Source organism: Galeopterus variegatus, unplaced genomic scaffold (assembly GCF_000696425.1).
Source record: "Galeopterus variegatus unplaced genomic scaffold, G_variegatus-3.0.2 Scaffold5361, whole genome shotgun sequence".
NCBI classification, from domain to species: domain Eukaryota; kingdom Metazoa; phylum Chordata; class Mammalia; order Dermoptera; family Cynocephalidae; genus Galeopterus; species Galeopterus variegatus.
The window spans coordinates 36071-97498 of record NW_007731472.1 but is presented as its reverse complement, the minus strand read 5'-3'; the positions used below and the strand labels follow the sequence as shown (position 1 = coordinate 97498).

The 61428-nt window shown below is 36.9% G+C and overlaps 1 protein-coding gene across 1 annotated transcript; it reads right to left on the bottom strand.

Annotated features, from left to right (window-relative positions):
• Positions 1-4510: 4510 nt before the first annotated feature.
• Positions 4511-19336, bottom strand: LOC103604716 (solute carrier family 7 member 13-like). The gene is made up of 4 exons (XM_008589290.1): positions 18652-19336; positions 17031-17162; positions 7545-7906; positions 4511-4804 (listed from the first exon to the last, which is right to left on the bottom strand). Exons 1-4 carry the CDS (start codon positions 19334-19336, stop codon positions 4511-4513), a joined length of 1473 nt encoding a protein of 490 aa, XP_008587512.1.
• Between the last annotated feature and the right edge of the window lie 42092 nt (positions 19337-61428).

Below are 61428 nucleotides of genomic sequence, written 5' to 3'. Positions count from 1 at the left end.
TATGCACCCAATGTTGGAGCACCCAGATTTATAAAACCAACTCTATTAGACCTAAAAAAGGAAATAGACACTAATACCATAATAGCCGGGGACCTGAACAGCCCACTGTCAATATTGGACAGATCATCTAGGCAAAGAATTAGCAGAGAAACACAAGATCTTAACAATACTCTAGACCAATTGGACTTGGCAGATATCTACGGAACATTCCATCCAACAACCTCAGAATATTCTTTCTTCTCATCAGCACATGGATCATTCTCCAGGATAGATCACATATTAGGACACAAAATATAAAAATTTTAACTTAGAGGCCTGGATTCTAGAAGGGATATCTGCCCTTCAGAAACCTGCTATTTGCAAACTTCTTTGCCATGTACATTTTGCCAAAAATATAATTGAGACATTTGAAAGGAAGAGATGGGCTCTGATTTATTAGTCATACACAGTAAGCACAAGCCTCTTTGTGTATTTTTCCTATAGTACGTTAGTCTTAGAATATATGCTAGATCCAATTTTATTCTCAGTTGTCCACAGTTTTTCTCAACCTAGGGCCTCTAATACCCATTTGCCTTCTCAAGGATTTTACTTTTGTCTTTTATTAATACTTTCAATGCTCTTTCTAAAAGTGGCTTCTCATTATCCTTAGAAATAGTGTCTGGTTAGCATTGCATAGTTTGATAAATACAAATGAATCCATATATGTTGACACTAATAGGATAATATTGATAAAACACCTTTAGAAAGGTCAAATAAGGTGTGAAAAAGAATGAATAATAGGTGAAAGCTAGTGTAGACTTTTCTTTTGGTATTAACTGCATATAGCATTCCAGCCTCAGTCATGCCAAAACATAAAGCTTCAGTCAATAATGGGATATTTCTGAGGTGCTAGATGCTCCCAAGAATCCAAGCTAGGTAGAGTATTAAGGGAGATGGTACCTATGCAGCTTTCCCCTTACCATTCATTCATTCATTGGCTCATTCATTTTTGTATTTGGGCATTATTTTCTTGGATATGTATATATATTACACTCATACTGTCCTGGGGCTGAGAATACAAAGATGAATAAGCAATGAGCCCTCCTTTAGAGGAGCTCACCATCTTTGGAGGAAAAAAAGCCACTAGTTAGACAATTAAAAAAGTGTGTGTGCACAACATCACTAATCATCAGGGAAATGCAAATTAAAACCACAATGAGACAGCCTCTCACACTTGTTAGAATGGCTATTATCAAAAGGACAAAGGATAGCAAGTGTTGGCAAGACTATGGAGAAAAGGGAACTCTTGCACACTGTTGGTGAGAATGTAAATTAGTACAGCCGTTATAAAAAACATTATGGAAGTTCTTCAAAAAATAAAAATAGAACTAGACTTTCTATCTGCACTCCCAAGCTCACTGTAGTATTATTCACAATAGCCAAGAAATGGAATCAACGTAAGTGTCTATCAACAGATGAATAGATTAAAAAAATGTGGTGTATATACACAATGGAATACTATTCAGCCTTGAAAATGAAGGAAATCTTGTCATTTGTGACAACATGGATGAACCTGGAGGACATTAAGCTAAGTTAAATAAGGCAGGCACAGAAAAACAAATACTGCATGATCTCACTTATATGTGAAATCTAAAAGATGTTGAACTCATAGAAGTAGAGTAAAATGACAGTTACCAGGGGCTGGGGTGGTGGTGGTGGAGATGGGGCTGGTGTTGGGGAAATGTTGATCAAAAGATCCAAAGTTTCAGTTAGATAGGAGGAATAAGTTTAAGAGATATATTGTACAACATGGAGACTATATAAAAAATAATATATTATATTCTTGAAAAATGCTAAGAGTAAATTTTAAGTGTTCTTACCACAAAAATGATGACTATGTGAAGTAATGTATATGTTAACTAGCTCAATTTAGCCATTTCACAATGTATGCATATTTTAAAACATCATGTTGTATATGATAAACATATAATTTTATTTGTCAATAAAAAAATAAAACATTATAGGGGACTGGACCTCCCTCCCACAACCAGGCACAACATGCCAGCAACTAGGAGTCCACTCAGGGACCCAGGGCATAGAGAAGGGGACTGGACCTCTCTCCCACAACCAGGCACACTGCACCAGTGCCTCAGGGCCTGCCTGGACACTGGAGGCATGGAGAAGGGGACTGGACCACCCTCCCACAACCAGGCACACTGAGCCAGCGCTTCAGGGCCCACCCGGGGACCTGGGTCATGGAGAAGTGGACTGGACCTCTGTCCCATAATCAGGCACAACATGCCAGCAGCTTGGAGCCCACCCAGGGACCCGGGGCAAGGAGGAGGGGATCAGACCTCACTCCCACAACAAGGCACACCAAGCCAGCGCCTCGGGGCCTGCCCATGGTCCCAGGGCATGGAGAAGGGAACCGGACCTCTCTCCCACAACCAGGCACACCATGCCAGCACCTCGGGACCCACCCAGGGACCCAGGGCATGGAGAAGGGGACTGGACCACCCTCCCACAACCAGGCACAGTGAGCCAGAGCCTTGGGGCCTACCCAGGGACCCAGGGTATGGAGTCGGGGACTGAATCTCCCTCCCACAACCAGGCACAACATGCCAGCACCTCGGAGCCCACCCAGGGACCCAGGGCATGGAGAAGGGGACCAGACCCTCCTCCCACAACAAGGTACACCATGCCAGTACCTCGGGGCCCTCCCAGGGACCCGAGGCAAGGAGAAGAGGACTCAACCTCTCTCCCACAACCAGGGATACTGTGCCAGCACCTTGGGGCCCATCTGGCTCAGAGACATGTGGAAGGGGACTGGACTCTCTTCCCACACCAGGCACAAAACGCCAGAACCTTGGGGCCCACCTGGGTACCCGACATATGGAGAAGGGGACCGGACCCTCCTCCCACAACCAGGCACACTGCACCAGTATCCCAGGGCCTGCCCAGGGACCTAGGACATGGAGAAGGGGACCGGACCCCTCTCCCACAACCAGGCACATGGCGTCAGCACCTTGGGGCCTGCCCAGGGACCAGAGGCATGGAGAAGGGGACGAAACACACCCCACAACCAGGCATACTGTCAGTGCCAAGGAGAATGCCATAAACAGCACATCCATATGGGTGGCCCATCACAGCCACCATAATAACCATGGCTGCTGCAAAAGCGGCTAGATGCCACAGCCACCACGCAGATGGTCTTCCAACCACTGGAGTGCATTCACACAAGAAGCGTCACCAGCAGAGAAAAAGAAAAGAAGAGGATGTCTCTTTCGACAAAACCCATTTCAGAGTGACAGAAGAAGCATCTGCTCTATGATAATATTGGGGTACCTGATCACATCTCTCAGCATTGGACAGATCATCTAGGCAACAAGTTAACAGAGTAACTATTACTCTTTCAGAAGGAGAGAAGAAATCTAGGGCAATTAGAGGGGGGAGGGGGAGGGAATGGGGGAAGGGGAGAGGTTCACAAGGGGCATAAAGAATAATTACAATTTGTAACAATATATATGCTAGTGATATTGATTTTGATTCAGTAAAAAAAAGATTAAAAAATGTAGGTTCATAACAATAAGATGATCGTATAATTTGCCATAAAACTGGATATCTTTTAAATGTGAAAGGAGTGTAACAGGCACGAACTGGTCCTACACTGTACTAGCTGAAATGCGTGTTCACCTTACTTAATAGGTGTGGGCCCTACTGAGACTGGTGCTATAGGAAGTTCTTAATTCAACAGTTATGTATCTTCACCCAAATGCTCTGCACTATATGTCTAAGCTGTGTTGCTCTGTTGTGTTTTTTTTTGTTGCAAACCGGCTGGATTTCTCCATTTATAGTTTTTGTACTCACATAAATTCTGTGATGGGTATTGTTTGTTTTTTCAGCAACTGATTTCCTGTTGTCAATCCCCACCTCATCCCTTTTAAACAGCCTTTAGTTTCTGGTTGGGTTCAGAGAAGCTGATTTGTATTCAGCTGCAATCAATGTCTCAACTTGTGGCAACAGAAGCGGCTTCAGGAACATGTGCAGGATTGAGGCCAGCTGTCCTGAAACCCATCTGTTGATCATGAGAGAGGCATCCTTAGGCTGAAGATAAAGTGGACAACTCAATCAGAAAGGCAGAAATAAGCCAGAGTCTTGGTGACTGGTAAGCCACTAGATCAAGCTGATATTCAACTCCATAACTTTCATTTATTTGAGCCAATAAATTTGCTTTTTTGTGTGAAGACAAAAAAAAAAAAGTGTATGGACTATGATATAATAAGTTCAGAAGCTATAGCTCACAAGAAAGAGACATCTACCCCAATCTTGGGGGATTTGATTCAGCATGCTTCACTCAGGAAGGTGGGCTTCAATGACAAGGAGAGTTAAAATGTAAATATTTTGGTTATTACATTTCTTGTGCTTGTGTTTTACATATGTTCCAAGTGTAAACATACACATAAAGAAAATTACACTAGTTGAAGAAGAAAGATGCTTTTAATAAATCAATCGCTTGCCAAATATGCATAATTTATACTTTTTTGGCTGCAATTTCAGGTGGATTTTTCTGTAATGTTTCTTCTGCTGAAATACATTCATTAATGTCATCAGTGGGTGAAACATTCAATAGCAGTTGTAAAAAGCAAGTTATCTTGTTGAAATATGTAGAATCTAAATTAAGGTGAACAAAAGGCAGATAAAACAAAAGTCCACTGAGAATAAAAAGAAGAACATAGAAATAGTGCATTTTAGGAGATTTGATCATAGGTGTCAAAACTAAGAACAAAGACATGGCCATGCTTCCAAATATAAACGGCAAACGCACCTGAGAAGAAAAACAAATTAGTATTAGATTGAACTTGTAAGTTATAAAAAATAATAATGCATAAGATTTTAAAAAAATCTACAAGCATTTCTTCAATACTGTGTTTGTTTAAAGGATAAAAACTATTTACAAGTTTCTCAGTTTGATATAAGAGAAAACAATCTTCTGAGGATATCTGTAGGAGTGTGAAAAAGCAGCACTGAAGACTTACTTAATCGTTCCATCATTTTGCTGGACCCCTAAACTTTCATCATCTATGCCACCTGCTCACTCAAATCTTTTAGATGAAGACATTCTGAAATATTCCATACTATTAGAATAAAGCACATTTTAGCTATAAAATTTTTCCAACATTTTATTTTTTGTACCTTAACCTTTTTTATTCTCTGTGTATAAGACACTTTTTGTACACAGAACGATAATAGAGTTTGGATTCACTTTCCCTGATCCTCACTATTCCCTTAAAATAAGGCTTACCAATGCCTGTCTTTCAAAGTAGTTTGGATAATTAAAGAATATAAGTACACATTTATATATGCTTTAGTCGATTTAATTATATATACACTTATATATATGGATTCTTTAATATTATACATAATATATATAGTACTTGCAAGCAGTAAATGCTCAATAATGAAATGTTATTGATTTTGCTTGTATTACTCTGTCTGTGTAATACTCTCCTCTTGCCTATTAGACTCGGAAGTTATTAATGGCTGGATTAATGGCTGATTTATGTACATATTCTTGAGTGTTTAGACTAGTGTCTCCCACACAGCAGTTGCTTAGTACATATGTATTGGATCACTGAATGACTTGGATGCAAAATTATTTTTCTTCTTTAGTCTTTTCAACTAAGAAGGTAATAGAAAGTCATAAGCTAGTGCTTCTCAAAGTGCAGTGTATGGAAATTTGTAATGAAAAACGCCAGGAAGACATTTTAAAATGTGAGTTTCTGATCCTCATCCTAGGAATTAGAATCCCAATTGGGATACAGTAATTTGCACTTATAAAAGACACCCCCAAATTATTCTTTTCTACACAAGTTTGAAAATCTGAGCCATAAACTATGTTTCTCTCTCTCTCTCTCTCTCTCTCTCTCACACACACACACACACACACACACTTCTCTCCCCCTCCCTCCCTCTCTCTTTAACCTTCTAACACCCTCCTGAAACTTTCTGTACTGCCGAGGCATTCCTGTGGATATTCACCTACTTCCTTTTGCCTTACAAGGTAGATAATAAAAGGAACCCTTTGACTGCTTTTAGAATATGATTCATTGATAAAACAAGAATTGTTTGTAATCTACCTTATTTCAAAGAAGTTATGGACATAGAAATAATATATGCTTTATATATACTTTTTAGAATGCTTGCCATATGCCCTATTAACAAGTTAGTGACTAACCACTAATTTAGCTTTAAGCTTTCTAGAGGCCTATATGAAAAGCGAAGCATGATCTTAAAAAAGTCCAGGTATATGTAAAAAAAAAAAAAAAAAAAAAAAAAACTGCCAAGAAACACAAATATTCCCGGTGCAGATATTAGAAAAAATTTTCTTCAGTGGGTCTACATATAGAGAGATTGTTGCATAGTGTAAAAATATATCATTTAATCTCCTTGCAGTGAGTACAGAATGAGTTGCTGGAGGTTGTTTGGTTAAATGCAATATTTTGGTTAAATTCACAGTACAGGTGGATGGGCTATAGCCGATAGTTAGAAGAAAAAAATAGTTCCATGGGCTTATATGAAGCATTTCAGATGTAATTAATACAGAGAGGTGTTATAGTAGTTTAAGGAATCAACACATTTATCTCTCAGGCAATTCTCCTTACATATTCTGCCTCAGAGGTAATTTTTTTTTTTTTGTGGCTGGCTGGTATAGGGATCTGAACCCTTGACCTTGGTGTTAAAACACTGCACTCGGGCCGGCCCGGTGGCGCACTGGAGAGTGCGCCGCTTGGGAGCGCTGCGGTGCTCCCGCCGAGGGTTCGGGTCCCATGTGGAGACCGGTTCCCGCTCACTGGCTGAGCACGGTGCGGACGCAACACCGAGGGTTGCGATCCCGTTACCGGTCAGTAAAAAAGACAAAAAGGAAAAAAAAAAACAACACTGCGCTCTAACCAACTGAGCTAATCAGCCAGCGCTCTGAGGTAAACTTTTGAAAGATAAATGCATTTGAGATTACACTCTGTCATGTATATCTAGAATGTGGCTCTTCTATATTGACCATTAAAGGCAGAGGCTTATGAATTGATAGACATTTGAACTGAGAAGCTTGAGAAATACTAGGCAAGCCCAGGTCCTCTAGGAGGTGATCTGAGGTAATGCCCTTAAGACAGCACTCAAATAATTTTTTATCCTGGACTTGGTTGATCTCTTCCATGGAGATCTAGTGCAAACACAATACACCCTACATATGATCTCTTTGTGACTCTAATTTCACTAGTAGTATTTGCTATAATATAAAGAGATCCTAAGGATCCTCTGCCTTTTTTAACAAAGACCAGGCTGGCACGTTCTCTCCTGCAATTTCAAATTGGAAATGTTCTAAGAAGCTTATGGACCAATAAACAGAAAATTTATAGTCTAGATCAAATATTTCTAAAAGGGGCTCACAATGGTCCGAAAAGATATCACATGTAGATATGAGAAAAGAGTATTAAAAGTACAAAATGACCTTTAGAAAGATGAAGGATATTTTTTTGGTGGGCAGGGGAGGGTGAAGTTTGATTTACCTTATAAGGTCTGGGTAGGTTGGGCTCCTGGAATCTCAGTTTAAGTAAACCCATCATCATTAGCCCAAGTTGAATCCAGTTTGTGAATCCCACATAGTTTATTAAAAGGATTAAGTCTGAAGGAATAATTACAAGAGAGGCAAAGATGAGTGTATGAATCACAGCTACAGCTGGACAGGAGTGACTATTAAGAGTCGAGAGGATCAAAGGTAGCTGACCTTCCTGGCTTGCAATATACAATACCCTTGATGCTGCAAGTAGAGTACAATTGAGGGAGCTAAATATGGAGGAAGCAACACCAATGGAAATGGCCCATTGCATGGAAGGGAATACTCTGTCTACCCAGGTGACAGCAACAGCATCTGTAAAAGAAAAAAAAAATTAGAAAAGCCACTAATTATATAATGGATGTAAAATTTATACTGTATAGATTGTTCAGAAGGATAAGTACTATAGTTCTAGAGAAGACGAAGGGCTGATATCAGTAGGCTTTTTGTAGCTGTCCTTTCTCAAAATGGGAAAGTTCACTTCTATTTCTGCTTCTTTTTGATATTTTTTTTGTTTGTATCATGAATGAATGTTGGATTTTGTCGGATGCTTTTTATGAATCTCATATGATTGTAATGTGATTTTTGTCCTTAATATATTAGTATAGTGCAAAACATTAATTGATTTTTGACGTTAAAGCAACCTTAATTCAGGGATAAATCTCACTCGTTCGTGGTATATAATCTTTTTTATATGTTGCTGGACTCAGTTTAATAATGTTTTTAAGGTTTGTTGCATTGGTGTTTATGAGGAATATTTATATGTAATTTTCTTTCTTTGTGAAAAGAATTATTCTGGCTTTTGTATCAGGTTAATACTGGTCCCATAAAATATGATGGGAAGTGTTCCTTCCTTTTCTACTTTCTGAGTTTGTGTAGGAGCATGTCATTTCTTTCTTACGTGTTTGAAACAATTCATCAGTAAAAGCATTGGGGACCCTGGATTGAATTTGTGGGAAAATTTTAAATTACTAAGTTAATTTGTTTTCTTTATATAAATCTATTTCTCCTTGAGGAAGTTTTGTGAATTTGCATTTTTCTAAGAATTTGTCCATTTCATATAAGTTTTCTGATTTGTTGGTATAAAGTTGTTCAGCGTATTCTATTATAAACCTTTAATACTTGTAGGATCATTTTGATGTCCCTATTTCAATCTCAACTTTGGTAATTTGTGTGTTGTCTTTTTTTTATCGTTTGGGCTAGCTAAAAGTTAAAATATATATTAAAAACATATATATAGATATATGTATATATAGAAAATATATGTATATATCTATATATGTGTGTGTGTGCATATATCTTTTATCTTTCGAAAGAACAAACTTTTGTTTTCATGGATTTTCTCTATTGTTTTTTTGATTTCTATCTCATTGCTTTTGCCCTGATCTCTGTTATTTCCTTCCTTCCATATATCTTGAATTTTCATTTTTATTCTTTTTCTGTCTTTTTAAGGTAGAATCTTAGATGATCAATTTTGGATGTTCTTCCTTTTAAAAATTAACACTCAAATCAATAAATTTCCTGCTAAGCATTGCTTTAGCTGAATTGTGTCTGTTTTGATATGGTGTTTTCATTTGCATTCAGTTAAAAACATTTTAAAATTTGTTTTTGGCGCAGTGAAAACCACCGAGCCACTGCTGGAAATGCCCCAGGCTCCTGAACCAGAGTGGTGGGGGACCGAGGGCCCCTGCTGTGCTCCCAACCCCATTACATCAGCATCCAGCCCAGCAACAACCGAGCCACAGCCCCCCACCCCCCGTCTCCCCTGCCAGATGAGGGGCATGCCATAGGCCTTGATCACAACCCACCTCTTTCCCACTCCTCCCACCCTGTCCCCTACCCGTTCCCCCTCCCCACTAAGTGCTCTGCAACAACATCTTAGAATGTAAGACAATAATAATAATAATAAATAATTTTTTTAAAAAAGAGTCTAAGATAAAATAAAATTTGCCTTTGCAGAAAGGCAAGTCTGCATGGGTTTCTCATGCCTCTGCAAATCTTGAGAGCTGAGGCATTGAATTCCTTTGTTCCAGACTAGCATTTCAATGATGTTTGTGTAGAGAAAATCCTTAGAATACAGAGATAGTGTCTCCCTCTGGAGCAAAAGTCAGGTTTACTTACTGTACAGGATAATAAAATATCTCATTTTGTTTTATTTGTAGCTAAATTTGGCAGGCTTACTGAGCATTATAAAAAGTTTCAGGTTCCCTAAGCTTGCAGTTTCTCTCCTATAATGCAACACACTGCACATGTAGAAATTTCTAAGCCTCTTTGTGTCACTTATGGGAATTGGGACTCAGGGACCTGGCACAAAAATGATGACACTCTGGCTTCTGCTTTGTTATGACTACTACCTGTCCTTTGTGTCTGAGCCAGGAGTATTGTGTCTTCTTCCAATATCTACAAAACTGTGGCAGGCTAACTTGTTAGCTTGCAAGCATGGTAAAATGTATCTCAGACACTTCCCAGTTTGTGACAATTTTGATGACTGGAATGGGGTTATAACAAAACCAGGCTTTCTGGAAAAGAAAGTATGAGGGCTTTGAAGACTGGATTAGGGTATATTAAAATAATTCCTGAGATCTTGAAGTTGAATGCTTTCACCCAAGTAGCAGATGGGTGAGGAAGGGTAAGGGTCCCTCACTGTCTTATCCGTTAATGAATGTTTAGGTGTTGAATGGTGGGCCATAGAATTGAAACATGCTACCTAAATGCTGCACTGATTGTTAGTTACTCTCCTCTAAGTGAGAGGAGAAAGGCATGTTATCATGACAATGGGGTAAGAAGCCCCACAGTCCTATCTGAAAGGCCATGTGGCTGTAACTATAGAGTCAGATTCTCCAAAGGCAGAATTAGTGGCATCAGCAAGGGGGATATGGAGCTTTGGGTGGGTTATAAACATTGGAGATTCTTTTGGTTGAGCAGAGTGCACTGCTGAGTTGCTTGTAATAATATATATAAAAAAAGTGTCTCAAATCCTGGCACAAAGCCACTCTCTCTCCATGACCTCCCTCCCCTAACTTCAGGCACTTTGAGGAGAAAGATGATTGTGGTGTGACTGAGGTCTACCTATCCTGAAGGCTATACTCACTGAAGCATATTGGGAAATTCTGTGGAATTTGTTGGATATATGTGGAAGGTTGTTGGATATAGGTATACAAGACCTATAACAATTGACAAACCCAGCTTTGTGGTGTGGAGGGCTAGGTTCAGCTGATAACGTTTCAGTGGGTTGGAATTCACACTGGAGAAGGGAAGACCTCTATTCAAAGAAGTTCCATTGCAGATATAGCCCATTGGGCCAACTTAATATACTATATTTATCTATTTATTTCCATCTATCTGTCTGTCTGTCTATCTACCTATTTATCTATCTATCTATCTTGTGGCTTCTCCTGCTGAATGTATCAAAAAGTCCAGAGGGATTCTCCTGTTCAGGTAGAGATGCAGGTAGAGAAGTGCTAGTGGGACATTAAGTTCTTCCCAAATCCACCTCCTTCTCCCCCCTTGTGTAGTTCAACAAAAACAGTATAGTTCTCAGGAGTAGAACGATAAATCACAGACTTGATTCAGGACTTATAGGCAGAGGGAATAGTTAAAGATGCAAGTATCTCAGTACAAATGTTATTACATGGCCAGTGATAAAAGCTACTGGGAAGTAGAGATTTACAGTGAATTATTGCCAGCTGAATTCAGTTGTTGTTCTGGAATAGCCCCTCTGTTCCAGACATTGCAGCTGTAACTGCAACCATTGCTTGATGTCACTTGGCACACTGTCTTGGACATTGCCAAGACTTCTTTTCTAACCCACTGACACCTGAGACCAAGACTAATTCACATTCATGTGCCAAGGCCTCATATACTTTTGCAGTATTTGCCAGGGGATTCCTAAAGTCCCCCGCTATTTGCCAGCAGTTGGAGGTCAAGATTTTGCAAGGGTGCCTCTGCCCTCTAATATCCAAAGTGTACTGTACAGATGATGTCATGTTGGTTGATAAGACAGAAGCCTCAGTCTCAAAAGACCTGAAGTGGTATTATCAAACCTCCATTAACAGACTGTTGGACCCCAACAAAATTTAGCATACTGCTTGCCAAGTAAAGTTTCTTGGGAATGTGAGGGTGGATTCACAACATTCAATCCCTGTGGTAGGCAAGAAAAAGCTACTGTCCCTTTGATCCCCTACTACCTGAGAGCAGGCCCAGTACCCTTTGTGTATTACAGACAGTATGTGCTTCACTTGGACGTTCTATTTGGTCTTTTGTATTGGCTGACTCACAGATTAGCATCCGTGAGTGGGGGCCAAATCAACAGGTTGAATTGTTATCTCTGTAGCAAGCAGTCATAAATTCTCTACCTTTGGGGATCTATAACCATAATTAACTTGCGTGCTTTCTAAAAACACAATGACTTTACCTTAGGGATGGTCATAAGACACCTTCAAGTATTTCAGTAGACATCACCAGTAGATCATGTAACCCCTCAGGTGATTGTAGTGATGCCTCTAAAATAAACTATTTTGCTTTCTTAGGGGAGCTTCCCAGAGGGATAGCTGTCTATGAGCAGTTTCTCCTACAATGGGAGTCATCTAATTAGAAAACACGGTATGAAATTTATTCCTAAATTTAGGTAAAGTGATCAATGACATTATTTCATTCCTGGAAGGCATTACTGGCTAGGGTTATTATGGATGATAGAATCACCCTAGACTTCCTTCTTGCAGGCCAAGGCAGAGTCTGTGCAGTTACTAATACACCCTGTTGTATCTGAATTAATGTCTCAGGTTAAATAGAAAGGTTAATTTAGACACTTAAGAAGAAAGCTGTCTGTCTACTTTTCTAAAGTAGATCCTAATAGTTTACAGGACTTTTTTTTTTTTTTTTTCATTTGGTTGGTGTGTGTGTGTGTGGCATGTTTGAGGTCAATACTGCCTCATCCTGCCTCTTGGAATCTTGTTAATAGTAGCCTTAATTAGATGCTGTGTGAGACAAAAATGAATATATTTGGTATAGCCTCTGTGAGTCAGATTTATCAGAGTGGCCGATGAAGTGGCTTACTCACAGGAAAATTCACCAGAAGCCAGGGGTAGAAATGAATGGCGGATATTACTGGGAGAAAATTGTCCCTAGATTTTTTGCATTTCTGCACATCTACTGAGCAGAGACAATGACTGACTTTGTCCTAGCCTATATTTTCAAGGATGTTGTACAGTGAACAGCCATGCGAAATAGATATAGCGTTTCCATCTGGAGCAAAGGGCAAGTTTGTTTACTGTTCGGTTAATTAAGATAATGTCTTTCTTCAGGGCAAAGGTCAGGAAGAATTACTTCCCATTATAAAAGATGTGGGTTCCTTAAGATTGCGGTTCCTCTACTGTCACGTGCAAGTGTCACCTGGCCTTCTTTGCATGTCCTGTGGGAGTTGAGGTTTGGGAAACCAGCATTAAAATGACAGTCTAGCTACTGCTATTGCTAGAATAAAAAAATAATTATTTGTCTTTGTCTCTATCCCTGATATTGTGCCTTCTGCCAGGATCCATGAAACAGTGCCAGGCTAACTTGTGAGCTTACAATTAGGGTTAAATCTCAGACACTTTACAGTTCTTGAGAATCTTGTGATTTCTTCTTTGATCCATGGGTTATTCAAAGTATGTTGTTTAATTTACAAATGTGGAATTTCTCAAATTCCATTCTGTTGTTGATTTCCAATCTGATTCCATTATGAAGAACATACTTTATATGATTTTAATCTTTTCTAATTATTTGAGACTTGTTTTATATCCTAGCATATCATCTATCCTAAAGAATGTTGTATTTTGTGCTTGAAGTAAATGTGTGTTCTGTTTCTGTTTGAAGTATTCTGTAAATGTCAATTAGATCAATTTGATTGATAGTGCTGTTCAGATCGTTTATATCCTCACTAATTTTCTGTCTATCTAGTTATTGAGTGTTGTACTGACATCTGTAATTATAATTGTTGAATTGTTCATTCCTACTTTTAGTCATGTAAGTTTGCCTTCATGTATCCTGGGGCTCTGTAGTTGGGTGTGTTTGCATTTATAATTGCTATATAAATGTTATATGTTATATGTACTGATCCTTTTATCATTATGAAATGTATTTGTTTGTCTCTAGTAATTTTTTGGTCTTAAAGTTATTTGTCTCTTATTAATATTAGTTTCTAGCTCTCTTACAGTTGTTTACCTGTATATTTTTTTCCATCCTTTTACTTTCAACCTAGTTGTCGTTTTGAGTATAAAGTGTGTTTCATTTAGACAGCATATAGTTGGATTGATTATCCAGTCTGACAATCTCTGCCTTATTATTGAAGTGTTTAGTAAATTCCCATTTAATATAAGTATTGATATTATTGTATTTATATCTGCCATATTGCTATTTATTTTCTATGTCTTATGTCTCTTCTGTTCCTCTGCTCTTCCTTTACTGCATTCCCTTGTGTTAAACTTATATTTTTAATGGACAATTTTAATTTCTCTATTGATTTTTTATATATTTCTTGAGTTATTTTCTTTATGGTTTGTCTGGTAATCACAACATACACCTTTAAATTAATCAAAATCAATTTCAAGTTAATTTTTTCTTAATTCCAGTAAAAATATAGCAACTTGGTTCCAATATAGCCCATTTCCTCCTCTTTCCTCTGTGCTATTATTGGCATATATATTCTATCTATATACAAGTGTTTTTTGAAGTCTGCACCTCAGTTTTAGGACTTGACTTAAATAATCTTTGGTATTTTTTAAAAATTAAAAGCAGAAAGAGAAATGTGTATATACACATACAAGATTTTTTATATTTACCCACATATTTATTATTTCTAGTGGTCTGTCTTCTTTCCTGTTGATTCAAGTTAGTTTTTTTTCAGCCTGAAGAATTTCCTTTAGTATTTTTTATAGGGCAGTTCTGCTAGCAATAAATTATCTCTGTTTTTGTTTATCTGGTAATATCTTTATTTTGCCTTCATTTCTGAAGGCTGGCTTCACTTTATATCAAATTCTTGGTTGATAGTTTTTTCCTTTTAGCACGTTGTCACTCCACTGGATCTGGCCTCCATCATTTGTTTGTTTCTTTTTTCTTCTTTTTAAAATATATAATAAGTTAATTGTTAATTGTAGTGTAGTTTCCTTGTACATAATGAGTAGTATTTCTCTTGCTGTTTTCTCTTTGTCTTTGCTTTGACTCTCACAGTTTGGCCTTGATAAGTCTATGTTTGCTTCTGTGTTTTTCATGGGTTCATTGAGTTTCTTGGATTTATTAATAATTTCTTCAATTTTTATAATTTCCCAGCTATTATTTTTTGATATTCCTGAGGTGTTTTGTTTTTGTTTTTGTTTGTAACTGAAAAATCCTATCTCCCACATGATGGGAATATTCTGATGTATCTATCTGCTCAGATCCTAATCCTTAACCTTGATATTTAGGGTTGGATTCCTAGGGATTGCTACTGTGGCTGCCTAGCTTAGCACTCAGCCAATAATTTGGGCAGAGGGTATGCTGAAACCTCTTATGTTTTTTCACAATCTATCTGTGTGTGTGTGTGTGTGTGTGTGTGTGTGTTTTGAAAAACCTATTCAAATTTCAGGCACTTTTAACGAGTCTCGGCTTTTTTTTTTTTTTTTTTCCCCTTTCTTCCTGAATGTATGCAGTTCCCCAGTCAGCCAGGGATGTGTGAAGAGTTTACCCAGCCCCTCTCTGACACTCTTATTTCAAGGGCATTCTTATTAAAAACTAGCTGGTTTGTCGATTGGCTCCAATTTGGATCACAAACTCAGGCTAGCAAAGATGAGAGTCTTACCTATGTGTTTCCTACTGAATTTAACACAGTGAGCAGACAGACAGTTCTGTGGGGCTTTGCCCTGTGCTGCAAACTGAGCCTACTAATATGAAATTATGTTTTTTCTAAAACTTTTATGAAGATAACTACTTGCTGATTTTTTGCTCTATGAACTCTGAGAAGTGAAGGAGGTTTTATTTTCTATCAACAAAGGGCTAATTTCAGTGGAAAATATCACACCTCTTTAGATGTTTAAAATCACTAAATAGTATTTTTGTTCTTTGTATTTCAACAACTATCACTCTCACAACTTGATTTTGTAAATTCTGTAAAATGTTTTTTTTCTTATTCTAACTTATTTAATAATCCTACACAATATGAAGGGTACTATTTTCTCTCTATTTTACTGACACAAAAATTGAAATAAAAAGTCATTGACAAAGTGGAGTGGGGGAAGGGGTAGGGGGAGGGAGGTTGGGGATAACTGGGTGGGGAACATGGGGTACAATTACAATTTGTAGTAATGGGCATGCTGCCAGTATGTATCTGGCCTTCAGATCTTGGGCACGAGGGGTGACAATCAGCTTTGTATCTCATGACTATTCATAACCAATAAAAGAAGTCATTGAATTTTTATCAAATACACACAACTGCTATATCTGAAAGGTAATTTTCTAATTGGATTGTGCAATTCTAAATATATGGGCTATTTTCATCAAGCTATGCTCTTTCCATAGCAGAATGTATCTGTGCTTTTCGATTTCAAGAGTACCTTCATATATATTTTCTCATTTGATTATCACTACTGACGTGTGAGGTGAGCAAATAATAAAATATTATCATTTAATTTTAGAGTTGCGATAACAGAAGCATCAAGCTTGGATGTAGTATAGACCTTACTTTCTTTCATATTCTTTTTCTTTTTAATAAAACCGTATTACTGATTCTCCTTTACCTTTAGGACCTTGTGAAAACTGGAAATGTAAAGTGTAAAAATTACATTTTCTTAATATATTTGTTTAGATAAGTTCAATTGAAACTTTTTTAATTGTCCCATTTTTAGGGCAAAAAATTCAGTTTCTTTATAAGGTAGTGATTAAAACAAGTTCTGAAAATTTGAAAAATTTATGGTAAACTGCAGTTATACACATATAGATATATATTGCAGTAATACATATTGCAGTAATTTATAATTAAGTGATAGGCAAAGTTAAATACTCAAACTCTCCATTCTCTATAGATTTGGGGATGTGCCTGCAGACAAAGCATATCAGTTACATTTCTTGGTGGCAGATGTTAACCCAGAGCACCCATGATGTCTTTAAGGAGTATGTCCCAAGGGATTTTGATAAATCTTCTCATATTTTTATTTCATCCTATTTAGTCCATTGCATTCTGGTTCTTATTTTCCAGTTCTTCGTGCTTTCCATATTACTGATGCTGGACCTTACCTTTTAGTATATATTCAAAATTAAAGATTGCTTAGACCTTTTAAACCTTTGCTTTTAAATAAGTAAATAACACAGACATGAACCAATTTAGCATAATTCTCTTAAGGTATGCAAAAAGACCCACTGTTTTAGAGACTCCCTTTATGCAAGAGAAAAAGAAAAAGAGTATCTTCTCTCTGGTTCTATGTAGCCATACCTGAGAACATGATTTCCTTTGGAGTCAAGACTGCTAGGTAGGAAATGTTGACCAATAAGTAGATCAGTGCCACAAGGGTAAGTGCAGTAATCACACATTTGGGAATATTTTCACTAGGGTTTTTCAGCTCCCCTGCAAAAAATAAAAAATAAAACATAATAAAAAAACAAATAAGCCACTCATTCTTTGAAAGTGGACTCACTATAATGTATAAGAAGAACAAGAAATGAGTCTGTAAGCAAGAGCTCATTTGATCATTTTTGTTGAATGTTTACCATGTCTCTGGTGAATTATTGATTCTAGCAGTATCAGAATTGTGTTAAATTCTGGAGTCTCAGTGCTGTATCCTTGAGATACTCCACAGGAGCCTCTTATATGAGAAGAGAACAGCTCAGAAACCTTGAACTCTAGACCATAACTTGAACTAACCTTCCCACACCTTATGACCAATATGGTAGAATTGTAACTATGTGTTAATGAAGGGTTAGAATAGCTGAGTTAATCTGGTCACAATATTCTAGGACATTTGGTAAGGTTCTCCCGCTCTTTTAACTCCTTGGATTAAAAATTTTAAAAAGCAAAAATTAAAAAGCAAAGAACAAACTGGGAAAATCCTACAAAGAAGAGATAAAAATGGTCATGAACATTTGCGAAACTCTTTTCCCTCCTTAGTAATTGGAAAAAAAGTGAGATATAACACCGAGATTTTATATCCACAAATGTAAGTGGCCAAAGAATGAGAAATTGCCAAGGGTAGTAATTTAGATTCACCCTAAAACGTATTATTTGTAGAGCCTTTCTGGAAGGTAATTCATAATATTTCTCAAGATATTTCTAAATATTTATATCTTTTATCTAATAATTTTACTTCAAGATTATTTTCTAATAAAGCAATGAGAGATGCAACAAAGGTTTTTATAGGATGATGATGATTTTAGCAATATGTTTAAAATTTAAAAGAGAAAAACTAGAAATGACTCCAGGAACCCACAATGGGAAGATGGTTAAATAATAGCCAATTACTGTGTTTTCATTAAAAACCATTTATATTGAATAACATTTGTAAATTCTCACTATGTACGAGGGTACTTCAAAAAGTCTGTGGATGAATAAAATTAAGATAGTACGGATCTTTCCATGAACTTTTTGGAGTTCCCTTGTACTTTAAGTAAAATAAGAAGTTATAAGGTTATACATGCAGTGTGATCCCCACATGTGTGTACATATTAGATGACTAGCTACAGGTAATATTTATTTTCATTTATATATTTTCTGTATTTAATTCTTTTTCTCTATTTAGGGTCTATTATAGTTAGAAAACAGGCTGTTAAAATATTTGTCTGATGAAAAAAATGCAACTGCCATGGAGTTTTTAAGCTCCTCTAGTTTTATGTGAACTTGTTTTAATTGAAACAACCTGAAAAATATTCCTCCCTCCACAGTTGGAAGGCCGCACTTGTAGAGAGCTTATTGCATTTCCACCCTTCTATTAAGTGAAAGAGAAACACAGCATGTCAAAATAATATACAATAGTATTTCTTTCTTACAATTAATGTGCTTGATCATTGTGTGTTTATAGTCTAGCGGTGGATTTTATAATTTAAAAAAACCCTAATTTTACCTGCTATTTGAACAAGGATTCCCCAGCCTGAGTACGCATATAATCCTTGGAGGAAGGCTTCTGCAATCTGCAAGGCATCTGGCACTTCGGCATCGAAAGCTTTCTCAAACCTGGCTAAATTCTCTTTTCTTCCTCTCACCAACAGCACGATTCCAGTAACGGATACAAAGCAGAGAACTGTCATTTTCACGACTGTACTGACAGTCTGAAACCAAGCCACCTCTTTCACTCCCCGAGCATTCAGAATTCCTAGGCACCACAAAATGGCCAATGCTAAACATTTCTTTGGCATCTCAGGAACAGAACATCCAGGATAGAAAGGCTGTGCAATATATCCTGCTAGTAACAAGCCACGTGCAGCAAGTCCTGCTGGGGTACTAAACAGGCCGATCCAGAGGTAGAAGAAAGCAATAAGGGGTCCGAGAGATCTTTTGAGGAAATAATACTGTGCGCCACTTCTGGGGAAGGTGGTCCCCATTTCTGCATAACTGAGAGCTGCAATCATAGACACCAGGGCACAAGCAGCCCAAATACTTAGAGAGACCCCCACATTTAGTGAGGAGTATTTTAACACCCCTTTAGGAGCCATAAATATACCTGCACCTATGATGATACTGAATAAAAACATTGTTCCATGGAAGTATCCTATGACTCGTTGAAGCTGAATATTTGCCCCCTTCTTCATTTTCTTAAACTTGAAACTTAATCTTAAAAATTAACATCAATTTCCAGTTTTTACTGTTTGCTCTGCTTCTGAAAGCTTTCATGCAATCTTCTTGTAGTTAACTGCCTTGCTTTCCTTTTTCTCTTACTCAAATATATTTTGTTACTGTACCTAGCAGAAAAAAAAATTAACTTGTGAGTTAATTGAATTAGTTACTGAAATCTTAATAATAGAGTTAAAATGTCTTACATGTTAAGTATTTAAAAAGGTATGCACAATTAAGCAAGTCATACGCACCTAATTGAGAATGAGGCAAAAATGCTGAGTCAGGTTTCTTTTATGGAAATGTAACCTCATTAATGTTGACCCTTAAACAACTAATTCTTTAAGTTTGTACCGTGAGGAAGTTTGTATAGGATGACAAAAACTGTTAGATTTGAATCACATGTTAGCAGATCTTTGAATCACAAACACATCTGCCACTTAATAGCAAATCTGTGTCACTTAACTTACTGATTTTCAATTTTATCATTTAAAAATGGGTCTGATAATCCCTATCTGGCTTTTTTAAAAATAGGATTACATGAAGTACTTTATCTCTAAAGCAAATACTAATAGAAAGCTCTTAGTAGTGTTCCTAACATACATTAGGGCTCTATAAATGTTAGTTTCATAATGTGGTTATTCTACTTATTACTTTCTGCATTATATATAGGGTGCTTCAGCTTCTTTAAGTTACTTTAAAAACATTTTGTAGTTAATTGCAAACTACATTTAATTTTGACAACACATCACTTAGTACACATATTTAGGGTTTTATACTTCCTATGTCAATATTCTTAAATGGGCATGATTCATCTCATCAACATTATTTTTCTTATATATTTAGCTACTCATTATTTAGGACACACTACTTTGAGCATCTGCTTTATGCTGGGTACTGTGCTAATCAGTGCATGTACAGGGATGACTAGAATGTGGTGTTTGGCTTGTTCACTGGTGTAACCTTGGAGCAGCTCAGGGTACACAGCATGTCACAGTAATTATGTTGAATTAATGATCCTTATCCTCTAGAAGCTCCTGCCTAGAGAAGACATATATAAACCAATACTTTTTATACACTGGCTGTGAGCTTTAGCAGGGTGATAATAGCTAACTTTTATATGGTATCTATTATGTGCTAGGAACTGTGTTTAGCACTTACACTAACTCATTAAATTAAATCAGCTACATTGTGAGATAGTACAGATAGATAAAGAAATTGAGGTATAAGAAATAAGTAATTTGCCAAGCTCACTGTGACATAGCAAGAAATCTGTATTTGCCCTCTGTCCAGTTCCTGGCAGAGAGCTCCTGAAACTCTTGTGATTTCCTGAATGATAGGGTTGAGAGGAGCATCTTTTGTTACTCATAATAAGCACCTTTCAACCATGCCTTAGTTTACTAGTGAGGGGACTCTTGTAGGAAGGGAGCTGCTGGTTGTCGGGGGAACCAACCATGTGATTAGAGGGTTGAAACTTTCAGCCCCATTTCCTGGGAGTAAAGAAGGGCAGAAGATTAAGTTAATCACCAATGATCAATTAATTTAATCAATCTTGCCTACATAATGGAGCCTCCATAAAACCCAGAAAGGGGTTTTGAGAGTTCTGGGTTGGTGAACACATTCACCTGTTGGGAGTGTGACACACCCCAAACCCCATGGGAACAGAGGCCCCTTCCAGAACCCTTCCAGACCTTACCCTATGTACTTCTTCATCTTGCTGTATCCTTTATAATAAACTGCTAATAGTAAGTAAAGTGTTTCCCTGAGTTCTGTGAGCAGTTATAGCAAATTATTGAACTTGTGGAAGGGGTCACAGGAACCCCCGATTTGTAGCTAAGTTGGGCAAAAATATGGGTAACTTGAGGAGTCACTGCTTGTGATTGGCATCCATAGTGGTGGGAAGTTTTGTTGGACTGAGCTCTTAACTTGTGGGGTCTGCAATAGCTCCATGCAGTTAGTGTCACAATTGAATTAAATTAATTAGACATCCATTTGGTGTCTGTAGAGAACTGGAGAATTATCTGGTGTAGAAAACCCACCCATTTGATGTTAGAAGTGTTGTGAATAAGGAAACTTTTTGTTTATTTAGTTACCTAGCTATTCACTTGAATTAATTGAAATTAAAATTTTATATTTATACATGTGTTTGTATATATTTGTGATTTTATTTATAAATAAGGAAATCCTTAAAGCATAAAAAGCCAAGAAATAATTTAGCAATGTTGTAAACCATGCAGACTGGTTTGGTTTCTTTCATGGTGACTTTTTCATGGGTCCTATATTTATACCCTCAGCAGTGCCTGTGCAGGGACTGGATTAGCACTAATGGATCACCCAGGTCCACCTCACAACACAAAAGTGTTATTAGTTTCATTCTTCCTTCTCACACAAGTGGCAAAATTACAATGGCCTGTCAGTGCAGGTTCTTGCGAACAGATAAATAGACTTTAATTCAAGCCTTGAATGTGAGAAGAGTGTTCTGAAGATCTCTAGACAGATTACTAAAGTTAAAAGCAAAGCTCCTTGGGAATAGTCTCTAATGGCTTTCCTCTATCCCGCCCCCCCAAAGCCTTCCTTGCCTGCTCATCCTATGGATAAATCCTGAAAGTAGCATCCTGATGAAAGATTTAAACTATACTAGTACTCTGGTGTTTTGGTTGCAAAATTCTATAAGTTTTTTCTTTCACTATCTCTTTTTCCACTTGTTATGATAACTATCATAAAACACAATTAGTGAGATAAATGTAAAATAAGTAAAAGCACATGCAATTAAATTTTGAAAAGTAAACTGCATTAAAGTGAGAAACAGTTTTATTAATATGTTGTATACATGGTGTTTACATTTATTCAAAGATGTTTCTTTGCTTTTCTTGATTGTTTTAAAGTGCATATTAGCAAAACTTTAAATTTCTGAAACATGGAACATTACATTAAATTTTAAAAACTCAATTTAATAAATAGATAGTTAGTGCCTAATATATGCAATGTCTAAAAATAATAAACGCATTTCTTTTTTAGTGTGAATTTTACAAAATTGCCACTTGAGTATATTTAAACCATGCTATAGTCTGAAGTTTTGTGTCCTCTTAAAATACATATGTTGAAATTCTATCCCCAAAGGTGATGTTTTAAGGAGGTGGGGCCTTTGGGAGGCGATAAGGTCATGATGATAAAGCTGTCATGAATGGGCCCTTATTAAATTATATTAAATTAAATTAAATTAGTGCCTTTATTAAAGAAACCCAAGAGAGACCCCTCATCCCTTCCACCATGTGAGGACATAGCAGGAAGATGCCATCCTTGAGCCAGAGAGCAGACTCCCACCAGACACTGTATCTGCTGATACCTTGATCTTGGACTTTCAAGCCTCTGGAATTGTGAGAAATAAATTTCTATTTTTACAAGCTACACAGTTTACAGTATTTTGTTATGGCAGCCTGAATGAACCCTAAAGTTTGTCCTCATATATTTCAGAAATATGACTTAATTGCTATTAGGACCAGGTCCACCAGCATGAATATACATATAATTTCTTGAGAAAGGCTCATGTGAGGTGCCAGGATGTATTAGTTTGTTTTCTGTTGCTTATAACAGAATACCTGAAGTTTGGTAATTTATGAAGAAATGAAATTTATTTTTTACAGTTTTAAAGGCTGGAACATCCACAGTCCAGGGGTCACATCTGATGAGGGCCTTCTTCTGGGTGGGAGCTTTCTACAGAGTGCTGTGGTGACCCAGGCAATCACATGGCAAGAGCGTTATGAGCTTATTCATGTGCTCTACTTATAAAGCCACCGGTGCATACCTATGATAATTCATTACTCCATGAACAGTTCCATGAACACTTCTCCTCCCCACATACCTTACTCCTACATTACTAAAGACCTATTTACTGCAGTTCCCTTTACCCAGTACATCATATCTGCCTATCAACAAAAATCACAAAACCTATTAAAAGGCAAAATACACAGTTCAAAGAGACCAAATAAACATCAGAACCCTGATTAAGATATAGGAGGGATGTTGGAATTATCAGACAAGGGAATTAAAAAGAAACTGTGATTGATGTGCCTTAGGATTTAATGGCAAAAGTAGACAACATGCAAGAACGTATGGATAATGTAAGCAGAGAGATGAAAATTCTAAGAAAAAAATCAAAAAGAAGTGGTACAGATCAAAAACGTTGCAACAGAAATGAAGAATGCCTTCAATGGGCGTGTTAGTAAACTGAGCACAGCTGAGGAAAGAGTCTCTAAACTTGAGATATGATGATAGGAACTTCCAAAACTGAAAAACAAGAGAAAAGCAGCTAAAACAAACTAACAAAGAACAGAATATTCAAGAACCGTAGGACAACTACAAAAGGTATAACTCATCCATGATGGCAATAGCAGAAGGAGAAGAAGAAAACAGAAATATTTCAAACAGTAATGACTGAAAATTTTCCCAAATTAATGTTCATCATCAAAACATAGATACAGGAAAGTCAGAGAATATCAAGCAGGATAAATGCTAAAAAAACTATACCTAAGCATATAATTTTTAAACTATAGAAAACTGAAGGTAAAGAAAAAATCCTGAAAGAATCCAGAGGGAAATAATTTCTTATTACCTATGTCTATAGATGAATAAAATAATATGAAAATAAAATGAGCTGAATAATAATTTCTTATTACCTACATCTATAGATGAATAAAAATAACAATTACATTAGACTTTTTCTCATAAACCACACAAGCAAGAAGGAAGAAAGTGAAGTAAAATATTTAAATTGTTGAGAGGAAAAACCCACCAACCTAGAATTCTGTACCCTGTGAAATTATTCTTTAAAACTGAAGCAAAAATAAGGATTTCTCAGAGAAGCAAAAATTGAGGGAATTTGTTGCCACTAGACCTGATTTGCAAGATATGTTAGAAATTTTTTTTTTCAGAGAGGAAAAAAATGGTATTCCAGGGTACTTCAAAAAGTTTGTGAAAAAATAGAATTAAAATATAATACAAATCTTTCCATGAACTCTTTGAAGTACCTTCATGAGTCAGAAACTCAGATCTACTTATAGGAAGGAAGAACATCAGAGAAGGAATAAGTGAAGGTGAAACAAAACTTTTATTTCTTATTGCTAATTGATCTAACAGATACCCGTTTGTTCACAATTATAATAGCAACATTGTATTCAAATATATATACTTATTTATAAGTGAAATGAATGACAGCAATGATTCAATGAATAGGAGGAAGGAATTGGGAATGTTTTGTTATTAAAAGGTGATTGTGCTGTGAAGTGGTGTATTGTTATTTTGATTAGTTGTAAATCTATATTGCAAACTTGAGAGCAACCACTTGAAAAGTTTTTTTAAAAAGAAAGGAGAGAAAATGGAATCATATAAAATGCTCAATTAAAACCACAAAAGGCAGAAGAAGTGTGGATTTCAAAAACAGGAGCAAAGAACAAGGTCAACAATAGAAAACAGTAACAAATATGGGAGTCATTAATAAAATATATCAGTGATCACGTTGGACATCAATAGTCTGAAAACACCAATTAAAAGAAAGAGATTGTCAAAGTGGACTAAAAAACAAGATTCAACTATATGTTGTATAGAAGAAACCCACTTTAAATATAGAGATACATATAGTTTAAGAATAAATGGATGGAGAAAAATACACTATGCTAACACTAATCATAAGAAAGTGGAAATAGTTATATTAATTTTAGAAAGAGCAGACAGCAGAGCAAGAAAAGTTAACAGGGATAAAGAGGGACATTATATAATGATAAAGCAGTCAATACAAAAAGATGACATAAGAATCCTTAATGTATATGTACCTAAGAGTAGGGGATCAAAATTTGTGATGCAAAAACTAATAGACCTGTGAGGAGAAATAGATAAATTCAAATAACAGAATTGGAAACTTCAGTACTGCTCTATCAGAAGTGGACTGATGTATCCAGCAGAAAATTAAAAAGGACATAGTTTAACTCAACAGCATTATCAATCAACTAAATATTATTAATATCTATAGAGTGCTTTACCCCAAAACAGCAGAATACACATTCTTCTCACATGGGGCATTCACTAAGATAGACCATATTCTAGTCCGTAAAACACACCTTAACAAATTTCAAAGAATAGAAATCATACAGTGCCTGCTGTCAGATCACAATGGAATTAAAGCAGAAATCAATAACAAAAAGATAGCTGGAAACCCCAAAATTCTTGGAGATTAAACAACATCTTTCTAAATAACACCTAGGTCAAAGAAGAAATCTCAAAAGAAATTTAAAAAAATCTTGAACTAAGTGAAAATAAAAACATAAGTTATTGAAATATGGGATACTAATATCAGAAATGAAAGAGATTCCATGCACATGAAAAGGATAATAAAAGAAAACTTTGGGCAACTCTATAGCCACAATTTGATAACCGAGATGCAATGGACCAACTTTTTGAAAAACGCCATCTGCCAAAGCTCATATAAGAAGAAATAGACAATCTGAATGCACCGATGAACATATCCATTAAACAGAAAGCACTGGGCCCACGTAGGTTCTTTGGTGAATTCTATCAAACATTTAAGGAAGAGATTATACCAATTCTCTACAATCTCTTGGAAGACAGAAAGAAACAGAGGGAATGCTTCCTAACACATTCTAGAGAATGAGTAGACTAGTCACGGATGGGGAGAAAATATTTGCAAAAGACATATCTGATAAAGGAAAACCAGATTAAAATAAGTAAAAGATCTTAACAGAGAAAAGAAGATATACAGATTGCAAATTAAAGTAACAGTGAAATATTGCTATATACCTGTTAGATTGGCAGAAATCCAGAACACTGAAAATACCATTTGCTGGAGAGGATATGCAGCAACAGGAACTTTCACCATTCCTTGCTGTTGGCAATGAAAAATGGTACAGGCACTTTGGAAGACAGTTTGGCAGCATGTTACAAAACTAGACATATTCTTACCATATGATCCAGCAGTCATGCTCCTTGGTATGTATCCAAAGGAGTTGAAAACTTATGTCTGCACAAGTACCAACACTTGAATGTTTTTTGCAGCTTCATTCATAATTGCCAAGCCTTGGAAGCAACCAACATGTCCCTCAGTAAGTGAATGAACTGTGGTGCATCAAGACGATGGGATGTTATTCAGTACTATAAAGAAATGAACTACCAAACTATAAAAAGACATGAGGAAGTGTAAATGCATATTACTAAGTGAGAAAACCTTCTGAAAAGGCTGTATGATTCAAACTATATGACATTTTGGGAAAGGCAAAACTATGGAGACTGTGAAACGATTAGTAGTTGTCAAGGGTTAAGTGGGAGGGAGGAACAAATAGGCTGAGCACAGATGATTTTTAGGGTTGTGAAATTATTCTGTATGATAATACAATGGTGGATACGAGTCATTATACATGTCCAAATCCAAAGACTGTATAATACCAAGAGTCAACCCTCATGTAAACTATGGACTTTGGGTAATAATAATGTGTCAGCATAGATTCATTGATTGTGACAAATGTACCACTCTGGTTCATGATGCTGATAGAAGGTGAGGTTGTGAATGTGTGGGGACAGGGGATACATGAGAACTCTCTGTACTTTCTAGTCAATGTTAATGTGAACCTAAAGCTGCTCTAAAAATCTAAGTTTGTTAATTAAAATGAAAGCACCAAACCATAACTTCAAAGGGAAAGTTTAATTATACTGCTATTCGAAAGTTTCTGCAGATAAAAGACCTCACTCCTTGGACAGGAGACACTCTGATTCTCTGCATAAGGACATGTGGAGAAAATTTTCTTTCTCCACTCTCTGGCTAGCTCTTGAATCTCTGGTAAAAGGTACTGAAGCATAGCCTTTCCCCTTACTAGCTTTGGGACCTCAAATATGTCTCTTAACATCCTGGATTTGAGTTTCTGTTTTTGTAAATCGGATAAAATATGCCTTACAGATTTGTGGTGAGGATTAAATGGAATAAATATATAGAGACATCTGGTAAAGAGTCCAGTTTACATGAAGTATTGAATACATTTTGACATTATTTGAATCCCAATCAGAATGATTCAACCATAGGATCTTTACACCTGAGCAATATTTTTCTAAGAGGTTTGCCTGTGTTATGTCATTGAATTGATCAAATGAGACCATAAATTAGGCATTGTTGTTTCCCTCTCCTTTACAGTTAAAGAAACTATGGCTTAGAGACTAATCAACTATGTAACCTCAGGACCCAACTTCTCTGTTTCCAAGTATGGGAATCTCTACCCTCAGAACTACAGTCATATTTGAATAAATACCTTATTTTCATTTTTTCCCTCAATTTGGTTTGAGGAAGAAGGTGGGAAAAGGCGAAAGAGGGTCCTCACTGGATTTATATCTCCCAAGTGATTTAAGCTTACTAAAAGACCTGAGGAAAATTTCTTATTTCATGGGAGTTTCCAAACTTTGGTGAAAAGTTCAGTCCCAGAGAAATCAATCAAGGCAATTGCAATTGTCCAGACCCATCCTGGTATGTTCAAATGCCTAGAGCAGAGTCCCCAGTCCACGACTACTTAGATTGAGCTTCCTGATGTTTGTGGCTGAACACACTGGTGTTTGCTGTGAGTGGGACACGGAAGTGGTGAGATATTGATCCCCATGTGAACACCTGGAGAGGGTCCTGGGGCTGGCTACTCCAGGCTGTTTGCCTCCATCCTTGAGCCATTTCATCTGTTTACTCCTGTGTGGCATTCCAACATTTTGTTTGTGTACCATGAAGTTGAATTCCAGGAACTGGGAAACTCAAGCTCCTGTCATCTGGGATAGATGATGGCAACCTGAATTTAGTAGAGTGTATAAATGGATAAAATGCCAAGGTTTACAGAGCCAGAAACAACCAAAGGAGGAACACCTGATTCATTGATGTGTAACTGATCTTTGTTTCTTCCAAGAACAACTTCTATTCTGGACTCACAGAGCCATGGCATCAGGCAGGGCATTGGGGAACACTAATCTCCATACAAATGCCATTTTGCTAGTCAGAAAATTGAGAGGTCTTAAGAGGTGGAGTATTTTTTTTTTTTTTTTTGCTCAGAGTTACACAGTATCCCCCTAAGCTCAGAAAGAAGGTGTGAAAGACTAGATTAGTTGTAGAATTTCAGACTGTCAATGAAAAAGGCAAAGAAAGTGTGGACATTAGTAAGGAAAGATTTTTTTTTTTCCTTTTTGTCTCTTTTTTCGTGACCGGCAACGGATTGCAACCCTCAGTGTCGCGCCCGTACCGGACTGGGACTGGCAACGGGATCGCAACCCTCAGTGTTGCGCCCACACCTTGCTCAGCCAGTGAGCTGCCGGTCTGTATGTGGGATCCGAACCCTTGGCGGGAGCGCCGCTGCGCTCTCAAGCGGCACACTGTAGCAGTGCGCCACCGGGCCGGCCCAAGGAAAGATTTTATTAAGGAGTTATTGCAATGGGGGAGAGGAGAGTTGTAACAGTCTGGTGCTCAAGGTCTCAGGGAATGAGTGCATAGGCAAAGCTTTGAAATGTAGGAAAGTGGGGTAGGTGGTTGTGGAAAGAGGAAGGAGGGTGCTAAAAACTGCTGAGGGTGGGGGGTCTTGAAACTTAATGAACTTAATGAGGCAGGCAGTCAGGCACATAAATGTAGGTGAGGGGGTGAGATCTGGGCCCCAGACAGAGCAAACAGCAATGGAAGTTCACATAGGGTTTAGGGTCTAGCTGTCCTAGTCAAGCCAGCCTAAAGTCATGTCAAGAACGAAATTTGACCAGTCTTGTTAATATTAAGCCACTATTGCTCTGAGGCACTGTCTACTTCTATTTTTAGTGTTTAACGAGTAATATTTTGGAAAAATTCTTAATGTGTGATGTGTCTTAAAAGAATTTAGTTCTTGTTGCATTTTTATGCTATCACTGTTTAGTTAACAAAGTTTGTTTAAGATGTAACTATTGTCTCAGTGGGTTAGAACGTATTATAATAAGTTTAAGAGTTGGATTATTAAATAGGTCAGTTGACTTGAAACAGACTTGAAAATTTTGTTTGTGTCTTGGCTCTTTTAAACTTGTGTCAGTTTTCTTTGTTTATCTTAACTGTCATTGCCCAAGTTCAAAACCTTATCATTTTTTTGCCCAAAATTTTATAATAGTATTTTGTGCATAAAATCATATGCCTCTCCCAGTGTCAAATAAACTGCTGCACATATTGTTACAAAGCACAAATCATGTGCGTTTTTCATTTGTTTGAAGAACCTAACAATATTGCATTCAGGGAACCACAGATCCTCAGTATGACAAGCCCCCTGGTCTTGCTGAAGGAGGAATCACGGAGATCAATGTGTATTTCTTCTTATGCTACACTTTCTTTGAGAAAAGGGATGTAATAATAAGGAAACTTGGAACCTGCCTCCTCCCTAAACCTCCCCTTGGCCACTAAAGCTGACTCTGACTTTAGGAAGAAACAAAGAAGTTTTGAGATAAATAGAAGGGGCTGGGGAGGAGAAGGAATGAAGAGGAGGAACCAAAGGACAAAAAAGCAGATTGTTGCAGCACATTATTGGCCACAGCTGTATACAGTTGTGTTGAGCATGTTTTGTGGCCTGAATGGGTCTTCTGGCCCTTCATGGCTAATGCTTACATCTTCACCTCCCACAAGCTGTGTCCCCGTCCCTCCTTACAGCATATCAAATGACTTTCATTTTTCCAAACTCTCTCTGCTGCTTCACACTTGGTGCCTTTTACACCTGTTAATATTTTAAATGTTTTCTTCATGTAATCCTCAGACAACATATGCTGAGCGCTAAGTCAGCTTTGTGAATGTAAAGGGTGCCTGTGATGTTGCTTTCTTAACTGTTCTCTTGTTAAATTTTATTAATAATTTCTTACAGGGAGCTTTGATGTTACATCAAAAAAACAAGCTTTATCTAATTCTACGTTATATAATGAAATTTATTTTGCAGAGGTTTTTAAAAATAAATAATGAAAAGTCAACTTTAAACTAGAGTTTGGCTGACTGGAACACTCAAGTAAATTTCTATTTTCTCTATTTTTACTTTTAGAGAAAGTTACTATGACAAGGAAGCAACGTATGTAAAGAATATACTTTAAAAATCCAACAACTCTAGATTTTAAGTGTTCTCATCACAAAAAAATGGTTAAGGATATGAAGTAATGCATGTTAATTATCTTGATTTAGGCATCCCATAATATTTCAAAACAACATGTACACAATAAATACATAAATTTTTATTTTTCAATTAAAAATATAAAATTTTGGGCCGGCCCGGTGGTGCACTGGAGAGTGCGCCGCTTGGGAGCGCGGAGGCGCTCCCGCCGAGGGTTTGGTTCCCATGTGGAGACCGGTTCCTGCTCACTGGCTGAGCGCGGTGCGGGCGTGACATCGAGGGTTGCGATCCCGTTACCGGTCAGTAAAAAAGACAAAAAGGAAAAAAAAAAAAATCCAACAACTCTAAGGTAAATTCTGAGAATCAGCCCACAAGCTATTCCTTTCTTTACATTTGACATTTACATCAGTAGAACTGTGCAATGAAAACTAATGTTCGTTATCAAGAAAGAATGTTACTTTGTCACTCTAATAAATAAAGACAAGAAGAAATGTTGATATATTTTAGAAATATATATATATATATATTTTCATAGCAAGGCTTAAATAAACCAAATTTAGTTGCTCAAATCTCTTATTACCACAGGAAAACAATGAATTTCTTCAGAATACTGTTTAAAATTTTTTTTTCATATGTGACATAAGATTGCTAACTTTTGAGGGCAGTTGGAAGACATTTTGAGTTAATATCTTTTTTGCAAAAGAGATAAGGATCTTCCTCATTGGGCATGACCTATTTCTTAGCAAATAGTATAAAAATCTTTGAGCATGAAAATACAATCTAAATCCCAACTTTAGATCAGGATATTAAATGTCACTTGGCAATTTACTTAGGGGTTTACTAAATTCTGAATAAAATTCTGTCTGCTCTCTTTGAGAAGGAAACTCATCACATAGTGCTATCAAGCGGTCCCAAGTTTCACGTAAAGGATTTTCCTGAGGGTCTGTCATGTCAAATAGATTTTAAAAAACCATAAAGAAACAGATGAGCCAGTTTAATCACTTCTTGGCCTTTTGGCTAAGATCAAGTGCAGATGAGCAAATCTGAGTACATAAGAAAATGTAAATCATGATTAACAAAAAGACTTTTGATTGGTTTGTTTAACTACTACCTTATTTGACCAAGGATATTGAAGCAGTTAAAGTGGCCTAAAAAGAAAGATATGCAAAATGAAAGGCAAATAACCATTACAAAAGATGTTTTAAGTAGATATAGATAATAAATTTTTTTTTTTTTTTTTTTTTGGTCTTTTGTCTTTTTCCATGTCCAGCAACGGATTGCAACCCTCAGTGTTGCCCCCGTACCGGACCGGGGACCGGCAACGGGATCGCAACCCTCGGTGTTGCTCCTGCGCCTCGCTCAGCCAGTGAGCGGGAACCGGTCTGTATGTGGGATCCGAACCCTCGGGCGGGAGCGCCGCCACGCTTCCCAAGCGGCGCACTATCCAGTGTGCCACCGGGCCGGCCCTAAATTTTTTAATTATATAAATAGCACATAAAATTAAGAAGAATATTAAAATTCTCATAGACTAATGGGAATAGGAATTGGTTAATTTTTTGAAAACAGGAACAGTATTGTGAAATAAACTGAGAAATGTGTCTAGTATCAATAATAGCAAAAGAGATAATGAAATTGTTTACTCTGAAGAATTATACACTGTGTATATTTTTACATAGTATTAACCAATGCTATAGATATGTTGAAATTGACACTTTCTTTTTATTCTTATACTATAAACTAGTAAAAAATTTTAATAGATATTTTGTAATACGTAGCAAGAATCATTCAAATGATCAAACTCTTTTCCTATTATTTATCTATAGCAGTTAACACTTTGAACTTACAAAATGATATCATAAATGCATTGATTGATTTAATTTCCACAATAACCTCATGGAACAGACACTATTATCCCCATTTTATGGACTGAAAAACTGAAGCTTGACATTTATATCAGATGTTAAGTAATGTGATGAAAATGTAAAATAACTTTGTACAAGGTTACACAGCTAGTAAACAGAATAGCCAGGATAAAAACCCTGATTTGTTTGAGTACAGAGCCCTGACGGCTTTTAATTACTGTGCTATATTTATATCCTGCCTTGTTATAAAAACAAATCTAATAATCTCAATTCTTGAAATCCAACCTAAGGAACTGGTAAAAAGTAAATGTAAAAACTACATATAGTGAACAAGTATTTTTACAGTATTATTCTTTACAATATTGGAAAAATTTAAGCAATCTGTATAGTGAAATAAGTTATAGCATACTTAATAAACGATGTTGCCTTTAAAATCTTTCTTTTGAACATTTAATATATACACTATGGAATACTACTCACCCATAAAAAAGAATGAAATTCTGCCATTCACAGTAACATGGATGAGCCTGGAGAAAATTATGCTAAGTGAAACAACCCAGTTGCAGAAAGAGAAATACCCCATGTCCTTACTCATGAGTGAAAGCTGAATTCATGAATAAACAAATAAACAAAAGAGAGAGAGAGAGAGAAAGAAACAACAATCACAATAATACATTGAACTCTTAGAAGAGAACAGAACTGTGGTTACTAGAGGTGGAAAAGGAGAAGTGGAGGGGAGAGGGAAGGGGGTTAATGAGAAATTGGTTAACAGACTCAAAGAATGATTGTAATGATGAGTAAGCTAACTATCCTGATTTGACCATCACACATTGTGCACAACTATTAATAGTCAACTTCGTACCCCACAAATATGTATAATAATAACAATAAAAAGTTTGTCTTGAAAACCACCATTTATGTATCAGGCACTGTGCTAATTTCTTCACTTTCATCATCTTATTTAACCTTTATAACAATCCTTTGAAGTGAGAATTACTATTATTCTCATTTTACAGATCAAAGAATAGATCTGCCCAGGGACATGCAGGTAGTGTCCTGCTTCATTCTATTTCACCCTATATACCACTGAAAGTCTGATTTCATCCCTCAGTTTAAATTCCTTAAATGCCTCTCCAGCAGGGGTAAGCACACTTTCTCTGTGAAGGGCTGGAGAGTAAATATTTTTGGTTTTGTGGATCACACAGTCTCTGTCACAACTTTTTAATGTAGTGTGAAAGCAGCTGTAGACACTACATGAATAAACAGGCACAGCTGTGTCCAAATAAAACTTTATTTACAAAAACAGGCCACTAGCCAAATTTGTACTGTAGGCTGTTGTTTGCTAACCCTGGCCTATAGGATAAGGATATAGTCAGGTTCTGAAACACACTGCCCATTACAATCTGTTCTCAGTCTAACTTTCTGGGGTATATCCTGTGACTTTCCCACATACACCTTCCTTGCTGACCTTGCTGAAGAGACATGCACCTTACACTTCATTGCCCCTGTCCATGTTGGTCTGTCTGTCTGACAGACACTTTTCTTTCTACACTGGCATCCTCACAAATACCTACCTGTTCCTCACATTTTAGTACTGGTCTCCTCTTTCCTCTCTGAAGTCTTCTTTAAAGACTTTTTAAATCTTTTACTTTTCTATCTCTCTGCCCCATAAGATATAGTCTACAAGGTTGTTTTAAGGATTAGACTCTGAATATTTGTTTTTGACCTGTAGAAAATTTTCCAGGTAGGTTTCTTAGTCTGTTTTCTGTCTCTTATGACAGAATACCCAAAACTGGGTAATTCATTAAGAAAATAAATTTATTTCCTACTGTTTTGGAGATTGGGAAATCCAAGGTTGAGGGGATTCCTCTGGTGAGGGTCTCTTTGCTGGTGAGGACACTCTACAGAGTCTCAAGGTGGTGTGGGGCATCGCATGGTGAGAGGGCACAAGTGTGCTAACATGCTCCTTCCTCTCCTCATAAAGCCACCAGTCTACTCCCATGATAAGCCATTAATCAAATTAACCCATTAGTCCATGAAGGGATTAATCCATTCATGAGGGCATGCCCCTCATGATCCAATCACTTCTTAAAGGATCGCTTTTCAAACACCATAGTCAGATTTTCCACCCTTTTAATGCTGTTAAAATGGGGATTATATTTCAAATGAGCTTCGGAGAGGGCATTCAAGCTATAGTAGAAGAAAATGGGTATTCTGTGATACCTAGTCACTATCCATCATGTATCCTATCAGGGGAATTATTTTGATACCTCATTTATAAATAAGAACCATATGTAAGACATCATATTGCCTTATTTTATTTTTTTATTTTTTAAAAAATTTTATTCAAAATATTTTAACATTTGCATGTACATATATGTGCGGTGTAGTCCATTGTTTCAATACATGCATATACTGCACAGTGATTCACTTAGGGTAGATGGCATAGATTTATATCCATTTATCCACCACTTTTCCTCATCCTCACTCCCACCCCCCAACTCTGGTAACATATTCTACTCCCTACTTCTATGAGAACCACTTTTTTCTTTTCATTTTCCACATATAAGTGATGTCATGTGGTATTTGTCTTTTTGTGCCTGACTCACTTCACTTAACATGATAGTTTCCAGTTCCATCTAGTTGTTGCAAATGATAGGATATCATTTCTTTTTAATAGCTGAGTAATAGTCTATTGTGTATACATACCACAGTTTTTTTTATGCATTCATCTGTTGATAGATATTTAGGTTGATTCCATCTCTTTGCTATTGTGAGTAGTGCTGTGATGAACATGGGAGTGCTGGTGTCTTTTTGATATATTGATTTCATTTCTTTTGGGTATATACCCAGTAATGGGTTAGCTGGTCTTAGGGTAGATGTATTTTTAGTTCTCTGAAGAACCTCTGTACTGTTTTCCACAGTGGCTGTACCAATTTACACTCCCACCAGCAATGTAGGAGAGTTCCTTTTTCTCCACATCCTCACTGAAGAACCTCTGTACTGTTTTCCACAGTGGCTGTACCAATTTACACTCCCACCAGCAATGTAGGAGAGTTCCTTTTTCTCCACATCCTCACCAGCATTTATTTTTCCTCTTCTTGATAATAGCCATTCTAACTAGAGTGAGATATCTCATTGTGGTTTTAATTTGCATTTCCATGATGATTAGTGATGTTGAACATTTTTTTCATGTACCTGTTGGCCGATGACATGTCTTTATTTGAGAAATGTCTGTTCAAGTCCGTTGCCCATTTTTTAATTGGGTTGTTCATTTTTTTGCTGTTGAGTCATTTAAGTTCCTTATATATTCTGGGTATTAGCCCCTTATCTGATATGTAGTTTGCAAAGACATATTCCCATTCTGTAGGTTGTCTATTCACTTTGTTGATAGTGTCCCCTGCTGTGTAGAAGCTTTTTAGTTTGATGTAGTCCCATTTGTGTATTTTTGCGTTTGTTATCTGTGCCTTTGCAGTCTCGCTAAAAAAATTGCCGCCCACTCCCATTTCGTGTAGCATTTCCCCTGTGTTTTCTTTTAGTAGTTTCATAGTTTCTGGTCTTAAATTTAGGCTTTTAATCTATTTTGAGTTGGTTTTTGTGTATGGTAAGAGATAGGGGCCTAGTTTCAATCTTCTGCATGTGGATATCCAGTTTTCCCAGCATCAGTTGTTGAAGATGCTGTCCTTTTTCCCACTGTATATTTTTATACTGCCTTGTTTTCTCCATTTTGATACAATATAACTTACTTTGGCATGTTATTTCTACTTTAATTAAGGATATTTCTCTTATTTTATACCATTACCTACAAACAAGTCTGGTCTGTTATGACTGGTCAAATTCTAATTTTTATTCTAATGTATATATCTTTCATTTGCCTTGCTTTTCATACAATATGGCTTGTAATCTTCAAACTTCTCCTAAGTCCAGACTTATTGTAACGTACCTACTAATTGTAGGTGCAAGCATCTGGTAAATTCAGTGTATCTTCTGTTGTGTCATACCCATTATTCACATTCACATATTGAAGTACTTATTATTTTTATTATAAATTATTTCACTATTTTCTGTTTCTTTTCTAATGGACACATATTGATTGTACATATTTATAGGGTACAGTTATATATTTTGATACATGTATACAATGATGATGATCAAATAAGTGTAATTAGCATATCGCCACAAAAATTTAGCATTTCTTCATTTGAGAACCTTCTACCAACCATTGTTAATTATAGATGCCAGCACTACTGTAGACCATTGGCACTTTTTTTTACCTATCTAGCTGTAATTCTGTTCCATCAACCAGCCTCACCCTCTTCCCCAGCCCTTCCCAGCTTTTAATAACCACAATTCTACTCTCTACTTTTAAAAGTTAATCATATTATTATTGTTTTTAGCTTTCACATATGAGTGAGAATATGCAGTATATATCTTTCCATTCCTGACTTATTTCACTTAACATAATTTTTTCCAGGCTCATCTATGTTGCCACAAATGACAATGTTTCATTCTTTTTCATGGCTGAATAGCATTTCATTGTGTATATATACACCACATTTTCTTTAACCATTCATCTGTCGATGGACATCTCAGTTGATTCCATATTTTTGCTATTGTGAATAGTACTTTGGTAAACATGAGGGTCCAAAGATCTCTTCAGTGTGCTACTTTCTTTTCTTTAAGATAAATAAACAGCAGTGGGATTGCTGGATCATATTGTATTTCTATTTTTAGTTTTAGAGGAAACTATATACTGTTTTTCATAATGATTGTACTAATTTACATTCCTACCAGCAGTGTAAAAGAGTTCACTTTTGTCCACATCCTCGCCAGCATTTGTTATTTTTTGTCTTTTTGGTAATAGCCATTCTAACTGGGGTGACGTGATATTTCATTGTGGTTTTGATTTGCATTTCCCTGATGATTAGTGATGCTGAGCATTTTTTTTCACGTTCCTGTTGGCTATTTGTATGTCTTCTTTTGAGAAATGTCTATTCAGGTCATTTGGCAATTTTTAAATTGGCATATTAAGTTGTTTAAATTTCTTGTATATTCTGGATATTAATCCCTTGTTAGATGAATAGTTTGCAAATATTTTCTCCCATTCTGCTGGTTGCCTTTTTGCTGTGTTGATTGTTTCTTTTGCTGTGCAGAAACTTTTTAGTTTGATATAGACCCATATGTCTATTTTTACTTTTGTTGTCTGTGCTTTAGAAGTCTTGTCCTTAAAGTTTTTCCCCAGACCAGTGTTTTGGAGTGTTTTTCCCAATTTTCTTCTAGTAGTTTTAAAATTTCAGGTCTTACATTTAAGTCTTTAAACCATTTTGAGCTGACTTTGTTATATGGTGAGAGAGAGGGGTTTGGTTTCATTCTTCTGTATTTAGATATCAAGTTTTCCCAGCATTTCCCAGCATTTATTGAAGAACTGTCCTTTCCCCAATATATGGTCTTGGAGCCTTTGTCAAAAATCAGGTGGCTGAAGATGCACAGATTTATTTCTAAGTTCTCTATTCTGTTTCATTGGTCCATGTGTCTGTTTTATGCCACTGCCATGCTGTTTGATTACTATAGTTTTGTCATATATTTTTAACTCAGTCAGTGTAATGCCTTCAGCTTTGTTCTTTTTGCTCAAGATTGCCTGCTATTTGGGGTCTTTTGTGGTTCCATATGAATTTTAAGATTGATTGCTCTATTTCCCTGAACAATATCACTGGTATTTTGATAGGGATTGAATTGAATCTGTAGATTGCTTTGGGTAGTATGGTCATTTTTGATATGTTAATTCTTTCAATACATAAGCATGGAATGTCTTTCCATTTTGTTGTGTCCTCTTCAATTTCTTTTTTCACTGTTTTGTAGTTTTTATTATAGAGATCATTCATCTCCTTGGATAAAATTTATTCCTAGATACTTTCCTTTTTTTTGGTAGATATTGTAAATAGGACTGCTTTCTTGACTTCTTATTTAGCTAATTCATTCTTGGTGTATGGAAATGCTACTGATTTTTGCATATTGATTTTGTATCTTGCAAGTTTACTAAATTTGTTCATCAGTTTTAAGAGTTTTTTGGTGGAGTCTTTGAATTTTTCTGCATATAAGATTATTTCGTCTGCCAACAGGGACACTTTGACTTCTTCTTTTCCAATTTAGGTGTTGTTTATTTCCTTCTCTTGCCTAATTGCTTTGACTAGAGCTTCCAATACTATGTTAAATAAAGAGCCGTAAGAGTGGGCATCCTTCTCATGTTCTTGTTCTTAGAGAAAAAGATTTCAACTTTTCACCAAGCAGTATGATCTCCAAATGGCAACATGGTGTAGCAGCCCAGGACCTAGGGGGATGAAGAAGCTCAATATAAACTCTCTCTCTGGAATAATGCAGTCCTGTTAGCTCCAAGTAGCTCCCCACACTGGGTTCACAGACTGAAAAGGCTGCATGGCTCCCTTGTACTTTGGGTTGCAGGCACCTGCAGCAGGAGTGTGGACCATCAGGGATTCTCCTTGCCTACCTTTTTCCCTAAATAAGGAGTCTCTCCTGGCTCTGATTTTGGTCACATGCTTCACTTGTCTTTCTATGCTGCCATTTTGAGTTTTTGAGCTTCAGAGGATCTTTCTCACCATTTTACAGAATTCCAGTGTTTTCTCACCAACACTCTATTCAATGTATATTTATTCACTTGTTGTTTTGGACTTTCCATGCATCAGAGGTGAGAGCTGGGCACTTCTAGTCAGCCACCTTAAACCTGCCCCTCCTATTTTACTATTATGAATTACAGTGTTTGATTGTTTATAATCTAGTTGTGTAGGTTTGATAACTTACTAATGTAATTTATGTCAATATAATAAAGGGTATCACATGATATTTACTATAAAAGAGGCACTGGGTCTGGCAGGTTGAAAACCACAAGTATAATTTATCTTATATCTACATTGGGTGTGGTTGGGAGGCCCCACAGAGAGCCCTACAGCCAAATTGTATAAGAATTTGGTTAGTACTAACTAAGGTGGATCAGAAAGCCCAGGCATATAACCTGGCTCCTCTGGGTATCCTTGTTCAATCACTTTGCTTTACAAGTGATCAAGGCTTATGTGGTAGAATTATGAGTGAAAATCTAGATTACAATAGTCAAGATTACTAGTCTGGTTATATAAATTTTGGATATATAAAAAACATAACTTAATAGTTCTAAGGTAAAATAAAATGGAATAAAAACCAGAGGTTCCAATCCCATGTGGAAAATGGTCTATATAATTTCTAAATGAATCTTTAGGTTCCTAATTCTTCATTATTGAATTACTAAAGTTACTTATAAGCACTATTATTGAGTATATATTAAGATTAACATTAAATACATTTAAAAGTGAACCTAAATATCCTTTTTATCAGACAAAGCAAAATACTTAACAGTGCTTATAAGTTTTTACAATCATATTTTCTTGAGTGTAGCCATTCTCAAATTTTTTGGTCTCAAAACCATTTATACTCTTAAAAATTATGGAGGCCCCTAAAGAGCTTTTCTTAAGTGGGTTACATCTGTTAATATTTACCATAATGGAAATTAAAACAAAGAAATTAAAAAAAAATCTGTGTAATAATTTATTTAAAATAACAATATGAAACCTATTACCTGATAACATAAATAAAATTTATTTAATGAAAAAACTATATTTTCCAAAACAAACAAATAAACAACAGTTTTTCTGCACTGCAAAGGAAACAATCAACAGACTGAAATGACAACCTACAGAATGAGAGAAAATAATTGCAAACTATACATCTGACAAGGGATTAATATCCAGAATATACAAGGAACTCATACAGCTATACAATAAAAAAATAAGTAAACCAAGTAAAAAATGGACAAAGGAGCTGAATAGACAATTTTCAAAGGACACATACAAATGTCCCACAGGTACTTAAAAAAATGCTCTTCATCATTTATCATCAGGGAAATGAAATTAAAACCACAGTGAGATATCATCTAACCTCACTTAGAATGGCCATAATCAAAAAGACTGAGAATAACAAATGCTGGTGAGGATGTGGAGACAGGGGAATTCTCCTGCACTGTTCGTCGACTGTAAATTAGTACAACCACTGCAGAAAACAGTATGGAGTTTTCTCAAACAACTACAGATAGAGCTACCATATGATCCAGCAGTCCTACTTCTAGGTATAAACCTAAAGGAATGGAAATCATCATGATAAAGAGATACATGCACCCCGTGTCCATCTCAATTCTATTTACAATAGCCAAGATATGGAACCAACCTAAACTTCTATTGACAGATGACTGGGTAAGGAAAATGTGTTATATGCGCACTATGGAATACTACTCAGCCATAAAAAAGAGTGAAATTCTGCCATTCGCAACAATGCAAATGAGCTTGGAGAAAATTACGTTAAGTCAAATAAGCCAGGCACAGACGGAAAAATATCACATGTCCTTACTCATAAGTGGGACCTATGAGAGAAAGAAGGAAGGAAAAAAAGACCACAGTGATGCATTGGACTTGCAGAGGGAGGGAACATACCTAGGGTTGCCGGGGGGTGGGGAATGGGGAGATTGGGTGGAGGGCAATGGGAATAATTGCAATTTGTGACAGTGGGCATGCTGATAGTATTAATCTGAGATCTGATCATCACATCTTGGGCACAGGTGGTGATGGTCAGCTTTGTACCCCATGAATATGCATAATCAATACAAAAATTTACATTCCCATCAAAAAAGGAAAAGAAAACCTAGAAAAGGATTCTTACTAGGGATTTATGTGAAAGAAAAGATTAAAATCTCACAATCTTTATTAGATAATAATAAAAAAGGATTTGCTAGTAACCACACAGATAACAGGCACTAATAAATTGGTATTGCTATTTATACAAAAATGTATACATACATATGTTAATGACTGATATCAACACAATAAAGGCTTAAAATTTTAGTTTTAATAACAAATGATTGATATGGCAATAGAAACAAAAATAATAACCTGTATTATCTACTTTTCTTTTAGCAACATTAATTTCTATTCTGTTGAATCAACATACAAACATTAAGTCTATTTTTATGTTAGTTTGCCCTATGATAGCAATTTTATGTCATGCTATAAGCAATATCTGTACACTTGAATATGTATGCTAACTTGTCTGTACCGCATATGTCAAAAAAAGTCATTTCAAATACAATATTATGTAAAGAAGATAGGGAAATTCAAACTGATTGGTTATAAAATAAAAAAAGAAGAATGGCATTCTTTTGCATTTTTTTCAAATCTTTCTAATGTCTGGTTCAATAGCTGGATTCTCAAACCTGTTTTTGTATTTAACTTATTGTGATTTGTTGTTGTGGTTAAAATATAAGGAAAAAATTCAGTCTCCCACAGACATGTACTTTGTTTTTTGTTTTTTGTTTTTCCTTTTTGTCTTTTTTCGTGTCCAGCAACAGATCGCAACCCTCAGTGTCACGCCCACACCGGACCGGACCGGCAATGGGATCGCAACCCTCGGCATTGCGCCCGCACCTCGCTCAGCCAGTGAGCGGGAACCACCAACTTTTTTTTTTTTCTTTTTTGTCTTTTTTCGTGTCTGGCAATGGATCGCAACCCTCAGTGTTGCTCCCACACCTCGCTCAGCCAGTGAGCGGGAACCGGTCTGTATGTGGGATCCGAACCCTCGGCGGGAGCGCCACCGCGCTCCCAAGCAGCGCACTGTAGCAGTGCGCCACCGGGCCGGCCCCAGACATGTACTTTGAAAAAATAGGATTATTATAATAACCTTTCTAGATAACTTTGGATTTCTTTCTTAATACTACACTGAAACTTCACATGTGGTAATTTCTTAAAGGTTAGTTGCAAAATGGCATCAGAAATCAGTTTAATGAATATTTCACATACTCTTACATCAAAATCCAATAACCTATCCTGTACTTTGAATGGATCTTTTATCCATGCTTGATTTGCAAATCACACAATGTTAGTTTGGAAAATATTGGTTCAGTTGACTTAGGCAGATGTTTCCACTGCTGATTCAATAACAAAAAATCACATTCATAAATATCACCACTAATCTCTGAAAAAAATTAAGTGCTGTGAATATATAATATCATTATCATGGTGGCAGATAAAATTTTCCAAAATTCTAATTTTCACTCAAGAGCTTGGATTTTATCACTGGCAATGGATACTGTCAGTTTCCCTGGAAGTGACAGATTTACTTCATTCATTTCAAGAAAATATCTGGCAAATATTCAAGTCTGAAAAACCGTAGTTTTCCCATCAGTCATTCTTTTAAGTTAAGATGGGGATCAATGGAAAAAATGTCTAGTTTAGCTTGTAACTCAACAACTACACAAAAACTTTTTTTTCCAAGACAATAATTGCATTTCTGGAATGCAGCAGAGATGGTTTACACATACTTTTCCTTTTGTCATTAAAATCATTAAAAGGGAAATACTTAAAAGGTCAAGATAAAATGTAATTAATATTTTGTATTCCTTCATTGGGGACATTTTTAAGTGAAACTAGCATTTTTTTTTTCCCTTGCAAGTGCATGATGGCAAAATACGCAATGAGTACTAATATAATTATGTTCCACTGCCTTGATTTGTGCTAAGCACCAGCATTTTTATCCTTCTTCATTACTTTTGCACTATTGTGAAAATATTAACTAGGTGAAAAAGGTAAATAATATCTTAGTACTATTATAAAAACTTTTTGATCCCACAGATCCGCTGGAAGGGTCTTGAATAATCTCAGGTGTCTGTAGAATGCCCTTTGAGAATTGTTGGTCTAATTTTTTCATCTTCCTTTCTCCAGGATGATTATTTCTAGTTTCATCTCTCTCTTACAACTTCCAGCACTGCCACCATCCTCACACTCAACTGGTGATTTTGATTTTTATTTAACTAAGAAAAAAGAATTTCTCGAACTCCTTTATCACATCTACCCACCAGCCAGCTCCCATGACCAAATATTCTGCCTCCCTCCCATTACTGTGGATGAACTATCTCCATGCCTTCCTCTAGGGCCATCTCCACCACTTTTTCACTTGATTACATCTTCCTGCTTTTTAAAGAAAGTTTTCCACAGAATCAGGGTATTCAATGATCTCCACATTAGTAAATCCAATCTTGAAATTTCTACCCTCATTTTACTTGTCTAATTAGGGACATATGTCATCAGTCAACAATCTCTCCTCCTGATAGGTTTTCTTCACTTGACACAGGACACCAAAATTTTCGAGTTTTATTCTTACTTAATCTCTTGCTCCTTCTTTATCTCCTTTGTTGAATCCTTTTTGTCCCCAACTCACAAACCCCGAAAGTGCACCAGCGCTCAGACTTCTCTGCGATTTCCTCCAGTTTCACAGCTTTAATCACTATCTGTGTTCTCTTTACTTACAGGTTTTATTTCTTGAACTTGAACCTCTCCCTTGAAATGATGATTCACAAATCCCACTGTCTATTTTACAGCTCTAATTGGATATTTGATAAGCATTTCACATGTAATGTGTCCAAAATTGAAATCTTCATCTTCTCCCTCAAACCTGCTGCATCAGCAGCCTTCCCATCTCAATTAATGGCAACTCAGCACTTTCTATTATGTTGGTCCAAAGCCTTGAAATCACCCTTGATGGCTGTCTTCTATCATACACCACATGTACTCTTTTAGGATATTATATTCACTCTACCTTCCAAATATATTGTTTCCAAGCCTGTCTCACCACCCCCGCTGCTACTGCCACTGATTATTTCTGTAATTGGCTCCTAACTGGTCTCTTGTCTCCCTTTCATGATTTTCTGTAGCCTCTTTTCAATACAACAGCTAGAGAGAATTTTCTGAAAGTTAAGTCAGATCATATAAGTTTGAAAGCACCCTACCTCACTCAGTGTGACACCACAGTCTGCAGTGGCCTGTTAACCTTGCATGATTTGGCTGCCACCCCTTTCCCGCTCTCTCTCTGATTTCATCTCCTATCTCTCTTCCCCTGGCTTGTTTTGCTCAAATCACAAATGACTCCTTACTGATCTTTGAATCCATAAGGAATGCTCCCAACTTAGGTCCATGCTGTTCCCCTTCCTGAAGGGCATTTCCCCCAGTATCTGATAGTTTCTGTCCTTACTTTAGATTGCTTCTCAAATGTTACCTAATTAGAGAACTCTCCTTGAGCACCTATGTAAAGTAACCTTAATACAGTCACTCTATTTCTTTAAGTTCCTTGATATATATTTATAGCAGGTATCATTCTTGGACATATTATGCACTTATCTGATTATTTGTTGTCTGTCTCTCTCTATGATTCTATTAGAAAACAGGCTCTATGAAGACAAGGACATTTTCCAATTGTTTACTGCTGTATTTCTGACTCCTAGAACAGTGCCTGGCATGTAATAGTTATTTAATATATATTTTTGAGCAAATGAAAGCATGAAGGAAACAATCTATATATTTCAGAGAAATATGTTTCCCTGCTGTATGGACCAGGACCTCTAGGTATAAATATGTAATGAATTAAATTCCTGGCCAAAGGCTTCTGTACTCCTGGAGAAACCAGAAAGCTTATCACTGAGAACATTTTCAAACCTGTTCCTTTCTTCTTGTGACTGAGCACAATTCCAGTTAAGGAAAAAAGGCAGATGACAGTTATCCCCATATGGACTGAAACCATGTCCTCAAACATCAAACAGTCAAGGTCCTGAAACAGAAAAATGGCCAAAGAAAACTTGGAAAGTCTACTTTACGATACCAGAGATAGAAAGGCTGAGTAATAAACTCAGCTGACAACAAAATTTTGTAAGCACTTCATGCTGTGGAGACAGTAAAGGGATCAGAAGATAGAGAACCTTGGGATCTATTGATAATGAAGCACTGAACTCCACTTTCAGGAAAGCTGGCCTCATCTCTGCATGACTAAGAGCAACTGGCACAGATAACACTGTACACCCCGCCCTAACAGTTAGAGTGATTCTGTCACTGAATGAGGAATATTTTCTTTACCTCTTTGGGAGACAAAACGATCCTTGCACCTATTATGTTACTGAATAGAAGCTCAGCTTCCTGGAAAAAACCCTTTTGTCTTTGGAAGCTTGGTGCTTTCTATTTTTGCAATCTTAATGATTTTCAAAATGTCATTAGTAATGTTAATATTTGTCCTATCCGGCTTTCAAAAGACCTCACTTAACTATATGAGAAGAAGTACAGAAGATTGTTTTTTAACCATTCTGTGTGAGGTTAGTTTTACTTTCGTTTAACAATTTACATCCCGTAAGATAACTTAACATGTAGTAGATGAAGGATTTCTGCTCTGGGCCTGTTTTGTGACTAATTATTGATGTGACCTTGGATAAGTAATTTGTCTACTTGAGGACTTTGTTTAATCTGTAAAATGTGGAAATTAGGTAGCTCTACACTCCCTCTTGGATTTAACAATCACTGATTTTATGAAACTAGTGTAATTTTACTTGTGTTTTTCTGTTTTTTAGAAATACTGTGGTTAATATATTTTAAAAGTTGTTAGTCATGTTAATTGGTGAACACAAGAAATAGAATTAGGTTATAAAAAGGACAGACAGTGCTGGTGTTTAATGTTTAACATTAAATAAATACTGGGTTTATGTATTATCAACTATATGCTGGATGGATTTCACTTTTACCTTGGAAGAAATTTTTAAATTAAAAACAAGACAAAACTGTAAAGTCAGATTTAAATCAAAGTAATGTTAAACCTTTTTGTTATACTTCGTATTTCAGGGAGAGGCTGATTACAAGGAACCAGGCCCACAGAAGGCTTTAAAAACTCTGCACAATTAAATGACAACTAATAAGATTAGAAGAAATAATGATGTTAAAAATAATTTTGCAGCTGTCATAGTAATAATTGATTCAGGTAAGAATGGCAATGGCTGCTAAAATATGGTGAAATTTTGATGAGTAACAGGATATTTAAACAATTCCGAAGTTTTCCCCCAGAAATTATTTATTAATTTCAAAGGAAAAAATAGTAACTACGTTGGAGAAAACTGAAGGACCCCATCTCAGCCAAGTGATCAAAGCTAATCTAACCAGTAATGAAACAACAGGCAGCTAGTGGTTATGCCTGCCAACATAAAAGACCTGAATCTAACCACGAGGAGAATTCTGAGAAACCCAAAATAAGGGACATTCTTTAGAAGTGACTGTACTTCTAAGAAAATGTCAGTGGTATGGAAAACAAAAAGTTTGAAGAAATTTCTAGATTTCAGGAGGCTAAAGACACACGACAACTAAATGCAAGATGTGATCCTGGATTGGATCCTGAATTGGGAAAAATGGTATAGGAACATTACTGGGATACTTGGTGTAATTTGAATGTGGATTACGTATTGGATAAGAGCATTGGGTCAGTGTTACATTTTCTGCTTTTGTTGAGTGTATTGTAGTTGTTTACAATAATGTCTTTTTGCTTTGCAATTATATCTGAAGAATTTAAAGGTAAAGGGGAAAGATGTCATAGTAGACTCTCACATGATTACCTATTTGAGAGAGAATGACAAAGCAAATGTGATACAATGTTACCAATTGGTGAATCAGGTTGAAGGCTATACAGCAATTCACTTACTTTTTTTGTAAGTGTGAACTCATTCAACACACAAATAACACATATACACAAACAGTGTCTAAGTTGGTAGTTATTCAATTGCTGTTTTCATCTTTGATGTCTACACTTACATTTTAGAACTTGATTTTTAGTTAATCATGAAGATAGAACCTGAAAATGTATTGCCTCACACTGTGGCTCAGTGTGGAAGTACACAATGGGAAAGAAGGAAAGGAAAGAAAGACATATAAGATATATGTTTTTATTTAAAAATTATACATACATAATTTAAAAGTCAAGACTTATAATAACCATCTATCTGCAGTCATACCCGTGATTCCTTCTTACATAGGAAACCACTTTCTGGTCTTTACAGAGTTTGTCTCCATATTTCTGAATAATAAAATTTTACTGTTATTTTTAAATTTTTCAGTTTAGATATTAAAATAGTTAATTCTAAATAGATTAAGCTCTTTTGCATTCACCCACCACCTCCACGAATTTCTGTCTTCCCATCTTCCCAAAGTACTATATCACAATTGATTAAATCAGTACTTAGTTTTTGCATCTTTATTGCTTTTTAAAATATCATTCTCAGATGGGCAATTTATTGTATTTATATTTTTCTTATCTTTTATCTTTTTTCATTTTCTAATTTTTTCATGTACCTACAACAAATTTATTCCCAAATATTTCAGCAGAACTGCAATCTCCTCGTCATATATCCAAAGAGCAGTTTTGTTTGCATGTTTGTTTGTTTTCCTTTTAAGATATATCTTAGAATTCTCCATCCTTCTGTTCCCGTTTGTATTGGTTGCTTTCTATGCTTCACAGGTGGAATCCTGAGATTTCCCCTAAAGAATTCTCAGATTGTTCTCTATGGTCAGCCTGGAAATTCCCTTTTTCTCTTTCCTTTGTTAGATGTCCTGTGTCCTGGATACCATGTTTTCATTTTTTCTTGGTTTATGCTGTGCTAGAGTACAGATCCTACAGTACCTTTGTGACAAGGACTGTAACTTTAGAGGAACTAGTCCCTTCAATTTTTGAGATGTTTTGGGGTTCACCTTCTTACTGGCTTACTCCACAGTCTTTCTTAGTTTTCTGCTTTCTCTAATGGTGTTGTCAGTTGCCATTCATTCTTCTCCTTTCTGTAATTTTTGTTATATCTCTTATCTGCTGTTGTTTCCTACCTTGTCTTGTTTATCCTTATATGTTGTGCATATTTTATTCCTTTACTGTCATTTTCCTGAGGTTTCTGGAGAAAGCAAGTAGCAACACTTTTGTTCAGTATACCACATTAACCAGAACGATCTCTCATCAGATTTTAATTACCAGATTCTAAAATGACTAATCCAGTGTGTTTATATGGTGAAGGGAAGAGGTAATTCTGCAAGAAAAGTCACCCAAGTCACCAATTGTTGCCTTAAATTGCTACTGCTAGATGGAAATTATGTATTCCCCATTGTTGAACATATTTTGAGTTTTTTTGGCCTCAGTTCATTTTTAGTTGCACTAAACTAAATGGATACTAGATGGCGCTATAAAAGCATCTATATATTTGTATTCAGAACATCCCAATTTGAAAGCATTGTACAATCTTTTATACCAAAGAAAAACTTATTTACTTGTTTTTGTTACAAGAAAGAGAGTTTAAAACTACTACCAGCCATTAAGGAAAAAATTAGAGATTTTAAAATTTTCTAAGTGTCCTTTGTTGTCAATAACTATTTACTGAATATACCAAATGCCAGCTACTAGAAGCAGTGCTGGAGCTACAGTGATAAGCAAGTCAGACACGGTCCTGTCTACCCAGAATTTATTGGCAAAATAATTCAGAAAGTAAACAACTAATTACAAACAATAAATGAAGCAGTAAGTTCTGTGAAAAGCAGTAAGTTCTGTGAATTCTAGGGTGTTTGATTAATTCCATCTAGGCACTATGCAAACTCTTTGGGTATGTGATACCTGTGAAAAAGCAGTTTAAGAATTGGTGGTTTAAAAAAGAAATTGATGGCTTGATTCTTCTCAGGGTCAGAGTGGATAAAAAAGATGTGGATAGTATACTGTTCACTGATCATTTTTAAAAGAGAATATAATTATGAATGTGATATAAATATTAAATGAACACTTCTCAAAGGCATTATTTGATTCATTAATTCTTGAGGGAACAAGTAAGATGTTACAACCTGTTTGAAGAAAAACTCAAAAAATGTTAGTGTGTGTGTGTGTGTCTGTGTGTGTATCAAAATAATAAATTTGCTTAAAACTCTAAAAATAGGTCAATATCAGATAATAATCAACTGCATCTCTGTGAGACACTATTTACTTTTCTATGGAAAAGAATAATCACATCATTACAAATATTCTACTACTTATAAAGTTGTAAAATAGCTTTAGATCAACAATAGATAACCTAGAAGATTGTGTTAGATTATGCCCAACTTTCCACTTAGGACACTAAAAGATCTTTTTTGTCCATTTCTAAGTCTTTCACAATTTTTTCCATAATATTCTAATGCATTGATGTATTAAAGCACCATGGATTTTCTACAAAAATATTACTTCTTTAAATTCAGCAGCAAGTATTTTTTTATGAGTGTCATACTAAATATTCTGATTTTTCTTCCATACTGCCTTATAATGACATGATCTATAAAATAGAAGAGGGTCTCCCAAATTGGTTGTGCATAAGATTTAACTGGTGTGGATCTTAACATCCAGGTTTCCAGGCCCCTCCCTTCCTCTAAAATGCTATTCGGTACATATGGAAAGGGGACCGAAAATAAGTATTTTTTAAATAAGCATCCTACATGATTTTTAAGATCAGGCAAGTTGGGAAACGCTGAATTGAAGCAAGGCTGAAAATAAACAACTAAATATAGTTTTATATATCCTTAAATTAGTTAAGCAATGCTTAATTAAACTTTTATTTAACCCAGGAGGCTTATCAAGACTTTTTTTGAGGAGATTGTCTAGATTTATGACCACTTATTGTCTCCCAGATTTGTTAAAGTATTTTACTGGAATATAAATATTAATTGCATCGGAAGCACCTCGCTTTTAACATTCAAAGGTCCCTATTCTCTATATATATTTGTCTCAACTCATGTGTAGTGGTACAGCATCCTCTGAGCTGCCAAAATTAATTTACAAATATAGCAAAGTGATCAAGAAGCAATAAACTGAGGACATTTCCCAAGAATAGCGAAGATAGCTGATCCACCAAAGCTTAGAATATCAGTGCATGTGGGAGAGAGGTAAAGATGAGATGGTGGGTCAGAGTGATATCTGAGTCTGAAGATCAAATCCAAGATCAGGTTTTGCATGAATGCACACATGGGCAACAGGAGAGGTTTAAGGAAACAAATATGGTAGAACCAGATAAATTTCCAGGATGGCATTCTTCAAAGAGAAAGACTCTTTATTCCCTGAAAAGGACTGAATCTCAGCTACCACAATCAGTACGTTGAAATATTTCTATAGTACCTGGTAAATGGTCACTGTCCCGAGTCCCATCCCTTCCTCCTAGCCAACCGAGGAACTAACTGAAGGCGTAATATCTGACACAGCCCTACTCCAGCAAGCATTCTGATTGCTTTAAGCCCAATTCCTGTTGGTGGTTAAATACCATGTATATTACTCTTATTCCCAGGGATGCCTACACTGGTCTTTCACGATTCACTCAACCGATCATGATCTCCAACAATGTTTTTTGTTTTGTTTTGTTTTTTCCCATAAGCCCATTGTGTAACTCAATTTCAGTTTTCTTTGAGAATTTTGTGTTTCAATTGAAATGGTTGGGCATTCTCAGTTTTAAAAGTTAAGCAAATTCACTTACACACCTGCATAATACGTGTGTGTAACGGAATTAGTGAGTTGCTTACACTAGATGTCTAAGGGCAAATCCTATTTCTTTTATTGGGAACTTGGGAAAATCCTTTTACAACCCTGGTCCTCAGTATCATGTAAAGAAAAGAAATACATCCAACAAAATCAGCTTCTCCAACTTTGTAGAAGCATAAAGTTCTCTTCAAACAAAATGTAGCAGGGATGCTCAGCAGATAAGCAAGGCTTCTCCATTGAAAGGGAAAGAGGAGGCAGGGCACTGCCAGCTGCTTCGCAGGCAACTCGGAGACACCCCAAAGAACTGCCTAAGCTTCCACAAAACACATTGTGAAATCCAGGAAAACGATGATCACTAAAATCCTTTCTAACTCTAAAATTCAATGACAGTTCTGTAATATGTTTCTACTGCTTGGGTTGTTCAATTAGATCAAATGAAGGCTCCATTGAAAAAGGCTAGACTAGTACAAACACAGTGTAGGACAGCATGATATGCTATTCATAATATTAGAGAAATGGCAAAAGCAGGCAAAGTTGTGCCATTGTAACTCATTATCATTCTCAGTCCCTTCACATCTCTTTATACAATCCAAACCAAATACCAGTTGAATATAAAGTAATATCAGAAAAATTAAAATAATTAAAATAGAAAATATACGCCATGTTTCCTATGAACATTTAGCTGTGGGTACTTAATATATATGTATATAAATATGGATCTATATATATATATAAATATATATGGAAATATATATATATTCCTCATTAGAAGTTTCCTGTGATTGTTTTATTTTGGATACTACCATATCTCTAAGCTAGACCCCCCAAAACTACCGCTCCTATACACTGATTTTAATTATACCTCAGTTACCATTGTTAATCTAATGATTTGGGCAATTCCAGAAAAGTTGCAACTTTTGCCAAATCCAATCATTTCTCCATACAGTGATAAGAGTTATCTATAAAAATATGAATTCTTGATTAGTGTGCTTAAAACACTCCATCAATTTCCACCTCCCCTAGACGCAATATGAAATCCAAGATCATTGTGATTTGACTGCTGTGGACCTCACCAGCCTCATCTTGCCCCACTCTGCTCCAGGCAGCTTGGCCTTCTCTTGGCTCCATGTTCTCTCCCACATCATGGGAGAGTTCACCTTTTAATAAGGATGTCGAGGGTTACAAGTTTAGAGGAATTGAGAAAACAGTCTCTAGGGGCAAGGCTAGTCTAGTGATTTTCTAAACTGTATTGGACAACATGGCACATAACATTTTCAGAGCAGGAGGATTGCTGTTAAATTATTGCATGGGAATCTAAACTGGGTCCTCTGACATTTGTCTCTATCTCCTTCCCTGGAACAGAAAAACTCTAACTTGTGCCTGAGTCTGGGTTGCCCAAGAGCAACTGGTACAATACTGATTCCATATTGTTTAGTCTTTCCTAGGTTCTTTCAGCACATTCTTTATGGGTCTAGTTCTTGGGTTTAGTAATAAGGGAGAGCGCATTGCCTGCTTCAGTAACTCAGAGGAGAGGCAGGCACATAACCTATTAGGATATTAATAATAGAGGAAGGTACAAACTACACAGTTACCATGGAAACACAATTTAATGGAGTATCAGGAAATTTTAACAGAAAAAGTGACATTTAAACATGGTCATAAATCTGTCTCTGGAATAGAATATTTATTTAGTCTTTTAATTATAAAAGTAGCACATGAATCCATTCTAGTTGTAAAAATGTCAAACATTAAAGCAAGGTCTTTAAGGATGAATGAGGGAGGTGGGTCTAGGGAAGGAGTACATGCCAGGGAGTGGAAATGCACAAGCAAAACAATGGTGGGGGAAAGCATGGCATAATTGGGGAATGTGAAAAGTAGTTCAATGTAAGTGGGGCATAGAGTATTGTGGGGAGTGATTGGAACAAAGTTACAAAGAAGGTTCTGTCAAGGTTGCAAAGGGTTTTGAATACTATATTGAGATGTTTAGATTTCCCTTTTGGCTGTGGGGAACCATCAAAGAGTTTAGGCAGAGAAATAACCTGATGGAATTTGTATTAGAAAGATCACTTTGGGAATAGACTGAAGTGGGAAATGTCTGAAAGCAGAGTCTCATGGAGTTTCATTTATTTTAAATCTCACACAAGTATATGCATCTTTATTTTCATTTTCTGAATGAGGAAATTGATATCTAGAGAAATCAAGTAATTTTTTTCCCAACGTCATGAGCTAGTAAGTGGTAGAACAGGGATCTGACCTCATGCTTCCTGTTTTAATCTGTTTCTGTTGCTTTTAACAAAATATCTGAAATCAGGTAATTTGTAAAGAAACAAAATTTATTGCTTACAATTTTGGAGGCTGGGAAGTCCAAAATCCAGGGAACACATCTGATGAAGGCCTTCTTTGGTGGGTGGTGGCAGCAATGCAGGGTGTCACATGGTAGATGGCTGATCGCAGAGAGAAAGAGAGCTTCTCATGCATTCTCGTTTTAAAGCCATCAGAACCATGCCCATGATCACCATTAAGCCACCGAATGGATTAATCCATTCACTATGGCATGGTCCTCACAATCTAATCACCTCTTCAGGGCCCCAGTTTTCAATTATCATAGTAGGATTTCCCATCCTCTTAGCACCATCAGTGGGGATTCAGTTTCTAATACATAAAACTCAGGGGACACAACTCAATCCATATCACCTCCTGACCTAAGCTCAGGCACTTTGCTCAAGTCTTTGCTGCCATTCCAATGAAGTTATTAGAGCTGTTAGGTGAGAAAAATGGAGGCATTCATGGCAGGACAATGGGCATCAAACTACCAGGGATCATTTAGGAACAAGACTGTGTGTTAACTGAGTAGTTGTGGGATAGCAGTTCAAAGAGTTTTGGGACTGAAAACTAGAAGACCTGTATTCTCATCCGTCAGGCTGGATCACAGACCTTTCTACCCTGTCCTGTGCAGGTCTCGAGCCAGGTAGTCGAAAGAAAAACTGAGCAGCCTCTGGCAAAGTGGACATGAGCTCTGCCGACCAGCAGTTCAGAGCGGCTGCCTTCCATACTGAAAATATACGATAGCGACAACGAGCCAAAAAGGGTACATGGGCACACATGGACACTAACTCTACTCCTACATAACTTGTTTACAAAGGATGTGCTGAATCATACCCAGACGAATATGAGGCAAGGGGGCCTGACTTTACTGACTCCACTTTCCTCACATCATCCCACCTCTGATCTTAACTAGGTCAGTGGTTGTAAAAAGACACTGAAGCATTTTGTGATTCTATCTCTTTTTCTATAGAGTGAAGAGATTGGTCTAGCTAATTTCTATGGACGCTTCCAACCTATGTTTGTTCGTAAATATCACTGTGGGCTGATGTGTTTAGAGTGTCACAGAGCAGATGAGGCTATTCATTATTTTCATTTCAACTTAAGATGTAATAAATATATTTTTTCTCAGTTTCTTTGGCATTATAGATGTGCCTTTAATGTAGGACATATCACATTACATTGTAATTGCTTATAGGGGTGATATTAAAAAATACTTAACATCCATTTTGGCGTAGGCACTAGCCTAACAGGAGGAACACAGTTGTAAACAGGTGAAACATTCATCTGGGGCATGCTAGATGAGCATCGGTTCTGACTGCTTGTATGTTTGAGTCTCCTCTACATTGCAAGTGACTCGGGCAGAACTGTGTCTTCCTAATTTTGGCAGTGCTTGGCTCATGGTAGGTGCCCAATCAATATTTGTTGGATGAACAAATAAATAATTTCCAGCATCTCCTCAGTGTCTGACAATGCACATGACTGAGCTTGTAATGAGAGAAAAGGATGCCCAAATAGCCCTGCATTCAGAAGAAAGGGGACAAGCAGTCACAGAATACCTAAGATAATTCATTAATTGCCAAAGACCTTTTATTTCTTCCTTAAAAACATGAGTTACTTGCGTTATTTTTTTTAATTAAAAAAATTTCAAGGTCAGGGGCCGGCCCGGTGGCGCGCTGCTACAGTGCGCCGCTTGGGAAGCGCAGTGGCGCTCCTGACGAGGGTTCGGATCCCACATACAGACTGGCCGCTCACTGGCTGAGTGAGGTGCGGGGGCAAACACCGAGGGTTGCGATCCTGTAGCCGGTCCCGGTCCGGTACGGGCGCAACACTGAGGGTTGCGATCCGTTGCCGGTCACGAAAAAAGACAAAAAAAAAGGAAAAAAAAAAAAATTTCAAGGTCAAAAAACTCATTTTTTCAAACTCGATATAAGCTGTGTAACTTACTTTCTAACTCACTTTATAAGCTTTTTTATTTTCCAGTAAAAGTTTTTAAAAAGTGCCAGTGTAGGCTTAAGTTTTATCAGCACCTCAGGGCCCTCCTTTCTTAATCTCTTCTTGACACTTTGTCCTTTCCCTGATTATCTAATTATGTACACTGTGATTGTGAGTCTTCCACAAGCCTGAGATGGCTGAGCCATCATTTTGAACTTATCTTGGAAGCAGCTGTAAGAACACACTCACACACATATACACACAGAGTCCCTCAGCCAAGACATGTCAGCTAAATCTCTTCTTATTTGTTCCGTGGACTGTACAATCACCAGGTCTTACCTCTCCAGGCTACACTAACTACAGCATTGGTGTCTAGGTTAGATGAATAAAATATATTGAAGACATGTAGCTCCAAATGTTTAGAAAATGTATATCTTCAAAACTCTAAAGTCTCTTTTATTTTCTTGTTTTTAATTCTATGGTATGAGACCTCTTTTTCCATTTCTCTTCTGTTTTATAATATTAGGATTTCCTCTTAAGTAAACACTTATTAATTTTTTGACAGGATTTGAATATCCTCCAATTGTACATCTTAGTATCTTCTGGGACTTTTTCCCAAATAGGTTCAGTTCTTCCATTTTTTGCAATTAAGAGCATGCTTATGAGCTGAAATGTGAGGATGGATGCGTGACATGCGAGAGAGGTATACAGGGGCATCATTAAGAGTATGGGCTCTGGAATCTGCAGCCTGACCCTGGTTGTACATCCTCGAGCAATTTACTTTACCTGATATTTGAAGTAAGGTTGTAATGCCACCTAGGTCACAGAGTTCTTACAAAGCACTTAGCTCAGGATTTGCAACACAGCAAGCTCAAAGTAAATGTTAGCTTGGAAAGTAAAAGCATGGAACTGTAAGGCTTATATTAGTTAAGGTATATATATATATACCTCACTCAGAGTAAAGGTCAAGTTCTTTGTGATGTCTACAGGGCTTCAAGCACCTAGTCATCTCTCTGACTCCATATTGTCCTCCTCTCCTCCTCTCTCATTCTTCTCCAACAACTCTGTCCTCTTTACTATTCCTTGAACCCAAAATTTACCAGTCACGTATTCACTAAATGTATCGCTACCTAAGGGGCTTTGCATTTGTTATTCCTTCCTCCTCAAGGGCATTTTACTCAGGTATCAAATGATTTAAAACTTCATTTGCTTTGAGGTCTTTTCTTTTCTTTCTTTTTTTTTTTTTTGTCTTTTGTCTTTTTCCGTGTCCGGCAACGGATTGCAACCCTCAGTGTTGCCCCCGTACCGGACCGGGGACCGGCAAAGGGATTGCAACCCTCGGTGTTGCTCCCGCGCCTCAGCGGGAACCGGTCTGTATGTGGGATCCGAACCCTCGGGCGGGAGCGCCGCCACGCTTCCCAAGCGGCGCACTATCCAGTGCGCCACCGGGCCGGCCCACTTTGAGGTCTTTTCTGATGACCATTAATAAAATAGCCTGTCCTTCCCCAAAACTTTTTGTTTGTCTTTTGAAAAACCACAGTCTTCCTTATTACACATTTACTTACATATTTGATTATTGCCTGTCTCCATCCATAGAGGGTCAGACTCCATGAGGTCACAGACTTTCTCTGTTCTGTTTACTGCCTTCAATATCTGGTGTAAAAGATTTGCTCAATGCACTTTTGATGACTGAATCAGTAAGTGCAACATTAATGGTGGACACTAGGTACTTTAGGAGCACAAAGAGGTGAGCTTTGTTTAGGGGTGTTCACAGAAAGCTTCATAGAAAAAGAAAAATAACCTGGATGAGTATTAAGTAAGGACAAGGAGAACTTTCCAGAGAGACAGAGGCAGCGTCCTTTGTAAAGGTATGAAAGAACAAGATGCTTTTAGGAACCGTAAGACTTTGAAAATGTCCAAACTGTAAATTCTGTAATTTACAGGGCAGCCTTGCTCCAAATGTTAGCCACGAGTCTGATGCACTGGTGAAGATCTGTGGATAAGCTAATGATGCTCCAGAGCCCCTCAGTTGCATGAACTTAGAAAAGGCCCTATAAATGTCTTTAGAAGGTTATATGCTTATGTGAAATTTGCGAAAGTAGGAGGCTTTAACTAAATTAGTTAAAACAGCTATCTCTTTCCATTCTGACTCACCTCTGTCACACTTCTCATGTTGGCTAGTGTTGGAATGGTCACAGACAATTTTGGGAAGATGAGCTCGGATTCCTCTACTTTGACATGAGTAGGATAATATTATGTGGTTCACAGTCACTTCCATATATAGTTAAGCTTTTGCTAGCCATCTCTGACTAGCTTCCAGGAATGCCACCATCCACTGCACTGACTCACTGACATGAAGACACGCAGGTGTAGGACCCAGAGTCATACTGTGATATGAATGTGTCCTTGGTGTTCAACACTGGAAGAAGGAGAGTAGTGAGGAGAAACAAGTGAGAAATGTTCAGGGCCAGAAACCAGTCTGTGGAAAATTCTTCAAAATCTTTCAGCTTATATATAAAAGGAACTTGACATTTTCCCCAATTTGAAAACCATCTTCAAAATCTATGTGCATTACCTACAACAAGCCAAAGCCACCAATAATTAAAACCACCAATAATTAAATAATTAAATAATTAAGACCACCAATAATTAAAAACTCTGCACGTGGCTGAGGTTCAAATTAAGCCTTGGGTGTCTGTGGCTCCCATGTCTCCCCTCTGCCCACTATGTTTAGCTCTGTCTATGCTGAGTCATCCCAAACTTCCAGACATGGATTAAATGCCATCTATGTAGATGGGTGATACAACCTAGACTGTGGAGAGTCAGGTCCCAGCAGGATAAAATTTGGACAATGAGAAGTGAAAAAAAGAAGGGAGTCAAGCAGATAAGTCCCCCCTCCTTTTTCCTTTCCTATAAGGTATGACCTTTCCTGGCAACTTTCTAGGAAGTTCTGCTTGCTGAGAGATGTGATGTGTTTCTTTGAAGTTTGTTGTAAAATGCTGGACAGCAGGGTCATGCAATACATTGTTTAAAATCTTTCCTTGCCTTACTTCTTTACTTCTTTTTAAATTCATCCTCACCTCCCTTTTTTTTTTCCCTTTTCACCACAGCTTCTAACTTAAGGGTCAGCACTTTAATCCTTGCCTCAGGCTCTTGCTCAGGGCAATACAATTGAGAACGAGCTCTGAGGGATGAATTATGGCATGTGGTGGTATAAAAAGACAGGATAGAAAGTGACAGATGTAAGGCAAATCAATTTAAAATAATTTACTGATCAATTTAACATTGGAGGATGAGGAGGTACTGGATGATTTCTAGGTTTTTGGCTTGGGTATTAAGTGAATTGTGATGCTAAATAGAGAATACGGTAAGAAAAATGGGTTTTAGGACAAAAAATTTGGGTTTAGATTTGTTGAATTTTATGTGTTCTGGATGAAGAAGTAATAGTTGGAGAAGACTTTATACTCTGGGAGAGACTATAAAGTGAAAAGTGAGCTGGTAGATCCTCAGGGAAGGCAAACCCAGGCATGATTACAGACCAAGTCTGCAAAGAATTAGGAAAGCAAAATGTGTCCAGGAAGAGGTGAACAACTGTGACAAATGACATGGTGATCTCATGGAAGGGGACACTTACAAAGCAACCATTCTATTTAATAATTAGGATGTCAGAAGTGACCTTGCAAGAGCAGATTCCATGAAGTGACCTGCAAAGGAGCCAGACAGCATAGAATCCAGGAGTGAAAGGTCACTTGCAGTACAACATCCACTCCTTTGCTTTCTCAGTTCATGCTTCTGTGCTCCTGAGCATGAATCTGTGCAGCGGAGGCCCTGCTGGTTGACATCATAAATTCTCGTCATCTAATAAGATAGCCTATCACTGTTGACCAACGATTGATTTATCCATCTCTGATTAACTCCTGTCAAGTTTCCACATAGAATTATTCTAAATTTTTGTCCTTAATCTCAACAAGATATTAACACACATGACATCAGCAATGCTCAACTGATACACAGTTACAGTTACCAATCATACCTGTTTGCCCTAGACAGAGGGGTTTCCTGTTGCTATGTGTTGCTTTGCCCCCCATGGATTTGTCACCCCTCTTTCCCTGGGTGATGGAGATGCAAAGGATTACTCAAAGCCCATCTCTTCCGAGCAGTGAGAAGCCCCGAAGTGGTTAACTTCCCTGGGAATGCTCATGTGAGAGCCAACCCTTCCATTTGGGAAATTAATGCCGAATTGGGGTTCTCTTCTTGCATTTATTTTCCAGACAAGGAAGTTACAGGAAGAGAACAAAGGCTGGGTTATAGTTTAACAATATAGGCTGGTAAATTTCAGTGGAACAAGCAAGATGACATTCCAGTAGACAATTAAGTGATCCTATCAACACAAGCTTGATCTTAGCAAACATTCCTTCTTTTAGCAATTTCTTAGTATTTTTACATAACAATCAGTAACTAGTCTGTCTTTGAGCCAGCAACCTGCTGTGCCACAAATCTTTATTTCACACCAGAGACTTATAGCCGGAGGAAAATTTCCTGTCCTTGCAAGGTCAATATTTGAAACTGCAAGGCTTTGGAAAACCAGGCCCTGTGAAGTACATATGCCTTATAGTATATTCCACAATTTCCCAGGAAGGGAGACTTTCAGTGCTAAAACTGGAAAAGTCCCTGGTAAGCTAGGATAAATTGGTCACCCTGTGGAATCTTGTCTTGTTTATTGGGAGTATTAATGTAAGTGACAGCTTATGGGACCTTATTCCTTTCTCTGCCATAAAATTATTCTTTGGTTTCCATATTTTCTGATAATTTATTCTTATATGAGGAAGAGTTATTTTTCCTCCTTTCCAAATAGAAATCCTACAGCTGTGTCCTGTTACATTGGCTTTGTAATTTTGTCTCTTCAAGTGATATCTTCTTTTTGTCATTTTAAATATTTCTCTTTTTTCAAGCTTCTTCCTTCCATTTATAAACACACATGACTCTCCTCAACCAAGAAAAAGAAAACTTCTTTTTGCTTTTTCCCTCTTAAGCTGTCATCCTATCCCTCTCCTTCCCTTTATATATCAAATTTCTGGACAGTGGGCTAAGTTCTCTTCCTGAACTCTCTTGTTGGCCATTCTCTTGCTTTTGTCCTCAGCCTTTCACTGAAATAGTTCCCTTGAGATCAGCAAGTGATCCAGCCAATGGTTTTTGTCATTGACTGTTTATTCTTTCACTCCTCCAGATTCTCTGACATATTTTCCCTTGTTGATTTTTCTTCCTGAAATGCTTTTCTTTCTTGGCCTCTATGACCCCATCCCATTCTGATATTTTCTTTAACTCTCTGATTCTTTTTGTTTCCTCTACTGCCTTATTTTTCTGTTCCCATCCTCTTAGAGTTGGCATTCTTCAGTGTTTTGCTCTTAATCTTCTCTCTACTCTATTACTTGGCTTTTTAAATCTATTTTTGTGAGCTTATCAATTATTTCAAAGATGGTTCTAAACCCTGCATCTTTGTTTCCAGATCCTTCCTTAAGACTGAAATCTTTATTTCTAGCTACCCCTTGGATACTTTTAACCAGAAATCCTTCTGAACTCTACCTTTGGCATGGGTAAATTTGAGTTTAGGATATCCTTTCGCTCTGCGCCCTCCCCCACAGTCAAATCTCCTCCTCCTGAGTCTTTTGTTTCTTTCTCTTTTTGGGGGAGGAGCTTTTTTCCATTTTTTATTTTTTTCAATTTTATTTATATTTATTTTTGTGGGGTACAGTGTGTTGTTTCAATACATGCATATACTGCACTCCTTTGTTTTTTTCTAATATCACACCTGTTTTTATGGTCATCTGTGCTCAAAAGCCCGAGATTTCATTTCTCCATCTAAGGAGTTACTTTCTCTTAATACAAATTCAATCAATTCTTAAACTCCATGGAGTCTCACTTAGACATGTGTCTTGCATTTGTGTCTTGCATTATCCAGTCCTCTTGCCACCACCATCCTAGGTTAGACCCTCATGACATCATATGCATCTCACGTCCTAGCCAGTACACACACTTCTGATTTCCCACTACCATTCTATTCTGCCTCTGCTTGCTTAGACTGACTTTCAAGCTCCTCTAAAATATGACTTACGGCTACTTTTCTTAGCCCTTAGTATAGTAGCCCCCTGAGCACGTCTGTGCTCCACTGCAAGTGGTCTCTAGCTATTCCTGAAATAGCTTCTATGATAAATCACTGCATTGCCCTTTGCCTGTGCCTTTCTCTCGATCTAGTTACACTCTCCAAGAGTAGACTTTCCTAATCCATGTTGATTCACTTCCTCTAATGCCTTCCAAACCCCTCATGCATTTGTGGCCTTCTGGTCATTTCCCTCTATCACTTTCTTTTGTTATCCTCTTATAGTACGGACCATATGATGTCCTCATGAGATTGAA

Coding starts and splice junctions, on each gene's coding strand:
- LOC103604716 (XM_008589290.1), bottom strand. CDS start 19,336: ATGAAGAAGGGGGCAAATATTCAGCTTCAACGAGTCATAGGATACTTC. Junction 17,163..18,651: donor AATCCTTGTTCAAATAGCAG/GTAAAATTAGGG, acceptor TATTTTTTGCAG/GGGAGCTGAAAAACCCTAGT. Junction 7,907..17,030: donor AAAGGAAATCATGTTCTCAG/GTATGGCTACAT, acceptor TTTCTTTTACAG/ATGCTGTTGCTGTCACCTGG.